The sequence below is a fragment of the Anomaloglossus baeobatrachus genome, chromosome 2 (assembly GCF_048569485.1).
Source record: "Anomaloglossus baeobatrachus isolate aAnoBae1 chromosome 2, aAnoBae1.hap1, whole genome shotgun sequence".
Lineage (NCBI taxonomy): Eukaryota > Metazoa > Chordata > Amphibia > Anura > Aromobatidae > Anomaloglossus > Anomaloglossus baeobatrachus.
Window position 1 is genome coordinate 677,133,707 of NC_134354.1, and position 72,089 is coordinate 677,205,795.

General features: G+C 46.9%; 1 long non-coding RNA gene across 1 annotated transcript; it reads right to left on the reverse strand.

The window, feature by feature from the left end:
- Nucleotides 1-5,948: 5,948 nt before the first annotated feature.
- LOC142290549 (uncharacterized) lies at nucleotides 5,949-7,837 on the reverse strand. Its single transcript, XR_012750339.1, has 3 exons — nucleotides 7,770-7,837; nucleotides 6,117-6,188; nucleotides 5,949-6,009 (listed from the first exon to the last, which is right to left on the reverse strand). It is a non-coding gene; the product is annotated as an uncharacterized LOC142290549 (long non-coding RNA).
- Between the last annotated feature and the right edge of the window lie 64,252 nt (nucleotides 7,838-72,089).

Genomic DNA, 72,089 nt, shown 5'->3' on the forward strand with positions numbered 1-72,089 from the left:
CATTTTTGTTTTTTCCTCCCCTTCTTCCAAGAGTCAAAACCTGTTTATTTTTTCCATCAACATTTCCATCCGTATTTAAGTTTTATTTGTTTTTCCTTCACACTTTTTAAAAACGTTTTTTTTTGCTTTTTACTGTTTTTACTAATCTCCTTAGGGGACTTGAAGCTGCGATATTCTGATAACTTCTGTCGTACAGAACAATGTATCAGCACTGCTCTGGACTGCTGAAATGATCATCTCCTATGAACGCCAGCTTCAGACATGTTCCACACCGGTATGTGTTTACAGTCAGATCTCTGATTTACCTGCTGCTGTTAGAGGCGAGCACCACCATGCTCGGGTGTTCAGTACTCGTAACTAGTGATGAAGCGGGCACTACCATGCTCGGTACTCGTAACTAGTGATGATCGAGCACTACCATGCTCGGGCGCACTGTACTCATACGTACGCATTTTTCTGGGAAATATTCCGGAAAAATGCTTGAGTTCCCCATTCACTTCCATTATATTTCAGCTCTTGAGTCGCGCCCATCCGAGCATACAACTGTTGTTAACGAGTTCCAAGCATTGTAGTGCTTGCTCATCACTAGTTACGAGTATCGAGCATTGTAGTTCCCGCTCATCAATAGTTATCTGCAAATCCTCTATGTCCTGTTAGCTTTCCCCATCACATTTTCAGACATATTGAACCCACATTGCTCCCTGAAAATGTTAGCCAAAGTGCCCATTATCCTGACAGTCACGAATACCCTTAGACTATGTCAGCCACGATGCCCCAGACCATGCTAGCCACAGAGGATCATGCCATTACTAGTCACAGTGTTACGTCCACACACTGCCCTGCCGGGACCTTATTCTCAGAGGTCTCCTGCTTCTCCTGCGTCAGAACATTGCAGCCTGGTCTGCACAAAAAAAAGCACATCCAATAGTGCAATAGAGTTGGTAATTAGATTCTCTTGAGGATCCCAAACCAGTGGCCCGTGGATGACTGCTCAGGTGAGTTACACTCTCGCTGTTATTAGTAGCTATAGGGACTTTTTTTTACTTGTTGAGGAGGGCACTCATGGCCATTATTAATTTATTAAGGCACCATATTAAAACAGAATAACTGTACAAAAAATGAAAAGTCCCCAATAATGAGAATCCGACCCCAACCACCTTCCACAAGATGGGAAGAAAACCTGTTTGTTTTATTTAATAAATGATGATGGACAGGTGACTGAATCTGGAAAGTGGATGATGGACAGGGGGACTGGATCTGAAATGTGGATGATGGACACGGGACTGATTCTGGAAAGTGGATGATGGACAGGGGACTGGATCTGGAACCTGGTTGATGGACAGCGGACTGGATCTGGAAAGTCGATGATGGACAGGGGACTGGATCTGAAAAGTAGATGATGGACAGGGAACTGGATCTGGAAAGTGGATGATGGATAGGGGACTGGATCTGGAACGTGGATGATGGACTGGATTTTGAAAGTAGATGATGGACGGGGGACTGGATCTTGAAAGTGGATGATGGACAGGGGACTGGATCTGGAAAGTGGATGATGGACAGGGGACTGGATCTGGAAAGTGGATGATGGATAAGGGACTGGATCTGGAAAGTGGATGATGGATAGGGAACTGGATCTGGAAAGTGGATGATGGACAGGAGGACTGGATCTGGAAAGTGGATGATGGACAGGAGACTGGTCAGGAATATGAAGTATCATCGATGTGTCCTGGTAACTGTGAGATATAATAATCGTCGAGAAGAAAAACACTGAGACCGATTCTTGTTTTAAAATTATTTATTAGCAATAGGCAGTGAACCAAAAATTATAATAAGTAATTAATAATAATAATAATTTAATTGTACTAAAATTTTTCAAAAAGGGTTGTTCAGTATTAGAAAAGTGGGGTTGACTTCTTCCTTTGTCTATAGCTTATATCTGCAATTGCAGATCTGTATCATTCTTTTTTAGGCCGAGTTCACTCTTTGCGTATTTGGTGCGGATTTTACAACTGGCTTAATAAAATTTAATCTGCAGTGTATAAACATTTTATTAATGAATGGAAAAAAAATCATCCATATTTTATGCCAGGCCGGCAATTTACCATGCAGATTAAAAGAGCCACATTGAAATGAATATGTAAAATCCGCTACAGAAATTGACACGCTGTAAATAATAAGAAAAAGTATAAAAAAAACAATTTCCATATGGATTCTGCACCACATAGACTTGATTGGGGATGAGATTAAGATAAACTCACCCACTTTCCTGGGTCTGAGAAATAAATTGTGTGTAAAATTCACATCAAACCTGCAAGGTGTGAACTCAGCCTAAAAAGAGCAGAAGTGTTACAGCTTAAATAAATAAATCTAATATATAAAGCTGAGTGTATGTATGTGTGTGTGTGTATATGTATGTATGTATGTATGTGTGTATGTATGTGTGTATGTCCGCTAAAGGAATCCGCACTGTCGCATTTACAATCACGAAATAGACAGACAGAGACAGACGGGGAAAGAGACAGACGGGGAAAGAGACAGGCGGGGAAAGAGACAGGCGGGGAAAGAGACAGGCGGGGAAAGAGACAGGCGGGGAAAGAGACAGACGGGGAAAGAGACAGACGGGGAAAGACAGGCGGGGAAAGAGACAGGCGGGGAAAGAGACAGGCGGGGAAAGAGACAGGCGGGGAAAGAGACAGACGGGGAAAGAGACAGACGGGGAAAGAGACAGACGGGGAAAGAGACAGACGGGGAAAGAGACAGGCGGGTAAAGAGACAGGCGGGGAAAGAGACAGGCGGGGAAAGAGACAGGCGGGGAAAGAGACAGGCGGGGAAAGAGACAGGCGGGGAAAGAGACAGACAGAGACAAACAGACTGGGAAAGAGACCGACTGGGAAAGAGACCGACTGGGAAAGAGACCGACTGGGAAAGACATACGGGGAAAGAGACAGAGACAGAATAGGAAAAAGACAGACGGGGAAAGAGACAGACAGAGACAGACGGGGAAAGAGACAGACAGAGACAGACGGGGAAAGAGACAGACAGAGACAGACGGGGAAAGAGACAGACAGAGACAGACGGGGAAAGAGACAGACAGAGACAGACGGGGAAAGAGACAGACGGGGAAAGAGACAGACAGAGACAGACGGGGAAAGAGACAGACGGGGAAAGAGACAGACGGGGAAAGAGACAGACGGGGAAAGACGGGGAAAGAGAAAGACGGGGAAAGAGACAGACGGGGAAAGAGACAGACGGGGAAAGAGACAGACGGGGAAAGAGACAGACGGGGAAAGAGACAGACGGGGAAAGAGACAGACGGGGAAAGAGACAGACGGGGAAAGAGACAGACCGACTGGGAAAGAGACCGACTGGGAAAGAGACCGACTGGGAAAGAGACCGACTGGGAAAGAGACCGACTGGGAAAGAGCCAGACAGAGATAGACATACGGGGAAAGAGACAGATACAGAATGGGAAAAAGACAGACGGGGAAAGAGACAGAGACAGACGGGGAAAGAGACAGACAGAGACAGACGGGGAAAAAGACAGACAGGGACAGAAGGGGAAAGAGACAGACAGAGACGGACGGGCAAAGAGACGGACGGGCACAGAGACGGACGGGGACAGAGACGGACGGGGACAGAGATAGAGAGACAGACAGACAGACACAGAGACACAGAGAGACAAACTGATACAGAAACACAGAGATAGAGATAAACTGATACAGAGACAGACAGAGAGATAGAAACAGACAGACAAGGAAAGAGACAGACAGAGAGACACACAGACAGGGACTGGGAGATAGACAGTGACAGTTTCTATCCCGGGCAACGCCCGGGTACTACAGCTACTAAATAAATAAAAGACAACAATCTTTTTCCAATACTGATCGCCCCTTTTTGTTGTATGTCTTTGGAGTGTGGGAGGAAACCGGAGACCCCGGAGGAAACCCACGCAAACACGGGGAGAACATACAAACTTCTTGCAGATGTTGTCCGAGGACCCCAGCGCTGCAAAGCACAAGTGCTGATCACTGAGCCACCGTGCCGCCCATACTGCCTGCCTGATGCTGCTGCACATGCAATACAATTTACAATCCAGGAATATTGTCCTTACCTCTTAATGACTTTATGACAAAAATAGAACAAATAAATATGAAAAAAAAATCTATCTGCGGAGAAGCATCTCTACGAGAAAAAGGGCAAAAATATGGCAGATGGATGATAAACGGAAAAACTGGGTCTGGTCATTAAGAGGATAAAGGCTCACAATGTACATAATATACAAATATACACTTTACTAATTGTCTGAAGTGAACCAGCTCTGTCCGTGTATGAGTGTCCATGTAGTGTGACGTCAGTCTGTGAGCATCCATGTCATGTGACGTCAGTCTGTGAGAGTCCATGTCATGTGACGTCAGTTTGTGAGAGTCCATGTCGTGTGACGTCAGTCTGTGAGCGTCCATGTCATGTGACGTTAGTCTGTGAGCGTCCATGTCGTGTGACGTTAGTCTGTGAGCGTCCATGTCGTGTGACGTCCATCTGTGTCTGTTCTGCAATGTTTAAGGAATGTTCACACTGTCTTTTTTTTCCCGCCCCTAAAACCGTTGAAGATTAAGCGCTCGTGAATATTTTATTTTTGCGTTTTCCAGTTTTATCCATCGGATTAAAAAGAAGTCAGAAAAATGCTAATAAAATGTAAAATAAAATCCGGAAAAAAAGGGATAAAATTCACACTGAAAGATTATCGTGAACAAGCGAGTGTTCGCTCACGACATCTTTGCATGCACACTAGCTATCATTCGATGATCAACCAAGATGCTCGTTTGTAGGGTGAAACAATTTTGTGCACCAAAAAAGCTCTTCATTGTTCATGGTGGTGCATCGTCCTGTGTAAACAGGAGTCACACTGCCGAGAACAATGGCAGCTTATGTGCCCTAATCGATCTATTACCGATCGTTCAGGGTGCATTTTCTAAAGGCCCCGTTACACGCAATGACATCGCTAATGAGATGTCGTTGGGGTCATGGAATTTGTGACGCACATCCGTACTCATTAGCGAGGTCGTTGCGTGTGACACGCACGAGCGAAAGCTAACAATCACAAATACTCACCTAATCGTTGATCGTTGACACGTCGTTCAAATCCCAAATATCGTTGAAGGTGCTGGATGCAGGTTGTTCGTCGTTCCTGAGGCAGCACACATCGCTTCGTGTGACACCCCAGGAATGATGAACAACACCGTACCTGCGTCCTCCAGCAACGAGGTGGGCATCCCTTTCCTGCGGCTGTTCTCCGCCCCTCCTCTTCAATTGGACGGCTGCCTTGTGACGTCGCTGTGACGCCACACGAACCACCCACTTAGAAAAGAGGCAGTTTGCCGGCCACAGCGACTTCGTTAGGCAGGTAAGTGTGTGTGATGGGGACTAACGATATTGTGCGCCACGGGCAGCGATTTGCCTGTGACGCACAAACGACGGGGGCGGGTGCTTTCACGAGCAACATTGCTAGTGATGTCACTGTGTATTAAGCCCCCTTTAATCTTGGGATATGGTAAGGTTTGTTACACTGCGCCGCATAATGAAACTGGTGTAACTCCAACATGCCCCTCATCAGAACAGGCGTAAACAACACTAGTCTTGATGAATTGGGGCCACGCTACAAAAACTCTGTATATATAATACACAATTAGATAAAAAATACGCCCCGATGATGCCTTTTTTCTTCGTTTTGTGTTTTCGGCCGAAAAATGCCCATAAAAAGTTGTCAAAAAAATTATTAAAAAAATCGTTACTCAAACACGGAAAAAGCATCGTCAAAGCGCTTCAGGAAAAAACAAAAAAAATGTTCAGACGCCGAGAAAACACTCGAAATAAGTGATCGGCCATTTGAAAAATGGATGATCACATAAGAGAAAAGACACAATGTGCTCACCCACATAGTGTTATGCTTTCTCTTGTGATGGTCTTGAGGCTTCAGATGGAGACTCTTCGTGGCCCACTCACTAACGGGAACTGAAAACAGAGAATTTTTATTAGGAGAAATGAAAAAATAGTGTTATTAGCACAAAAAATCCCTGAACATGCCCTAAGAATAGTAACTGAGACCCCTCCATACATACCTGCTGGTGTCGTCCTCATTGCTTTGTGAGTTTTATACGAGAATGGAAGGTCCAAAAACCAAGTCGACACTTCTATAAGAAAAGATTACTTATATCAGAACAAGATCACAGATTCAGTGAAGAAAGAAGTGACGGGAGGAGAGAGATGGAGGAGGAACGATGGTACAACCGGGAGAGATGGAGGAGGAACGATGGTACAACCGGGAGAGATGGAGGAGGAACGATGGTACAACCGGGAGAGATGGAGGAGGAACGATGGTACAACCGGGAGAGATGGAGGAGGAACTATGGTACAACCGGGAGGGATGGAGGAGGAACGATGGTACAACCAGGAGAAATGGAGGAGGAACAACCGGGAGAGATACACACTACAACGACATTGTACTGTCCCTCACATGTAATATACAGGACACACGTATATATGATTCACACTACAAACACATTGTACTCCCCCTCACATATAACATAACCCTAGCCTTGCTTAAACTTCCCCAGATCATCACCGATCCTCCGCCATATTACACAGTCGGTGCAAGACACTGTGGCTTGTACACCTCTCCAGGTCTCCGTCTAACCATTAGATGACCAGGTGTTGGGCAAAGCTGAAAATTAGACTCATCAGAGAAGATAACCTTACGCTAGAAATTGGGCAGGAATTGGGCAAATTAAATTTTGCGAAGGACGTATGAATCAAGCCACATACAAGGTTATCCTGGAAAAACAGTTGCTTCCTTCTGCTCAGGCAATGTTCCCCAACTCTGAGGATTGGTTTTTCCAGCAGGACAATGCGCCATGCCACACAGCTAGGTCAATCAATGTGTGGATGAAGGGCCACCACATCAAAACCCTGTCATGGCCAGCCCAATCTCCAGACCTCAACCCCATTGAAAGCCTCTGGAATGTAATCAGGAGGAAGATGGATACTCACAAGCCATTAAACAAAGAAGAACTGCTTACATTTTTGCACCAAGAGTGGCATAAGGTCACCCAAAAGCAATGAGCAATGTAAAAGACTGGTGGAAAGCATGCCAAGACGCATGAAAGCTGTGATTAAAAATCATGGTTATTCCACAAAATATTGATTTCTGAACTGTTCCTGAGGTAAAACATTATTAGTGTTGTTGTTTCTAAATGATTATGAACTTGCTTTCTTTGCATTATTTGTGGTCTGAAAGCAGTGCATTATTTGTTATTCTGACCATTTCTCATTTTCAGAAAATAAATACAAAATTTTTTGCTTGGAAATTTGGAGACATGTTGTCAGTAGTTTATAGAATAAAAAAACAATTTACACTTTACAAAAAAATATACTTATAAAGAGAAGAATCAGAAAAACTGACAATTTTGCAGTGGTCTCTTAATTTTTGCCAGAGCTGTACAGTATATGAGGATGGTGGGGGTGTCGCTGTCGTACATACCTTTTAGGAGCCTTTTAGGCTAGAGTCACACTAGCATATGGCATCCAATGCAATACCATCCGATACGATCTGCCAATGACAGAGTGTCATATGAGTGTGTTCTGATCTTGTGAGCAGATCACAGCTGCAGAGGAGCTCCTCCATAGGCAGCCTATACGTGAATCGCACTGCACTGGACATAAACCATGTTCAGTCCTATGTTTCTTACGCACTCACATTGTGACTCTAACCTTACCACGAATCGTCTCCATCTTCGGCATGTGTCAGTGTGAATGTGCAGATCTGACTGCGGGTGACGTTCTTATGGAACTATATGATTGTGATGTCGTAGCATAGAACATTTGGATGCTCGTGATGTCATAGAAGGTAGTGATGTCATCTGACTTTTTGATGCCACAGGGTCTTTTGATTTGATAACAGAAAATAGGGAATAAAAGACAAGTAAATAAATCTAGTTAAATATCTTGAAAATAAAGAAATATACCCCCTATAAAGAAACCATGAGATATCAATTCATATAAAAGAAAAAAGTGCACAAAGAACCAAAAAAACAGATGACTCCGATGGCCTCCCCCACGATGAACCCTCAGTCCCCAAGTGTAAAGGAAAGGGTCAGAGACTAAGGTAACAGGACCCCTAACGACCCCCCTTTCCAATGGACTCCAATGGGTCAGGTACAAGCTCTGACAACCACATCCACTAGTATTGTGACCTTTTTAATAAAAATACCAGCAAGAATAATAAAAATGGTGTACTTTAGATGTGAGGCTCAATAGGGAGTGATTTGCAAAGTTAGAGATATAATCATTCATTCTTTGTGGGACATTTACACAATACCAGGGACCAGGGCTGCCACTAGGAATTTCAGGGCACCATACTGGCAAAATTTCGGGGCCCCCTTGAGGCTCCACCCCAGCCCCGCCTTCACCCCTCGAATCTTCCACAGTCTCACCGCCACTCTTCGAAAAACTTCACTTCTGCACTACAACCTCACCAATCACACATTAACCCTTCACATTGAACACCGTATCACACACACAGCCATCAGATTTTGTTTTGGCCAAAAGATTGTTTTTAAGCCTGCCACCACAACAAGGTAGACTCTTTTGGCCGGGCCCTACTCTATTCTAACCTTTTTTTTTTTTTTTTTTAAATCTAACTTTTTTGGTATACATTTATTTTTGGTATGTCTACTTTATTCTTTAAAGGAATCTGTCCCATACAGTTTTTAAGCTAATTGAAACCAAATTGTGATAATGCAGACTTGTGGATTTAGACCTAACAACCCCTTCAAAGGGAATCTGTCACCAGGTTTTTAACACCTAATGTGAGCGCAGCATAACGTAGGGCAAGAGATCCTGATTCCAGCGATTGTCACTTATTGGGCTGCTTAGTGTAGTTTTGATAACATCACTAGTTAATCAGCAGGAGATTATCATTACAGGGCTTCTTGTCATGCTGTAGGTAGTCCAGCATATTCATGAGCTTTGTATAATTGCTAGATCTGCAGCAGAGAAAACATGGATTTTATCACAATGAAAGCAAACAGCCCAGTAAGTGACTCATCGCTGGAATCAGGGTATCTGTCTCTACATTATGCTGCTCTCAGATGGGGGAGCAAAAATTTGCTGACAGATTCACTTTAAGGCTACATGCGCATGCTGCATCTTTTTGTGTTCAGAAACTGCAGCTAAAACTGCACGTTATCAGGCCTAAAACACACTTCCGCAAAAAAAACGTCCGTGTGACACGGTCCGTTTTTCGTGTCCGTGTTCCGTTTTTTTGGGGCGTTTCTCCGGTACGTATCGCATCCGTGTGATGGCGTATGCGAGCCGTGTGTACGTGTAAAATGTCCGTGTTTGTGTGTAAAATGCCCGTGTATGTGTACGTGGAATGTCCGTGTGGAATGTCCGTTTGTGTGTTGCACAATGTCGTTGATACATGTCGGCTGACAGCAGACAGAGTTGCGCGATGAGAATGAACTCGGGTGAACTTCACCCGACTTCATTGTCATGCCGCGGCTCTGTCTGTGTGCCGCGTACTGATTAGCGGTCACCTGTGAAGGATTCACCAGTGACCGCTAATCCCCCAAGTGACTGAAGTGAGCAGCCCTCTCTCATACTCACTGATCCCCGATGAGGAACAGCTGTGCAGAGAATACGCGGCAACAATTACTTTGAATATGCAGGCCGCTCATTAATCAATCTCGTATTCCCTGCTTTCCCCACCCACAGACGCCTGTGATTGGTTGCAGTCAGACACGCCCCCACGCTGAGTGACAGCTGTCTCATTGCACCCAATCACAGCAGCCGGTGGGCGTGTCTATACTGTGCAGGAAAATAAATAAATAAATAAATAATTAAAAAAAACGGCGTGCGGTCCCTCCCCATTTTAATACCAGCCAGATAAAGCCATACGGCTGAAGGCTGGTATTCTCAGGATGGGGAGCCCCACGTTATGGGGAGCCCCCCCAGGCTAACAATATCAGTCAGCAGCCACCCAGAATTGCCGCATACATTATATGCGACAGTTCTGGGACTGTACCCGGCTCTTCCCGATTTGCCCTGGTGCGTTGGCAAATCGGGGTAATAAGGAGTTATTGGCAGCCCATAGCTGCCAATAAGTCCTAGATTAATCATGTCAGGCGTCTCCCCGAGATACCTTCCATGATTAATCTGTAAGTGACAGTAAATAAACACACACACCCGAAAAAATCCTATATTAGAAATAAAAAACACAAACATATACCCTGGTTCACCACTTTAATAAGCCCGAAAAAGCCCTCCATGTCCGGCGTACTCCAGGATGGTCCAGCGTCGCTTCCAGCTGTGCTGCATGGAGGTGACCGGAGATGCAGAAAACACCGCCGCTCCTGTCACCTCCACGCAGCTAATGAAGGCAATTTCAGCTGTTCCTCGCCGCGCTGGTGATCGGGGAGCGGTATGAGCCGGGGGAAGAAAAAAAACGAGCGCCAATGTAAGTATGACTGAGAACAGCAGAAAAAAAGGTAAGTATACTGAATTTAACCCCTTAACGACCTTTGACGTACTGAGTACGTCATGGTGACATGGTGCTAAACGACCCATGACGTACTCAGTACGTCATGGCGAAATTGCGGTCCCGGAGCCCCGGGGAGTGAAATTTGTTTAATTAAACGGTAGATTCGGGAAGGAGGGGACCTCTGCCTGACCTCAGGAGGGGTGGTGCCTCCTCCCCGAACCTACAGAGGCTATGATTGGCTGACGAACGCCGCTCAGCCAATTACAGCCACTGTAATGTTCCAGCCATTGAAAATGGCTGGAACATTGAAATCCAGCCCTGATCAGTGCTGCTGTAGCACTGGCCATTGGCTGGAGCTGGGTGATCGATGCTTCACCCGCCCCCAGCTCTGATTGGAGAGACCGGTCTTGTGACCGCTCTCTCCAATCAATGTGGATCTGCGGCCTGTGACCGTCCCTGGAAGCCGAGGAGAGCGGTAAGTTGTCCCCGCCGCCCGCCCCTGTCCCCGCCGCCCGCCCCTGTCCCCGATCGCCCCGCCGCTGCTCCCGATCCACCGCTGTCCCCACTGCTGTCTCCGATCGCCCCGCCGCTGCTCCCGCTTCACCGCTGTCCCAGCCGCTGCTCCCGATGCACCGCTGTCCCCGATCGCCCCGCCGCTGCTCCCACTTCACCGCTGTCCCCGCCGCTGTCTCCGATCGCCCCGCCGCTGCTCCCGCTTTACCGCTGTCCCCGCCGCTGCTCCCGATGCACCGCTGTCCCCGCCGCTGTCTCCGATCGCCCTGCCGCTGCTCCCGCTTCACCGCTGTCCCCGCCGCTGCTCCCGCTTCACCGCTGTCTCAGATCGCCCCGCCGCTGCTCCCGCTTCACCGCTGTCCCCGCCGCTGCTCCCGATGCACCGCTGTCCCCGCCGCTGTCTCCGATCGCCCTGCCGCTGCTCCCGCTTCACCGCTGTCCCCGCCGCTGCTCCCGATGCACCGCTGTCCCCGACACTGTCTCCGATCGCCCCGCCGCTGCTCCCGATCCACCGCTGTCCCCGGCGCCATGCTCCCGCTCCACCGCTGTCCCCGCCGCCGCTCCCGATCCACCGCTGTCCCCGGCGCCATGCTCCCGCTCCACCGCTGTCCCCGCCGCCGCTCCCGATCCACCGCTGTCTCCGCCGCCATGCTCCCGCTCCACCGCTGTCCCCGCCGCCGCTCCCGATCCACCGCTGTCCCCGCCGCCATGCTCGACACTGTCCCCGCCGCCGTCGCACCCACCTTTTTCAGCCGCTGCTGCCCCCGAATCGGCCCCCACTGTTCCCGATCGGCGGCCGCCGCCGCCTCCTTCATCGGCTGCCCCTTCTCCATCGCCACACCTCCTATCCCTCCATGTGCTGCAAGCCACCCTCCCCCCACGTGGGGGGAGGGTGGCTTGCAGCACATGTGGGGGGAGGGTGGCTGGCTTGCAGCAAATGTGGGGGGAGGGTGGCTGGCTTGCAGCACATGTGGGGGGAGGGTGGCTGGCTTGCAGCACATGTGCTGCAAGCCACCCTCACCCCACATGTGCTGCAAGCCACCCTCCCCCCACATGTGCTGCAAGCCAGCCACCCTCCCCCTACATGTGCTGCAAGCCAGCCACCCTCCCCCTACATGTGCTGCAAGCCAGCCAACCTCCCCCCACATGTGCTGCAAGCCAGCCACCCTCCCCCCACATGTGCTGCAAGCCAGCCACCCTCCCCCCACATGTGCTGCAAGCCAGCCACCCTCCCCCCACATGTGCTGCAAGCCACCCTCCCCCCACATGTGCTGCAAGCCACCCTCCCCCTACATGTGCTGCAAGCCACCCTCCCCCCGGGGCCCCCCCTCCTCCATGTGCCATCTCTCTCTCCCATCAGACTCTGCCCCCCTCCCCGATCTGCTGCCTGCTCTCTCCGATTTTCCATCTACTGCCCCCTCTCACCCTCCTCGATCTGTTGCCTTCTTCATCTGCTGCCTCTTCTGTCTGCTGTGATCCTGCTGCCTAGATCCATCCTGTAAGGTAGGTATCCCCATCTCACCTCCCCCCCCCCATCATCTGCGCCATTTCCCATCCATCCGCTGCGCCATTTCCCATCATCCATCCGCTGCGCCCTTTCCCATCCTCTGCCGCTCCTCCACCCACTGCGCCCTTTCCCATCTTCCATCCGCTGCGCCCTTTCTCATCTGCCGCCCCGCCCTCTCGCATCGCATTATCCAGCGCAGTTGCTCGCTTCCAGACTGCAGTGGATGATGCGATGCGAGACTCGTGCATTGCTCTCACGTTTGGCACTGGTCTTAGTGGCAGGCGCTCTTTTTTTTTTTTTTTTTTTTTTACTGATGTCTGTATTTTTTATTTCGCCAAACTAATTTTTTTTGTATGGGGGGGGTCTAGTTTCCAAAATGGGATCACATGTGGGGGAGCTCCATTGTTTAGGCACCTCAGGGGGTCTCCAAATGAAACATGGCGTCTGCTAATAATTCCAATCAATTTTACTGTGAAATGGCGCTCCTTCTCTTCTGAGCCCCGCCGTACGCCCAAACAATTGATTTCTACCACATATGAGGTATCGTCGTACTCAGGAGAAATTGCACAATACATTTTATGGTGCATTTTTTCCTGATACCCTTGTGGGAAAAAAAGCTACCTGTTTGAAAAAACAATTTTGTGGTAAAAAAAAGAATAAAATATTTTCACGGCTGAACATTACAAACGTTTGTGAAGCCTCCAGGGGTTCAAAGTGCTCACTAAACAGCTAGATAAATTCCATGAGGGGTCTAGTTTCCAAAATGGGGTCAATTGTGGGGGAGCTCCATTGTTTAGGCACTTCAGGGGGGTCTCCAAACGCAACATGGCGTCCGCTAATAATTCCAACCAATTTTGCTGTGAAATGGCGCTCCTTGCCTTCCGAGTCCTGCCGTGCGCCCAAACATTTGATTTCCACCACATATGGGGTATCTGCGTACTCAGGAGAAAATGCACAATACATTTTATGGTGCATTTTTTCCTGATACCCTTGTGATAAAAAAAGCTACCTGGTTGAAGCAACAGTTTTGTGGTAAAAACATTTTTTTTTCTTTTCACGGCTCAATGTTATAAACTTCTGTGAAGCCCCCAGGGGTTCAAAGTGCACATCAAACATCTAGAAAAAATATTTGAGGGCTCTAGTTTCCAAAATGGGGTCATTTGTGGGGGAGCTCCATTGTTTAGGCACCTCAGGGAGTCTTCAAACCCGACATGGTGTCCGCTAATGAGTGCAGCTAATTTTGCACTCAAAAATTCAAATGGCGCTCCTTGCCTTCCGAGTCCTGCTGTGTGCCCAAACATTTGATTACCACCACATATGGGGTATCTGCGTACTCAGGAGAAAATGCACGATACATTTTATGATGCATTTTTCCTGATACCCTTGTGAAAATACTAATTTTTATGGCTAAAGTAACATTTTTGTGTTAAAAAAGTAAAATTTTCATTTTTTCGTCTACATTGCTTTGGTTGCTGTGAAGCTCCTAAAGGGTTAATAAACTTCTTGGATGTGGTTTTGAGCAGAGTGAGGGGTGCAGATTTTAGAATTGGGTCACTTTTGGGTATCTTCTGTCGCCTAGGTTTCTCAAATCACTCCAAATGTGATGTGGTACCTAAAAATTTTTTTTTGTAAATTTTGTTGGAAAAATGAGAAATTGGTGATGAACTTTGAACCCTTCTATCTTCCTAACGGAAATTTTTTTTTTTTCAAAAATTGCGCTGGTGTAAAGTAGACATGTGGGAAATGTTATTTAGTAACTTTTTTGTGTGACATATCTCTCAGATTTATGGGCATAAAATTTCAAATTTTGAAAATTGCTAAATTTTCAAAATTTTCGCCAAATTTCCGAAATTTTCACAAATAAACGCAAAAAATATCGGCCTAAATTTACCACTGACATGAAGTACAATATGTCACGAAAAAACAATCTCAGAATCGCCAGGATCCGTTGAAGTGTTCCAGAGTTATAACCTGCCAAAGTGACACTGGTCAAAATTGCAAAAAATGGCCGGGTCTTTAAGGTGAAAACAGGCTGGGGGCTGAAGGGGTTAATTAAAAAAAAAATAAAAATAAGATCGCTAGTGTAAAAACACACACGCACGAAACGTGCTGAACACGGACATACTCCGTGTGCGGTACGTGCAGGCATGGACCCATAGACTAAAGCGGGTCCGTGCCTGCGTGCTGCCGGCCAAAAACGGACATGTTGTCCATGTAGAAAAGCGCACACGTACTTACCTCATGGACACACGTTCCGTGCAATTTTACGTGTGTGTGCCATCTACCATAGAACAACATGGGTCTCCGTGTGTACGTATCTCCGGTACGTGCAAATACGTACCGCACACGTACAAATTAAACGGATGTGTGTTGCGGGTCTCAGAGAGCCTGGAAATGTCACAAAAAATGCTTGTAATTGTAGGTGCATTTTCGTTGCGATTTCACAACATGCGTTTTTGCGACAAATGTTGACAAAAACGCAGGAAGAATAAACATGCTGCATTTTTTTTGTCACAAACTTTTGACAAATAAAACACTGACAAACTGCAATGTGCGCACAGCAAATCTGACTTCTCATAGACTTTGCTGGGAAGTCAAATGTCAGAAAGTTCTAACAACAAAACTGCAGCCAAAAATGCAGCGTGCGCATATAGCCTAATGCGGGCGTCACACAAGACGATCTATCGTGCGATATGTCGTCGGGGTCACGGTTTTAATGACGCACATCCGGCATCGTTTACGTCGTCGTCCCGTGTGACACCTACAAGCGACGCAGAACGTTCGCAAATCGTGTATCGTTGACACGTCGCTCATTTTTAAAAAATCTTTATTTTTCTTTGCGCCGGTTGTTCATCGTATCCGTGGCCGCACACATCGCTCCGTGTGACACCCCAGGAACGATGAACACAGCTTACCTGCGTCCCGCGGCTCCCGCTGGCTATGCGGAAGGAAGGAGGTGGGCGGGATGTTTACGTTCCGCTCATCTCCGCCCCTCCGCTTCTATTGGCCGGCCGCTGTGTGACGTCGCTGTGACGCCAAACGTCCCACCCCCTTCAGGAAGTGGATGTTCGCCGCCCAGAGCGACGTCGCTCAGCAGGTAAGTACGTGTGACGGCAGTTTAACCGCTTTGTGCGCCACAGGCAACTAATTGCCTGTGACGCACAAACGATGGGGGTGGGTACGATCGCTCGTGCGATCACACGATAGATCGTATCGTGTGACGCCCGCATAAGGCTCTTTCAGCAGATAGATGGCTAGATAGATAGGTAGAATAATAGATAGATGGATATGTGGCGCCCCTGTGGCTTCAGTCACCACAGGGTACTGCAACTCACTTAAGGTGCAGTACTCATCCTGGATCCAGAGGAGGTCAGTACCAGTTCCACAACACAAACTCATATACACAACCAGGTTGCCCTCCCCATTGGGGACCGGGCTAGGGTCGGGTCTTAAGGTAGTCACCAAACATGGGGGGCAGCCACCCACTAGTGACAGGGAACCGGGGGAGGAGCAGCCACCAGGGGGAGTTAGGACCTTACACAACAGTTAGTGTGTTCTCCAGCAGGAGAGAACAGGAGCGGGACCGGTGCGGTTCAGGGTGCAGAGCTTTAGGGTGAAACAGACTTCATGTTGTATCACCAGAGTCTGCAGGATGGGGGATTGCATGTCACTTTGGCCACCACGAGATCCCAGAGCACAGTGCCACATAGGGTCCGGAGTCGTGATTACAGTCAAGCCCCACAGCGGCCCCGCGTCACCTACACACGGGACAGGAGCTAACACTACACAAACCGGGGTCCCCAAGCAGCTTCAGGCCACGGCTGGAACCACAGCAGCTGATTCAGCCTTTTGATTGTCGTCGCCACGCGCTTCGGCGCCAAGGGCCACTACTCTCCTCATCATCCTCCCTGGGGCCCCGCTCTACCTGTGGGGAGCAGAAACATCCTTACTGCAACACCATCCGCCCCGGAGGACAGCGACAGCAGCAGCGGCTAATCCCTGGCCACGTACCACAGGTGGCGTCACAAGACTATCATCCTCATCATTCCCACACCATCATCTCCTTATCCCCTCTTTATTGTACACCTCGGGGCCACGAAGCCAGGCAGGGCCACCTGTGACATCCCTGACCTGACATCACCGGCCCGGCGACGAGAAACATTTAACCCCTGCCCGTGGGTGCTACAGATAGAAGGAGGGATATATAGAATAATGGATAGATAGAGGAATAGATAGATAGTGGGGGAGGGGGCTCAGCAGGTGGGGAGGGGGCTCACAGCAGGTGGGGAGGGGGCTCACAGCAGGTGGGGAGGGGGCTCACAGCAGGTGGGGAGGGGGCTCACAGCAGGTGGGGAGGGGGCAGCAGATGAGGGAGGGGGGCAGGGGCTTATCAGGGCACTTGCAGGGATAGCTCTCCTTAGACAACTTCCACAGACGCCGGAGTGAAGCTGAGGGGGCGGTCTCTGGCTCCAGTTCCACAGTGATTGGACAGATCGGTCACAAGGCCGGTCTCTCCAATCAGATTTGGGGGCGGGTGAAACTGAGGTCACCCAGCTCCAGCCAATGATCCCTGCTACTGTTGCACTGGTCATGGCTGGATTTCAATGTTTCAACCATTTTCAATCGCTGAAACATTACAGTGGCTGTGATTGGCTGAGCGGCATTCGTCAGCCAATCACAGTCTCCTTAGGTCCGAGGGGGAGACACCACCCCTCCTGAGGTCAGGCAGAGGGCCCCTCCTTCCCGAATCTAAGATATCTGCAGCGATCGCAGCCTCCGGGGCCGCGATCTCGCCATGACGTACTGGGTACGTCATGGGTCCTTAAGTACCAAGGAGCCATGACGTACCCTGTACGTCATAGGTCGCTAAGCGGTTAACACGTTTTCAGGCTCTAGGGGCCAGCTCCTGCTTAGGGCCCCTGTGCGACTGTAGGAGCTGCACCGCGATATATCTGCCAGTGCAACGTCCCCACGCCCTGCCCATGGGGCCCGGTGAGCAGATGAATGAAGGCGGAGGGGCCCGGGCTGTCAGCCGGACCCCCCTCCTGCGTGCTGCTCACCGGGCCCAGTACAGGAGTCCCAGTAGTAATGCCCTGATGGCGGCCCTGCTCCATATGAACTGTTAAGGGGGCACTCTTATATAAACTGCTATGGTGGCACTCATCCACTGTCATGGGAGCACTCCTATGTACTGTTAAGGGGGCACTCTCATATACACTGTTAGGGTAGCACTCATATGCACTGTTATGGGGGCACTCATATCCACTGTTAGGGTGGCACCCATATCCACTGTTAGGGTGGCACCCATATCCACTGTTAGGGTGGCACCCATATCCACTGTTAGGGTGGCACCCATATCCACTGTTAGGGTGGCACCTATATCCACTGTTAGGGTGGCACCCATATCCACTGTTAGGGTGGCACCCATATCCACTGTTATGGGTGCACGCACTCTCATATATCCTTATGGGGCACTCATATCCACTGTTATGGGGGACACTCTCATATGCACTGTCAGGGTGGCACTCTTATGCACTGTTATGGGAGCACTCATATGCACTGTTATGGGGGTACTCATATATAGTTATGGGGCAATCATATCTACTGTTATGGGGACACTCTCATATGCACTGTTATGGGAGAACTCTCATATATAGTTATGGGGCAATCCTATCTACTGTTATAGGGCACTCTCATATGCACTGTTATGGGGGCACACTGTATTTAAGGTTATGATATATACATACTGAGTCAGTGGCGTAACTAGAGTTGGATGGGCCCCGGTGCAAAGTTTAGACCTGGGCCCCCCCTCCACATACACAGACACTTGGGGTAGGGGATAATGACACTGACACTCGGGGTACAGGATAATGATGCTGACACTTGGCTCTCACCCACAGCACCCTGAAATCCCTCTATCAGCACCCAGCTTTCCTATGTTCTGATATTTATCTTGTCCTCAGCACACAGCTTTCCCATATCAGAGCATGAGAAAGCTGGGTGCTGAGAGATGTATATCAGAACATGGGAAATCTGGGTGCTGAGAGATGTATAGCAGAGCATGGGAAAGCTGGGTGCTGAGAGATGTATAGCAGAGCATGGGAAAGCTGGGTGCTGAGAGATGTATATCAGAACATGGGAAAGCTGGGTGCTGAGAGATGTATAGCAGAGCATGGGAAAGTTGGCTGCTGAGGGAAAGAGCCTTTTTCCCTCAGCACAAAACATTTCCATCCCATACTTGTATCTTTGTCCCCCCTGTATAAAGTTCTCAAAATACTATAACAGTCCCCACATAGCCTTCCAAATAATTGTATAAAGGGTCCCACATAACCCTTCATATATTAGAATGCAGATACATAGCCCTCCATATATTATAATGCACCCCCATAATCCTCCATGTATAAAGTAGCCCTTCAATTATAATGCATTTCCCATAGTTCTCCATGTATTAAAATTCACCCCATAGTTCTCCATATATTATACTGCACCACATAGTCCTCCATGTTTTATAATGCACTTCCATAGTCCGTGTATAAGGTAGCCTCCATAGTCCTCCATATATTATAATGTAGCCCCCATAGTCCTATATGTATTATAACACAACCCCATAAAACTTCAGATGGTATTATGCAGCCCCATACTCCTCCATGTATAATTCACCCCTATATTCCATGTATAAGGTGTCCCTTCATTTTGTATTATACAGCCCCCCCCGACCTCCATTTTAATGCAGCCCTATAGACCTCCAGTATAATGCAGCCTCATAGACCTCTACGTATATTACACCTCTATATTCAATGTATAAGGTGTCCTTCATGTTTATTATGCAGCCTCACCAGGCCTCCATATATAATAATGCAGCCAACCTCTCCAGGCCTCCATGTATAATAATGCAGCCAGCCTCCCCAGGCCTCCATGTATAATAATGCAGCCAGCCTCCCCAGGCCTCCATGTATAATAATGCAGCCAGCCTCCCCAGGCCTCCATGTATAATAATGCAGCCAGCCTCCCCAGGCCTCCATGTATAATAATGCAGCCAGCCTCCCCAGGCCTCCATGTATAATAATGCAGCCAGCCTCCCCAGGCCTCCATGTATAATAATGCAGCCAGCCTCCCCAGGCCTCCATGTATAATAATGCAGCCAGCCTCCCCAGGCCTCATGTATAATAATGCAGCCAGCCTCCCCAGGCCTCATGTATAATAATGCAGCCAGCCTCCCCAGGCCTCCATGTATAATAATGCTGCCAGCCTCCCCAGGCCTCCATGTATAATAATGCTGCCAGCCTCCCCAGGCCTCATGTATAATAATGCTGCCAGCCTCCCCAGGCCTCCATCTATAATAATGCTGCCAGCCTCCCCAGGCCTCCATGTACAGTATCATGCAGCCTCCCCACCCCAGGCCTCCATGTACAGTATCATGCAGCCTCCCCACCCCAGGCCTCCATGTACAGTATCATGCAGCCTCCCCACCCCAGGCCTCCATGTACAGTATCAGGCAGCCTCCCCACCCCAGGCCTCCATGTACAGTATCAGGCAGCCTCCCCACCCCAGGCCTCCATGTACAGTATCATGCAGCCTCCCCACCCCAGGCCTCCATGTACAGTATCAGGCAGCCTCCCCACTCCAGGCCTCTGACCACCGTGCACTCACTTATATATATATATATATATATATATATATAAAAAAAAAAAAAACAAGTACTCACCGCTCTCCTCCTTCCACTGCTGCTCTGTCCTGACGTCTCCTTGTTCCACTGCTGCTGTACTCCCTGCTCTCCTCCTTCCACTGCTGCTCGTCCTCCCCTCTCCTCGTTCTCCCGGTGCTGCGGTCGGCGTCCTCCCTCCCTGCACTCTGTGCACTCAGCACAGCAGTCGCACAGTAGTGACGTCACCGCGCAGGCACAGGGGGAGAATGATGATGCAGAGCGGCGCTGGCCGCTCTATGCTTCATTATTACTGTGCGCGGTGACGGGGGAGGGGGGCCCCGGTGCCGCCGCTGACATCGGGCAGGGAGGGCCCGGTGTCGGGGGCGGCAGCGGGTCATATAGTGGGCGCGTGCACTGTGACAGATCAGCGCAGCTTCTCTCTCACTGAGAGGAGCTGGCTGCTGATCTGTCGGGTCCCCGCGGACCCCAAACCGCCTGGGCCCGCTGCGACCACGGTAGTTACGCCACTGTACTGAGTGGATATAACCCATGTGATACAACATATACAATAAGCGCAGAGCTGATGGCTTCCTATAGTGAATGTTTCCTCTCCTACCTACTGTCTCATTTCCCAGCACAACTGCCGCCCACAGCACTAGCAGCGCTCCCCTCAGGAGGTTGTCCATGTTATGGCGTCATAGGCAACAATCAGTCCAGACCAGCAGGTGGCGCCAGAGGGAGGAGCTGGTACCGCGCACCGTACTGCTCCTGTGATGCGGCCCTAGGGGTTAGACCAGACGTGGATTCACAAAGGTGCAGTCCGTAGTGACGCTGCGCTCCTCAGCATCCCCAGCTCCTCAGCGTCCCCAGCTCCTCAGCGTCCCCCAGCTCCTCAGCATCATCAACTCCTCAGCGTCCCCAGCTCTTCAGCGTCCCCAGCTCCTCAGCATAAACAGCTCCTCAGCGTCCCCAGCTCCTCAGCATCCCCAGCTCCTCAGCATAAACAGCTCCTCAGCATCCCCAGCTCCTCAGCATCCCTCAGCATCCCCAGCTCTTCAGCGTCCCCAGCTCCTCAGCATCCCCCAGCTCTTCAGCGTCCCCAGCTCCTCAGCGTCCCCAGCTCCTCAGCATCCCCAGCTCTTCAGCGTCCCCAGCTCCTCAGCGTCCCCAGCTCCTCAGCGTCCCCAGCTCCTCAGCGTCCCCAGCTCCTCAGCATCCCCCAGCTCCTCAGTCCCCCAGCTCCTCAGCATCCCCAGCTCTTCAGCGTCCCCAGCTCCTCAGCGTCCCCAGCTCAGCATCCCCAGCTCCTCAGCGTCCCCAGCTCAGCATCCCCAGCTCCTCAGCATCTCCAGCTCCCCAAGGTATATAACAGTTGATCTGTCTTGCATTTATATAGTGGTGTATAAGACTCCTCATAAAGAAGCCTCTGCTCCAGCTCCACACAGAGGTGTACTGTGTATGATCCCTTCATTAAACAGATACAAGGGCCATCCACAAGATGGCCGCCTCTGCTTCCCTCATGAGCTCAGTTACTGTGGTGTCATGGTGACCTCCACTTGCCAGTATGTGATAATCCTGAATACTGAGTAGCCTGAATAATAAGTCTCGCTTTTGGGCGGATTCATACACAATAGTTTTCTTTAATAAAATATATTAAGGTTTTACGATATTACTATTTTTTTTCCTGCCTGATCGCACAATATAAAATACACTGTGCACAATGGGAGCCATGTGTGAAGGTGTTTTCCACATTCACCACAATAATTGTTTAATAAATGTGATATATTTTGCGATTTTCCGCCGCTCTCACCATTCTGGCCCGGTTAGCCATGCAAATAAGTTTTAACCCCTTCACTACCTGGCGATTTTCTGCTTTTCATTTTTGTTTTTTCCTTCCCTTCTTCCAAGAGCCAAAACCTGTTTATTTTTTCCATCAACATAGAAGTATTTAAGTTTTGTTTTTTCTTCACATTTTTTAAACACTTTTTTTTTCACTTTTTACTGTTTTTAATCATCTTCTTAGGGGACTTGAAGCTGCGATATTCCGATAACTTCTGCCGTACAGAACGATGTATCAGCACTGCTCTGGACTGCTGAAATTATCATCTCCTATGAACGCCGGCTTCAGACATGCTCCACACCGGTATGTGTTTACAGTCAGATCTCTGATTTACCTGCTGCTGTTAGAGCCGAGCGCCACCGTGCTCGGGTGTTCAGTACTCGTAACTAGTGATGAGCGAGCATTACCATGCTCTGGTGCTCAGTAATTGTAACTAGTGATGAGTGAGCACTACCATGCTCAGGTGCTCTGTACTGGTAACTAGTGATGACCGGACACTACCATGCTCAGGTGCTCGGTACTCGCAACTAGTGATGAGCGAGCACTACCATGCTCAGGTGCTCTGTACTCATAACTAGTAATGAAGCAGGCACTACCATGCTCGAGTGCTCTGTACTCGTAACTAGTGATGATCGAGCACTACCATGCTCAGGTGCTCTGTACTCATAACTAGTAATGAAGCAGGCACTACCATGCTCGAGTGCTCTGTATTCGTAACTAGTGATGATCGAGCACTACCATGCTCAGGTGCTCTGTACTCGTATCTAGTGATGAGCGAGCACTACCATGCTCGGGCGCTCTGTACTCGTTAAGAGCAGTTGGAAGCTTGGATGGGCACGACTCGAGCACCTGCGTATTATTAAAATCAATGTGGGCCTCAAGCATTTTTCTGGGAAATATTCCGGAAAAATGCTTGAGTTCCCCATTCACTTCCATTATATTTCAGCTCTTGAGTCGCGCCCATCCGAGCATACAACTGTTGTTAACGAGTTCCAAGCATTGTAGTGCTTGCTCATCACTAGTTACGAGTATCGAGCATTGTAGTTCCCGCTCATCAATCGTTGTCTGCAAATCCTCTATGTCCTGTTAGCTTTCCCCATCACATTTTCAGACATATTGAACCCACATTGCTCCCTGAAAATGTTAGCCAAAGTGCCCATTATCCTGACAGTCACGAATACCCTAAAGGCTGCTTTACACGAGTCGATCCATCGTGCGATTTATTTTGCAAAGTCTTTTTTTTTTTTTGTTTGTATCGCTGATAGGTAGTTGTCCATGTGTCACACGTTGAGTGTTGTCAAACGACCACAAAGCGCTCATCGATATATTGATTGGCCATGGCAGACGTCCAAAAGGCTTCACACATGTTTTCCTTTGGTCAATCTGTCTTTTGTATGGGCGTAATTAGGCAAACTATACACCCCTCCGTGACGTTGTCTGGATTGTTGCACTCCCTGAATTCTTCTGACCTGCTCAATCCAGTTCTGCTAATGTGGTTGATTGGTTACATCCCATATATATAGTTTCTCTTCTGCGTCTGTCTTTGTTGCCTCGTGTGTCCTTAGCATCATTCTTGTTTATTGTTTGTGGTCTGGTTAATGTCGATTTTGATCCAAAAAGGAAATATTGGCATATAACAACTTACCACAAAAAAGTGATAACAAGGAGTGAGGGCGGAAAATCCAGCGAACAAACAAACGTAAGAAAAATTAGGAGTAATGCACTATAAAACACTGTGCATGACGCCAAGGCTGAATGTTCACACATCATGACTACAGCTCCGTATTTTATAACAGTAATAACCAATCAAAACGCATCTGCTACAACCAATCCGATTAGATTAGGCGTGATTATTTAAAACCGCAAATACGCCCTGAACGTTTAATGACGTCACAAATAACTACGAGGATGGCCGATTACACAGTGTCACACTTTGCAATGCGTCGTTCATTAAGACTAAACTGACCGATTTTATGGAATTAAACGATGAGTACACGATGGCCGAATTTCAAACGATTAAGCATCGGTTGGACTCGCAAGGAGCTGTCACATGAGGAGATGTCGTTACAAATGACGGAAGTGCGTCACAAAATCCGTGACCCCAACGATGCATCGCACAATAGATCGACTCGTGTAAAGCAGCCTTTAGACTATGTCAGTCACAATGCCCCAGACCATGCTAGCCACAGAGGATCATGCCATTAGTAGTCACAGTGTTACGTCCACACACTGCCCTGCCGGGATCTTATTCTCAGAGGTCTCCTGCTTCTCCTGCGTCAGAACATTGCAGCCTGGTCTACACAAAAAAGCACATCCAATAGTGCAATAGATTTGGTAATTAGCTTGTCTTGAGGGTCCCAAACCAGTGGCCTGTGGATGACTGCTCAGGTGAGTTCCACTCTCGCTGTTATTAGTAGCTATAGGGGATTTTCACTTGTTGAGGAGGGCACTCATGGCCATTATTCATTTATTGAGGCACCATATTAAAACAGAATAACTGCACAAAAAATGAAAAGACCCCAATAATGAGAATCCGACCCCAACCACCTTCCACAAAATGGGAAGAAAACCTGCTTGTTTTATTTAATAAATGATGATGGACAGGGGACTGGATCTGGAAAGTGGATGATGGACAGGGGACTGGATCTGGAAAGTGGATGATGGACAGGGGACTGGATCTGGAAAGTGGATGATGGACAGGGGACTGGTTCTGAAAAGTGGATGATGGACAGGGGACTGGATCTGGAAAGTGGCAGATGGACAGGGAATGGATCTGGAAAGTGGATGATGGACAGGGGACTGGATCTGGAAAGTGGATGATGGACAGGGAACTGGATCTGGAAAGTGGATGATGGACAGGGAACTGGATCTGGAAAGTGGATGATGGACAGGGGACTGGATGTGGAAAGTGGTTGATGAACAGAGGACTGGATCTGGAAAGTGGTTGATGAACAGGGGACTGGATCTGGAAAGTGGATGATGGACAGGGGACTGGATCTGGAAAGTGGATGATGGACAGGGGACTGGATCTGGAACCTGGATGATGGACAGGGGGACTGGATCTGGAAAGTGGATGATGGACAGAGGACTGGATCTGGAAAGTGGATGATGGACAGGGGACTGAATTTGGAAAGTGGATGATGGACAGGGGACTGGATCTGGAACGTGGATGATTGACAGGGGGGACTGGTCAGGAATATGAAGTATCATCGATGTGTCCTGGTAACTGTGTGATATAATAATCGCCGAGAAGAAAAACATTGAGACCGATTCTTGTTTTAAATTTATTTATTAGCAATAGGCAGTGAACCAAAAATTATAATAAGTAATCAATAATAATAATATTTTCATTGAACTAACATTTTTCAAAAAGGGTTGTTCAGTATTAGAAAAGTATGGTTGACTTCTTCCGTTGTCTATACCTTATATCTGGAATTGCAGATCTGTACCATACTGTTTTAGGCCGAGTTCACACTTTGCGTATTTGGTGCGGATTTTACAACTGGATTGATAAAATTTAATCTGCAGTGTATAAACATTTTATTAATGCATGGAAAAAAATCATCCATATTTTATGCCAGGCCGTCAATTTAACATACAGATTAAAGGATCCACATTGAAATGAATATGTAAAATCCACTACAGAAATTGACATGCTGTAAATAATAAGAAAAGCATAAAAAAAGGCAATTTCCATATGGATTCTGCACCACGCAGACTTGAATCGGGATGAGATTAAGATAAACTCACCCACTTTCCTGGGGCTGAAAAATAAATTCTGTGTAAAATTCACATCAAACATGCAAGGTGTGAACTCAGCCTATAAGAGCGGAAGTGTTACAGCTTAAATAAATACATCTAATATATAAAGCTGAGTGTATGTATGTGTGTGTGTGTATATGTATGTATGTATGTATGTGTGTGTGTATGTCCGCTAAAGGAATCCGCACCGTCGCATTTACAATCACGAAATAGACAGACAGAGACAGACGGGGAAAGAGACAGACGGAGACAGACGGGGAAAGAGACAGACATAGACAGACGAGGAAAGAGACTGACAGAGACAGACGGGGAAAGAGACAGACGGGGAAAGAGACAGACAGAGACAGACGGGGAAAGAGACAGACGGGGAAAGAGACAGACGGGGAAAGAGACAGACAGAGACAGACGGGGAAAGAGACTGACAGACAGACGGGGAAAGAGACAGACGGGGAAAGAGACAGACGGGGAAAGAGACAGACAGAGACAGACGGGGAAAGAGACAGACGGGGAAAGAGACAGACGGGGAAAGAGACAGACAGAGACAGACGGGGAAAGAGATAGACGGGGAAAGAGACAGACAGAGACAGATGGGGAAAGAGACAGACAGAAACAGATGGGGAAAGAGACAGACGGGGAAAGAGACAGACGGGGAAAGAGACAGACAGAGTCAGACAGACGGGGAAACAGACAGACAGGGACAGACGGGGAAAGAGACAGACAGGGACAGACGGGGACAGAGACAGACAGGGACAGACGGGGACAGAGACAGACAGGGACAGATGGGGACAGAGACAGACAGGGACAGACGGGAAAAGAGACAGACAGGGACAGACGGGGAAAGAGACAGACAGGGACAGACGGGGGAAAGAGACAGACAGGGACAGAGAGGGACAGACAGGGAAAGAGACAGACAGAGACAGACGGGGAAAGAGAAAGACAGACAGACAGAGACAGACGGGGAAAGAGACAGACGGGGAAAGAGATAGACAGAGACGGACGGGCACAGAGACAGACGGGCACAGAGACGGATGGGCACAGGGACGGACGGGGACAGAGATAGAGAGACAGACAGACAGGGAAAGAGACAGATAGAGACAGATAGGGAAAGTGACAAACAGAAACAGATGGGGAAAGAGACAGACAGAGACAGACGGGGAATGGACAGACGGGGAAAGAGACAGACGGTGAAAGAGACAGACGGGGAAAGAGACAGACGGGGAAAGAGACAGACAGATGGAGAAAGAGACAGACAGATGGAGAAAGAGACAGACAGAGTCAGACAGACGGGGAAAGAGACAGACAGGGACAGACGGGGAAAGAGACAGACAGAGACGGACGGGCACAGAGACGGACGGGGACAGACGGGGAAAGAGACAGACAGGGACAGACGGGGAAAGAGACAGACAGAGACAGACGGGGAAAGAGAAAGATAGACAGACAGAGACAGACGGGGAAAGAGAGACAGACAGACGGGGAAAGAGACAGACAGAGACGGACGGGCACAGAGACGGACGGGGACAGAGATAGACAGACAGACACAGAGATAGAGACAAACTGATACAGAAACACAGAGATAGAGATAAACTGATACAGAGACAGACAGAGAGATAGAAACAGACAGACAAGGAAAGAGACAGACAGAGAGACACACAGACAGAGACTGGGAGAGAGACAGTGATAGTTACTATCCCGGGCAACGCCCGGATACTACAGCTACTAAATAAATAAAAGACAACAATCTTTTTCCAATACTGATCGCCCCTTTTTGTCGTATGTCTTTGAAGAGTGGGAGGAAACCGGAGACCCCGGAGGAAACCCACGCAAACACGGGGAGAACATACAAACTTCTTGCAGATGTTGTCCGAGGACCCCAGCGCTGCAAAGCACCAGTGCTGATCACTGAGCCACCGTGCCGCCCATACTGCCTGCCTGATGCTGCTGCACATGCAATACAATTTACAATCCAGGAATATTGTCCGTACCTCTTAATGACTTTATGACAATAACAGAACATATAAATATGAAAAAAAAATCTATCTGCGGAGAAGCATTTCTACGAGAAAAAGGGCAAAAATATCACAGAAGGATGATAAACGGAAAAACTGTGTCTGGTCATTAAGAGGATAAGGCTCACAATGTACATAATATAGAAATATACACTTTACTAATTGTCTGTAGTGAACCAGCTCTGTCCGTGTATGAGCGTCCATGTAGTGTGACGTTAGTCTGTGAGCATCCATGTCGTGTGACGTCAGTCTGTGAGAGTCCATGTCGTGTGACGTCAGTCTGTGAGCATCCATGTCGTGTGACGTCCATCTGTGTCTGTTCTGCAATGTTTAAGGAATGTTCACACTGTGTCTTTTTTTTCCCGCCCCTAAAACAGTCGTGGAAGAAGCGCTCCGGAATATTTTATTTTTGCTTTTTATTAGCGTTTTCCCGTTTTTTCCATCTGATTTAAAGGAAGTCAGAAAAATGCTAATAAAAGGCAAATAAAAATCCGGAAAAAAAGGTATAAAATTCACACTGAAAGATTATATTGAACAAGCGAGCGTTCGCGCACGACATCTCTGCATGCACACTGGCTATCATTCGATGATCAACCAAGATGCTTGTTTGTAGGGTGAAACAATTTTGTGCAGCAAAAAAAGCTCTTCATTGTTCATGGTGGTGCATCGTCCTGTGTAAACAGGAGTCACACTGCCGAGAACAATGGCAGCTTATGTGACCTAATCGATCTATTACTGATCGTTCAGGTTGCATTTTCTAAAGGCCCCGTTACACGCAATGACATCGCTAATGAGATGTCGTTGGGGTCATGGAATTTGTGACGCACATCCGTCCTTGTTAGCGACGTCGTTGCATGTGACACGCACGAACAAAAGCGAACGATCACAAATACTCACCTAATCGTTGATCGTTGACACGTCGTTCAAATCCCAAATATCGTTGATGGTGCTGGATGCAGGTTGTTCGTCATTCCTGAGGCAGCACACATCGCTTCGTGTGACACCCCAGGAATGACGAACAACACCATCGCTTTGTCCTCCAGTAACGAGGTGGGCATCCCTTTCCTGCAGCTGCTCTCCGCCCCTCCGCTTCAATTGGACGGCTGCCATGTGACGTCGCTGTTACGTCACACAAACCACCCCCTTAGAAAAGAGGCAGTTTGCCGGCCACAGCGACTTCGTTAGGCAGGTAAGTATGTGTGATGGGGAATAACGATCGTTGATCGTTGACACGTCGTTCAAATCCCAAATATCGTTGATGGTGCTGGATGCAGGTTGTTCGTCATTCCTGAGGCAGCACACATCGCTTCGTGTGACACCCCAGGAATGACGAACAACACCATCGCTTTGTCCTCCACTAACGAGGTGGGCATCCCTTTCCTGCAGCTGCTCTCCGCCCCTCCGCTTCAATTGGACGGCTGCCATGTGACGTCGCTGTTACGCCGCACAAACCACCCCCTTAGAAAAGAGGCAGTTTGCCGGCCACAGCGACTTCGTTAGGCAGGTAAGTATGTGTGATGGGGAATAACGATATTGTGCGCCACGGGCAGCGATTTGCCCGTGACGCACAAACGACGGGGGCGGGTGCTTTCACGAGCAACATTGCTAGTGATGTCGCTGCATATAAAGCCCCCTTTAATCTTGGGATATGGTAAGGTTTGTTACACTGCGCCTCATAATGAAACTGGTGTAACTCCAACATGCCCCGCATCAGAACAGGCGTAAACAACACTAATCTTGATGAATTGGGGCCATGCTACAAAAATTCTGTATATATAATACACAATTAGATAAAAAATACGCCCCGATGATGCCTTTTTCGCTCGTTTTGTATTTTCAACCGAAAAATGCCCGTAAAAAATTGTCAAAAAAATTATTAAAAAAATCGTTACTCAAACACGGAAAAAGCATCGTCAAAGCGCTTCAGGAAAGAACAAAAAAACATTCAGACGCCGAGAAAACACTCGAAATAAGTGATCGTCCATTTGAAAAACGGATGATCACATAAGAGAAAAGACACAATGTGCTCACCCACATAGTGTTATGCTTTCTCTTGTGATGGTCTTGAGGCTTCAGATGGAGACTCTTCGTGGCCCACTCACTAACGGGAACTGAAAACAGAGAATTTTTATTAGGAGAAATGAAAAAATAGTGTTATTAGCACAAAAAATCCCTGAACATGCCCTAAGAATTGTAATTGATACCCCTCCATACATACCTGCTGGTGTCGTTCTCATTGCTTTGTGAGTTTTATACAAGAATGGAAAGGTCCAAAAACCAAATCGACACGTCTATAAGAAAAGATTACTTATATCAGAACAAGATCACAGATTCAGTGAAGAAAGAAGTGATGGGAGGAGAGAGATGGAGGAGGAACGATGGTACAACCGGGAGGGATGGAGGAAGAACGATGGTGCAACTGGGAGAAATGGAGGAGGAACAACCGGGAGAGACACACACTACAAAGACATTGTACTGCCCCTCACATGTAACATACAGGACACACGTATATACGCATACACACTACAAACACATTGTACTTCCCCTCACATATAACATAACCCTAGCCTTGCTGAAATTTCCCCAGATCATCACCGATCCTCCGCCAAATTTCACAGTCGGTTTAAGACACTGTGGCTTGTACGCCTCTCCAGGTCTCCGTCTAACCATTAGATGACCAGGTGTTGGGCAAAGCTGAAAATTAGACTCATCAATGAAGATAACCTTACTCTAAAAATTGGGCAGGAATTGGGCAGATTAAATTTTGCGAAGGATGTATGAATCAAGCCGCATACAAGGTTATCCTGGAAAAACAGTTGCTTCCTTCTGCTCAGGCAATATTCCCCAACTCTGAGGATTGGTTTTTCCAGCAGGACAATGCGCCATGCCACACAGCTAGGTCAATCAATGTGTGGATGAAGGGCCACGACATCAAAACCCTGTCATGGCCAGCCCAATCTCCAGACCTGAACCCCATTGAAAGCCTCTGAAATGTAATCAGGAGGAAGATGGATAGTCACAAGCCATTAAACAAAGAAGAACTGCTTACATTTTTGCACCAGGAGTGGCATAAGGTCAACCAAAAGCAATGTAAAAAAACTGGTGGAAAGCATGCCAAGACGCATGAAAGCTGTGATTAAATATCATGGTTATTCCACAAAATATTGATTTCTGATCTCTTCCTGAGTTAAAACATTATTAGTGTTGTTGTTTCTAAATGATTATGAATTTGCTTTCTTTGCATTATTTGTGGTCTGAAAGCAATGCCATTTTTTTGTTATTCTGACCATTTCTCATTTTCAGAAAATAAGTACAAAATGTTTTGCTTGGAAATTCGGAGACATGTTGTCAGTAGTTTATAGAATAAATGAACAATTTGCACTTTACAAAAAATATACCTACAAAGAGAAAAATCAGAAAAACTGACAATTTTGCAGTGGTCTCTTAATTTTTACCAGATCTGTACAGTATGTGAGGATGGTGGGGGTGTCGCTGTCGTACATACCTTTTAGGAGCCTTTTAGGCTAGAGTCACACTAGCATATGGCATCCAATGCAATACCATCCGATACGATCTGCCAATGACAGAGTGTCATATGAGTGTGTTCTGATCTTGTGAGCAGATCACAGCTGCAGAGGAGCTCCTCCATAGGCAGCCTTTACGTGAATCGCACTGCACCGGACATAATCCATGTTCAGTCCGATGTTTCTTACGCACTCACATTGTGACTCTATCCTTACCACGAATCGTCTCCATCTTCGGCCTCTGTGTCAGTGTGAATGTGCAGATCTGACTGCGGGTGACGTTCTTATGGAACTATGTGATTGTGATGTCATAGCATAGAACGTTTGGATCCTCGTGATGTCATAGAAGGCAATGCTGTCATCTGACTTTTTGATGCCACAGGGTCTTTTGATTTGATAACAGCAAATAGGGAATAAAAGACAAGTAAAGAAATGTAGTTAAATATCATGAAAATAAAGAAATATACCCCCTATAAAGAAACCATGGGCATATAAAAGAAAAAAGTGCACAAAGAATCAAAAAAACAGATGACTCCGATGGCCTCCCCCACGATGAACCCTCAGCCCCCAAGTCAGGGTACACTGTCAATTAGTCTTGTTTTTATGCTGAAGATCCTACTGAATACAGTTTAATGTTTATACCTACAACAGATCATACTTGTGAATGTACATAGACAATTTTTATTTTTTTACATTATCTTATCTGGTTTATCTACCAGGGCCAGTCACCACTCGTTTATGCTACACCCCTTTCCCATAATGGTAAAATCCGGTTATGGGGAGACGGTTACCGTTATCCTACCTACAGGTTTTATCGTGTCTCCAGCTGTCACACTACACAAAATATTTGGATTTTTCTTTCTCCTTCATTGGACTGGCCTTGTATGGCCCAGCTCATGATTATACTGCACTCTACACTGAGCACTTACACCTAGGATTTCGTGTAAATGTTTGAAAAATGTGATTTAGACAAAATTATCATTATTATGCCTCAGGAAATAAATATACAAAAACACAAGTCAGCGGCTGCAGATATAAAAGTTGCGGAGGTCAAAATAGCTTCACCCTCCCATGAGGAAAATAATGATAGTGTCCAAATACAAGCAGAGGATTACTGGTTGGGCTGTCATCTACAGGAGATAGCTCCTTTTCTTCCTGCCAGGGTAACTTCAGAAGAAGATACACACAACCAACAAGAACAAACAAAAAATTCGGACACAATGAGGCCACAATTAAGGACCCCTAAATATGCGGAGTTTATTGTGGAAATTACGGTACTGTTTATCTAGATTAGGGCAAACAGATCTAGATGCGCCCTAAATCTATCTGTCCGCTACCTGTCAATGGAGATATAACTTGTGTTACACGCACCCTAAAGTTAAAAAGGTGCCCCCATTCCACGACGGCTAGCCCTTTATAGCTGCCCCTAAACTCCCTCACTAATACAGGTACAGGTAGTTTAGATATTTAATTAATTTCGTTCAAATAAGGAGATCACTTATCTTAACGTTCTCACGGCAGCTCTTTACATAAACACAGTCCAGAAAGAGGAGAAAAGAGCTCATAAGGCCACAGTTGGAGACCTCTCCACTTTCTGAACTTCCAGCATTGTCTATTCAGACTAAGGCACCGGAGTCTGGTAGCTGACCAAGGGCTAGCCGCCGTGGAATGGGGGCACCTATTTAACTTTAGGGTGCGTGTAACGAAAGTTATATCTCCATTGACAGGTAGTGGACAGATTGAGGTAGGGTGTATTTAGACTCCGGTGCCTTAGTCTGAATAGACAATGCTGGAAGTTCAGAAAGTGGAGAGGTCTCCAACTGTGGCCTTATGAGCTCTTTTCTCCTCTTTCTGGACTGTGTTTATGTAAAGAGCTGCCGTGAGAACGTTAAGATAAGTGATCTCCTTATTTGAACGAAATTAATTAAATATCTAAACTACCTGTACCTGTATTAGTGAGGGAGTTTAGGGGCAGCTATAAAGGGCTAGCCGTCGTGGAATGGGGGCACCTTTTTAACTTTAGGGTGCGTGTAACACAAGTTATATCTCCATTGACAGGTAGCGGACAGATAGATTTAGGGCGCATCTAGATCTGTTTGCCCTAATCTAGATAAACAGTACCGTAATTTCCACAATAAACTCCGCATATTTAGGGGTCCTTAATTGTGGCCTCATTGTGTCCGAATTTTTTGTTTGTTCTTGTTGGTTGTGTGTATCACTCACGGTGTGGGATTAATTTGTGCTTTTAAATTTATCTAATAAAAATTGATGTTTTAAATATTTAATGAAGGTAGGATTGCTAGTAAAAAATTTGATATACTGCCTCCAAAAATAATAATCTCTTCTAGTTTGTAACTTCAGAAGAAGACAAATATACAGATCTAATTTACCACACTAATATATCCGATGTAGCTAACAGAGAGGAACCCAAGACTAATAGGGAAATTTCCACCCCTTCAACTGCATCTATCAGCTCTGAGAATCTTCAATTCACAAGAGACAGCTTTATGAGTTCAAAGGATTCCTTATGGGAAATAGACTCTCTAACATTAAGTAATATCCCTGCTTCTAACTCCCCAAACACCAGATCATATTTAATAAAGTTATGTCAAGCCTTTCAGGACAATATGGATAAACATCTCAAAAACATGAATGATATAGTTAAACGTACCATCAATACTAGATTGTGATGATGCCTACAGCCCAGATACCCATATTTCTGAATTATCTGGTAAGGATTTTAATTCACCTTCATGCAATAGTACAAAAGACTGTAAAATATTCTATTGTGATGATACCTTCTGCACAGACACACATGTTTTAGAAATGTTTGCTGAAAATCATAATTACCCCTCAAGCAATTCTACAGAAGAAAATTTCAACTCTCTGGACACTTATATATCAAGATTGTCTGCTGAGGATGGTAATTACCCTCCAAGCGATTGTACTGTGGATTCAATAATACTGAACTGTGATGATACCGACTGCTCAGACACCCACATCACAGAATTATCTGCTAAGAAAATCTTCAATGAAATGCTGGCCTCTATCAAAGAAATATTTGCCCTATAGATTACAGATTTATCTACAGAAATCAATAATATCCAAAGGAAAACTGAAAATATGGATAATGCAATTCTGGTTATACAACAAGAAAAAGAAGATTTAAATAATTCCATCAATTTAATACGTAAAGACATTTCAACTTTAAAAATGCAAAAGGCAAATTCTGAGGATTATGCTAGACTAAAAAATCTGAAGATAAGAGGCGTTCCAGAATTGGTAATCCCAACTGATTTAAAATATTACCTTAAGACAATGACAAGCACACTGATACCACATCTTTCAAATAACGAACTTGTGTCTGATGCCTATAGAATTCCAAAACCTTATCTCCCCAAGGAGACCCCAAGGGATATAATTGTCACCTTCTCCGTACTCTACGTAAGGAATTAATTGCTGTCACTAACGAGAAACTCAATGAAACTCCCTAGACCTTTCGACTCTATCTCATTATTCAAAGACCTTTGTAAGTCAACTTTACAAGCCAGGAAAATTTCTAAGAACTTCACAAAAGAACTTATCAACAGTGGAATAAAATATAAATGGTCACAGTCCGCAACCATCAAGCTATGTTTAAACAACAAGTCCTTTTTTGTTTCATCACCGGAGGAAGGATTTCAGTTACTTCAACGCTTTAACATAAACATTGATCAGAATGGCCATCATATCTACTCCACTTAAGAATTCTTTTTACATGGTCTCTGATCAGTTGTAGTCTGAAAATATGGATCTTGATCTTAGGAGTTTTTAACTGAAAAGAATACTAAATCTTTCAGCCCTACTGGATCTACCATTTATAAGGCTACTGTATGATTACAATGGATACTCCACCACTAACTTTATACTTTGTAACTATTACTCTTTTCTTGGACCATCCGTTAGTACTTCTTCATTTAATGGTGGACTAAGGACCTTAATTCAGGAACTGTTCATTTGACCTAAAGGCCGAACTCTTTAGGTCCAGTCACACTAAGCAACTTAGCAAAAAAGAGTTTTTGGATCAACAAACGTCCCGGGAATATTAGAGTTATACAAATATTACCAAATATTCCCAATATAAACAGTTATTTATTCAATAAAAAATTCCACACCACAGTGTAAGTAAACAAGTGATCACAAGATCACATTGCTGATCCTGTCTATCTGGTGCCATGGACCTGTACACCTAACCTTCATTTTGGGCAAGTACCTAACTATATTGTTGGCTTTCTATTTGTTCGATACTACTGTGATAATGTTTTTTAAAACTGTGTATCCTTGGATATTTTGATGCTGATTAAATGTATTTAAACTCATAGCCTCCTGATGAACCGCACTATCCGTGTGGGGAAACGCGTCGAGGCGGAGGAATTAAGAAGGGATAATTATATGACACCTAAGTGGACGATTCACCTCTATTAAAAAGACTTCTGAAAGAGCAACAGCATATATGTGCCTGGACCTTATGGACTGTTAGACTCCAAAGTCTGGATGTTGAATATTGCCATTTTTTCAGCCTAAGTTAAGTCCTATGCTCGAAGTTTCTTGTGAATCTTGTCTGCCTGTTTATATTTCATTGTCATCTGGAATATATTTTATATGTACATGATCTTGTGATCACTTGTTTACTTACACTGTGGTGTGGAATTTTTTATTGAATAAATAACTGTTTATATTGGGAATATTTGGTAATATTTGTATAACACTAAGCAACTTACCAGCGATCCCAACAACGATAGGGATCGCTGGTAAGTTGCTAGGAGGTTGCTGGTGAGATGTCACACTGCGACGCTCCAGCGATCCCACCAGCAACCTGACCTGGCAGGGATCGCTGGAGCGTCGCTACACAAGTTGCTGGTGAGCTCACCAGCAACCAGTGACAAGCCCCCAGCGCCGCGTGGAAGATGCTGCGCTTGGTAACTAAGGTAAATATCGGGTAACCAACCCGATATTTACCTTGGTTACCAGCGCACGGAGCTACACGTGCAGAGAACAGGGAGCAGCGCACACTGAGCGCTGGCTCCCTGCTCTCCTAGTTACAGCACACATCGGGTTAATTACCCGATGTGTGCTGCAGCTACATGTGCACATAGCAGGGAGCAGCGCACACCGCTTAGCGCTGGCTCCCTGCTCTCCTACTTACAGCACACATCGGGTTAATTACCCGATGTGTGCTGCAGCTACATGTGCACAGAGCAGGGAGCAGCGCACACTGAGCGCTGGCTCCCTGCTCTCCTGGCTACAGCACACATCGGGTTAATTAACCCGATGTGTCCTGCAGCTACATGTGCACAGAGCAGGAGCCGGCACTGACAGTGAGAGCGGCGGAGGCTGGTAACAAAGGTAAATATCGGGTAACCAAGGACAGGGCTTCTTGGTTACCCGATGTTTACATTGGTTACCAGCCTCCGCAGAAGCCGGCTCCTGCTGCCTGCACATTTAGTTGTTGCTGTCTCGCTGTCACACACAGCGATCTGTGCTTCACAGCAGGACAGCAACAACTAAAAAATGGCCCAGGACATTCAGCAACAACCAACGACCTCACAGCAGGGGCCAGGTTGTTGCTGGATGTCACACACAGCAACATCGCTAGCAACGTCACAAAAGTTGTTCGTTAGCAGCGATGTTGCTAGCGATGTTGCTTAGTGTGACGGGGCCTTTTCCCCCCAGAGTTGAGGTTTAATCTCAACCTGGGCAAGCATAGTAAACATCGTGAGATAAACATTGCTTGATATGTATTATTAACCTGACTTTTTCTCCCTTCTAGCTGTTGACCTTTCTCCAAGGAATATATTTTACTGTACTCTACTTTTAGCAAGTTATATTCAAGACTTTACATAATCCTCCGCTACTAAATCTACGCATTAATATTTAGCACGACTTATCCAAGAACTGAATTATAATATAATTGAAGATGTTTAGATGATTGTCATCTTTCCCTTTTTAAGGGATTTCCCTCTCCTTCCTGCTCTTTACCTCTTCCCCAATAAATATTTCCTTCCCTACCTTTCTCTTTCCCTTCCTCTTCTCCCTTATGTTTCAGTTCTTATGTGTTAAATGTTTATGTACAATATGAGTGAGTAACTAGGTTATGGCAAGCTTTTAATTGTTATTTATGGTAATGTACTATATTGTACTGTATATACCCAAATTATCCTATAAAAATATTTTAACCCCTTCAGCCCCGGGGCACGTTCCGTTTTTGTTTTTTGCTCCCCTTCTTCCGAGAGCCGTAACTTTTTTATTTTTCCGTCAATCTTGCCATATGAGGGCTTGTTTTTTGCGGGACAAGTTGTACTTTTAAATGAAACCATAAGTTTTACCATATGGTGTACTGGAAAACAGCAAAAAAATTCCAAATGCGGAAAAATTGCAAAAAAAGTGTGATGGCCCAATAGTTTTTGGGATGTTTTATTCACGGTGTTCACTATATGGTAAAACTGATGTGTGGGTATGATGCCTGAGGTCTGTGCGAGTTTGTAGACACCAAACATGTATAGGTTTACTTGTATCTAAGGGGTTAAAAAAAATTCACAAGTTTGTCCAATAAAAGTGGTGCACGTTTTGCGCCATTTTCCGAAACACGTAGCGTTCTTATTTTTTGGGATCTATGGCTCAGTGATGGCTTTTTTATTTCGTCTCAAGCTGACGTTTCTAATGGTACCATTTTTGCGCAGATGCTACGTTTTGATCGCCTGTTATTGCATTTTGCGTAAAACTTGCGGTGACCAAAAAACGTAATTTTGGCGTTTGGAATTTTTTGCCACTACGCTGTTTACTAATCAGATTAATTGATTTTATATTTTGATAGATTGGGCATTTCTGAACGCAGTGATACTAAATATGTGTATATTTATTTATTTTTTAACCCTTTAATTTTCAATGGGGGGAAAGGGGTGATTTGAACTTTTAGGTTTTTTGTTTTTCTTTTTATTTTTTAAAACTTTTTTTTTTTACTTTTTTTTTTATTTTACTAGTACCCCTAGGGGGCTATAGCGATCAGCAATCCGATCGCTATTATCTATCTGCTGATCACAGCAACACAGCTGTAAACAGCAGATACAGTCACTTTCTTTTTCCCTCTGCTCCGTGCCGAGGGAAAACGAAAGTGAAACATCATAGCTGCAGGCGTCATCACATAACCCTGTGCTACGATGGCAACCACCGATAGTCACGTGATCACACACGTGACTTCCGGTGGGGGCGGCGGTAAGTAAAAAACATGGCCGCGCGCATTTAGCTCTTGCTGCCAGACTTTGGCAGCAAGATTTAAGGGGTTAGTGGCCGCGGGTGGAAGCGATTCCACCCACGGCTAGCAGGCACACATGTCAGCTGTTGAAAACAGCTGATATGTGTGCCGACCGCCGCCGCCTGCCTGCGGCAGGGGGTGGGGCTTAACGGGACACACTCCATGACGGATATATCCGTCCATGGTCGTGAAGGGGTTAAAACAAAATTCAAATGGTGCTCCTTCTCTTTTGAGCCCTCCCATTTGTCCAGAGGTTTCTGACCATAAATTTCTTGTAAAATTTTTTTGTAAAAGTGAATAAATTGGGACTAAAGCAACATTTTTAGATAAAATGTGCATTTTCATTTTTTTCCATTCCACTTTGTATTAATACATGTGAAGCACCTGAAGGGTTAATAAACTTCTTGAATGTGGTTTTCAGCACTTTGAGGGGTGCGTTTTTTAGAATGGCATCACTTTGAGTATTTTCTGTCACTTAAGCCCCTTAAAGTCACTTCAAATGTGATGTGCTCCCCCATAAAAATGGTTTTGTAAATTTTGTTGGGAAAATGAGAAATTGCCGATAAACCTTTAACCCTTCTAACTTCCAAAAAACTCCAATTATGTTTCAAAAATTGTGCTGATGCAAAGTACACATGATGTATGAAATGTTATTTATTAACTATTGTAACATAACTCTGTGGTTTAAGGGCATAAAAATGCAAAGTTTGAAAATAGCAAAATGTTCTGATTTTTTTCACAAATAAATGCAAAAAATATCATCCTAAATGTATCCCTATCATGATGTACAATATGTCATGAAAAACGTTTCTCAGAATCACTGGGATCCAAAGAAGTGTTCCAGAGTTATTACATCATAAATTAACACTGGTCAGATTTCTAATATTTGGCCTGGTCATTAAGGTCAAAATTGGCACCATCATTAAGGGGTTAAACTTTTTTATTTTTTTTTAAGGTCAGTTCATTCATGCATAGTGCTTCCTGATCATTCAAGATGTGGAGGAAATTAAGAAACATGCAATGCTGAATGCAACCACTAGAGGCCAGTATTGGTCCTTTTTATAAAGAAAATTATAGACTGTAGCAGAGAACAGTATAGCAAAAGTTTTGTGACACATCCTAAATTGCATTGAAAAACTGTCTTATGAAAGTGTCTTCTGTTCCTATTAAAAAAAATGATCAATATGCATAATATATGAGGGAATAAGTGGATGGTGTTCTCAAAGTCGATTTTTTGGAGATTTTTTATAAACTGGCACATTTTCTGTACAGGTAAAATATATATTTGTAGCCAGTAGAGATAAAAAATTGTTTAAAAGAACTGAAGTCCTCAGTGGTTGATACCTTTTAATGCCTAACTGAAAAGATGGTAATAATAGCAAGCTTTCGAGACTACTCAGGTCTCTTCTTCAGGCTCAATATAACACAAAATCTGAAGAGTCACATTTGTATACACAACAGTACATAGAATGGGGCAGTAAATAAAACAAGTTATGTGAAGCAGAACTATCACTATGGCAAGAGAATAGTGATAGTATTGGGCTATTGTTGACCCTGTAATGAACTTTTTTTAATTTGAATTGAAAAATAAAAAATTTTGAATATTTTTAAGAAAACTCTTTTGGACTGGGTTGCTGGAATTTTTCTGGATTTATTGAAATCTAGCCATGTAGTCAAACTGCAAATGTGGCACCCATACCAAAATTTCAAAAAGGAGGATAGTCACTGATATCTGTCATAAAAACACAGCAGGCAGCAAACAGTTGCAACGTGACACGGTGCTGTAGCCGTGAGAGAGGTACTTGTTTCTTACACCTCAGTACGTTACATGAAGTCAGAGTCCTGGCTGAGTGTGTGGACTTGTGCTATGGGGGCATTACACCCTTACAGGCCACATAATGCTGGTGTCTTCGGATGACTAGGACCAAGTGTTGGACAGTTCAATGTGAGAGTCCACGGCTAGAAAATAAACCTTTTACTAAATGATAACTTGGTAGGGATTATACACAGTAGACTGTATACAGCTTCACACATAGTCTCTTTACTTCTTCAAGTTTCTGTCTCAACTAGTCTTGTTTCATTCTTCACAACGCTTCTCAGTACCATAGTCCAGATGGTGAGAGTCCTATTTTCAACCCGTGGTTCTGTCTTCTTCCCTCTTAAAGAAACTGTTTTCCTAATGTGACACCCCTGTGGTAACCAGGCGTCACAAAAATAAGGTAACAGCCCAAATCCAACATAACTGTGCTAGCCACTAGACACACACTAGCACACCAGGAGGATGTGCTGCCCCAGCAGCAGATTGAACCGCTCGGATCCGTGGGCAACGTCCGTTCGTGGCTTGTGGGTCTCCAGACCCAGGGGCTTGGGGCCACACTCCAAAGTAAAACGGGGTATTTACAGGGGAGTTGTACTTCGTGATGCTGCCGTTGTTGGGAGTACCCAGGGTGATGGAATGGGGCAGCAAGGTGTCGTTACCCTCCTCGGGTAGGGGTATGCCCCGGGGCTCTGGGAGATGATACTGGGTGCCGTGACGCGGAGATCACTCATGTACTCACTCAGCCAATAAGCAGACGCTGACAACCGGGTAAACCAAGTCTTTAGGTGCCACTGCCTCTCAAGGGGAGCTTGTCAGGGTCCCGTCCCCTGCAGTGCTGCCTGGTGATTCTTGACCTGCCTCCTGGCACAAAGTTTAGATTTACTATAGTGGCCCGGTAGTCTGGAACTTGCCGGGCCCTGCTCCCCACTGTGGCTAAGTGTGGGAGCCTGCTCTCAGGGCTCACGCTTGGGATTTCAGTGGGCTGCGTATGTGGAAGGCCCTATCCCCCTCGTTGCGCTAGTGCCCTAGTTCTGGGGCTGGTGAGAACAGTCCATGAAGGCTCCGCTCTCCGCAGGTTAATTGCCGGGTTGTCTGAAGCTTCTCCCCGACCTAGGGTCTGTTGTGTACCCCGCCGTGCCTTTGGTCCCGGACCGGTGATAAGACCAGGCAGCCGACCGTTCACTCAACAGGTTCAGGCAACTTGCCTCAATCCCCTGCAACCGGGGGTCCAATTCCTCTAGGTCCAGAGCACCGTCTGCAACCTAGACAGGTACTCCAGGGAGCCACCGCTCCCTGCTTCCTCCACTTCACTTCCCTTACTTTGCTTCACTTCACTTCACTGACACTCTCCTGACCATCCCTTCCTGACCCCTAGGTGGGTGACCCTATTCCGCTCAAGCCGCCCACTGGTGTGTCTGGTGGGTGTGGTGCAGGGTGTTCCTAGGATTTGATTTGCTGTTGGAGGCTGCACCATAAGATGGGGACACAGAACCATGAAGGATTTGAATACTGCACTAAGGTAAAAGAGAGTGCAGTACCCTGTGACGACCTGATAGTCCAGGGGCGTCACAAGGACATTTACACTCGCTGTACCCAGCTGGGAGCCTCACCTAGCCAGATAACAGGGCTGGGCATAGTTAGATAACAGGCAGCCAACTGGGAGGAAAAGACCAGACCTGGGGAAGGAGATAGTGACCTGGAGAGTGTGGGTAGACAGTGAAACAGGTTAGTTGAGTTTAGGAGGAGGAAGTAGTAGGTTGTCAGGAGAGGAGTAGTAAGAAAGGTGTCAAGACAGACCAGAGACTCTTGAGACACAAAGAGAAAGTGGAAGGAAACAAAAAGGAAAGTGAGGAGTAAGAAAGTCGGCGGAGTGGTAGTAAAAGAGACTGCAAAGACCTGAGTAGTAAGAACAGCCACTTAGAGGAGTAAAGTAGCTGCAGAGAGAGAGAGCAAGCCCCGAGGACAGAGGGACCCTGTGGGGTGGACATCCAGGGCTCACAGTGCTTTGCACGCATGGGTTGCAGATCCCAGAACAGACACGGACTTCAAGCCCTCTGTTAACTCTGCCAGGCGGGTAGGTTTCCAGGACTCATGTGCCACCCTTGAACATCCGAGGCATCAGCAGCAAAGTGGGGACTGGGACATATTCCCTTAAATAGTCCAAGCTGCCTGCGGCAGGACCCAGACACCAGAAGGACCTCCAAGTGTTCCACACCAGGGAGGACCCATATACACAGGAGTGCACAGGTGGAAAGTGGCACCAGGTTTTCAGGCACAGCCATCATGACACGGTCGCACCTGGAATCCAGTACGCCTCAGGGCATCGAATCAGTGAGTAAACACCATCAAACTACTCTCCTTGCCTGATCTGCTTCATTGCCGCGCGCCTCGACTTTAACCCTTCACCTACCCCTGGGGAAAAGCCCTGCTCGCGGAGGGCTCCACCATCCACGCTGCCCAATCCATCATCCCCAGTGGGAACCCACACTGGCGGCCTTACTATCTCTGGCCGCAAACTGCGAGTGGCATAGTCGGACTTTATTTTTCTTTTTCATTTTTCATTTAAAATTGTTAGACGGTGCCCCCGGGTCTGGGACCCCTTGAGCCACAGACTGCCCGGATCCGAGCAGCTCGGCTGCCCCGAGGTGCGACACTAACATGGCTAGTAATTAGCTTCTATAACTCTGACACCTTGAAACTCTTGACTGGGGCACTCTCTTCGTCTCGCATTCTCTCTTCCATCCTGGCCCGTTACCCCTCTGAGTTATAAACTTGAGGCCATACTGCTAGGAATCCTGTCCCATGACCAATCTCCAATCGGTCACTCTGTCCTTCGGTCAATTCTCTCTCTTTATCTCTACTCAGGTCTTGCTATTCTCTATTTCTGTATCCACTCATGTCAGGGACACTCACGTCATGCAGGTCTGCTCACTGATCCGACCATAGGTCTGCTTTTACTACACGCTGAGCCCTATCTAACCTCTTGACAGGAAAAATGTCTCTGTCCCTTCACTCTAGCCCCTTCCACTCTGAGGTAGTCTCTTATGCCCTGGCACATTACGTGAGGGTGGGGGTTCCTGGCTGGGTGTATGGACTTGTACTATGGCGGCTCAATGCCCTTGCAGGCCTGTGACTTCAGCTGGCCTGGACCAGATGTTAATCAGTTCAATGACAGAGCACACCACTCAAAGATACATTTTTTACTAAACTTTAACTTGGTGGAGATTACGTATTTTACAGCTTAAAGAATGTTTCCTTCATGATATTGAGTATTTTCTCTCACACACACACACACACACACACACACACACACACACACACACACACACTCACTCTTTACTTCTAAAAGTTTACTTGTTTCTGTCTCAACTAGTCTTGTTTCCTTCACCACAACCCAGCTCAGTACTACAGTCCAGTTAGTGAGAAACCTATTGTCAACCTGCAATTCCACATCTTCTTCCATCTTAATAAAGAAACTGGCTTTCCAACATTACTGGTACTAGGTTCTATACCTCTGATGCCTTTTAACTCCCGCCCAGGGCATTCTCTGCATGTCACATTCTCTGTTCCATCCTTGTCCATTACCTCTCAGTGCCATAATTCTAGGCGTCCTCTCCCAGAAACCATATCCAAATGATCACTCTGTCCTTCAGTCAGTTCTCTCTCTTTTTCTTTACTCAGGATTCTGCTATCTTCTATCTCGGTCTCCAGGGACACCCATGTTATGCAGCTCTGCTCACTAGTCAGACCATAGATCCTCTTTTACTACACTCTGTATCCGATCTAGCCGCTTGAGAGGAAAAGGGTTTGTGTCCCTTTGCTATATTCCATCCCACTTTGGGCTAGTCCCAAACATTAACCCTAACTCACCTTAGTACTGGGCAAAATAAAATTTATCAGTAATAACGCATGTCACAATACACATTATACACCATAACAATGCTCGTGCCTTCAAGGGGGAATTTGAGCAGCATGTCCATCTCCTTACACAGTTTGAGGAGGAATAGAAGAAGACCCAGAAGAAGACCCTATCCCCAGTCACGCACCAATGCACAGAAAAATTATTAGAAGAAAATCTTCAAAAGCTGATTTATCAAGAACCACATATCCAATTCCTTTACCAAAAGGTATCAATTTAATTGGTATAACACTGCAAGTATGGCCTTGCTTTTATTTGCATTGCTAAATCCTACTGATAGGTTCATTTTAATTAGAATCTGTGTGAGCTGCCACTGGAAGTAGGAGACCATGTAATTGAGTGCAACAAGACAACCTGAAGAGCTGAAAAGTTACAGTATAATTATAAGTCTAATCCCTTTGAAGTAGTGAGAGTACTGTAATCCTACAGTACCAGCAGTGGCGTAACTACCGCGGTCGCAGCGGTCGCGATCGCGACCGGGCCCGGGCGGTTTGGGGCCTGCGGGGACCCGGCAGATCAGCAGCCAGCTCCTCTCAGTGAGAGAGAAGCTGCGCTGATCTATCACAGTGCACGCGCCCACTATATGACCCGCTGCCGCCCCCGACACCGGGCCCTCCTGCCCGATGTCAGCGGCGGCACCGGGGCCCCCCTCCCCCGTCACCGCGCACAGTAATAATGAAGCAAAGAGCGGCCGGCGCCGCTCTGCATCATCATTCTGCCCCTGTGCCTGTGCGGTGACGTCACTCCTGTGCGACTGCTGTGCTGAGTGCACAGAGTGCAGGGAGGGAGGACGCCGCCGACCGCAGCACCGGGAGGACGAGCAGCAGTGGAAGGAGGAGAGCAGGGACTCGGGAGTACAGCATCAGTGGAACAAGGAGACGTCAGGACAGAGCAGCAGTGGAAGGAGGAGAGCGGTGAGTACTTGGTTTTTTTTTTTTATATATATATGAGTACACGGTGGTCAGAGGCCTGGAGTGGGGAGGCTGCATTATACTGTGCATGGAGGCCTGGGGTGGGGACTGCTGCATCTGTACATGGAGGCCTGGGGTGGGGAGGCTGCCTGATACTGTACAAGGAGGCCTGGGGTGGGGAGGCTGCCTGATACTGTACAAGGAGGCCTGGGGTGGGGAGGCTGCATGATACTGTACATGGAGGCCTGGGGTGGGGAGGCTGCCTGATACTGTACAAGGAGGCCTGGGGTGGGAAGGCTGGATGATACTGTACATGGAGGCCTGGGGTGGGGAGGCTGCATCTGTACATGGAGGCCTGGGGTGGGGAGGCTGCCTGATACTGTACAAGGAGGCCTGGGGTGGGGAGGCTGCCTGATACTGTACAAGGAGGCCTGGGGTGGGGAGGCTGCATGATACTGTACATGGAGGCCTGGGGTGGGGAGGCTGCCTGATACTGTACATGGAGGCCTGGGGTGGGGAGGCTGCATGATACTGTACATGGAGGCCTGGGGTGGGGAGGCTGCATGATACTGTACATGGAGGCCTGGGGTGGGGAGGCTGCCTGATACTGTACAAGGAGGCCTGGGGTGGGGAGGCTGCATGATACTGTGCATGGAGGCCTGGGGAGGCTGCATTATACTGTACATGGAGGCCTGGGGAGACTCCATTATACTGTACATGGAGGCCTGGGGAGGCTGGCAGCATTATTATACATGGAGGCCTGGGGAGGCTGGCTGCATTATTATACATGGAGGCCTGGGGAGGCTGGCTGCATTATTATACATGGAGGTCTGGGGAGGCTGGCTGCATTATTATACATGGAGGCCTGGGGAGGCTGGCTGCATTATTATACATGGAGGCCTGGGGAGGCTGGCTGCATTATTATACATGGAGGCCTGGGGAGGCTGGCTGCATTATTATACATGGAGGCCTGGGGAGGCTGGCTGCATTATTATACATGGAGGCCTGGGGAGGCTGGCTGCATTATTATACATGGAGGCCTGGGGAGGCTGGCTGCTATATTATACATGGAGGCCTGGGAGGCTGGCTGCTATATTATACATGGAGGCCTGGAGAGGTTGGCTGCATTATTATATATGGAGGCCTGGTGAGGCTGCATAATAAACATGAAGGACACCTTATACATTGAATATAGAGGTGTAATATACATAGAGGTCTATGAGGCTGCATTATACTGGAGGTCTATAGGGCTGCATTAAAATGGAGGTCGGGGGGGGGGGGGGGGGGGCTGTATAATACAAAATGAAGGGACACCTTATACATGGAATATAGGGGTGAATTATACATGGAGGAGTATGGGGCTGCATAATACCATCTGAAGTTTTATGGGGTTGTGTTATAATACATATAGGACTATGGGGGCTGCATTATAATATATGGAGGACTATGGAGGCTACCTTATACATGGACTATGGAAGTGCATTATAAAACATGGAGGACTATGTGGTGCAGTATAATATATGGAGAACTATGGGGTGAATGTTAATACATGGAGAACTATGGGAAATGCATTATAATTGAAGGGCTACTTTATACATGGAGGATTATGGGGGTGCATTATAATATATGGAGGGCTATGTATCTGCATTCTAATATATGAAGGGTTATGTGAGACCCTTTATACAATTATTTGGAAGGCTATGTGGGGGCTGTTATAGTATTTTGAGAACTTTATACAGGGGGGACAAAGATACAAGTATGGGATGGAAATGTTTTGTGCTGAGGGAAAAAGGCTCTTTCCCATGCTCTGCTATACATCTCTCAGCACCCAGCTTTCCCATGTTCTGATATACATCTCTCAGCACCCAGCTTTCCCATGCTCTGCTATACATCTCTCAGCACCCAGCTTTCCCATGTTCTGATATACATCTCTCAGCACCCAGCTTTCCCATGTTCTGCTATACATCTCTCAGCACCCAGCTTTCCCATGTTCTGATATACATCTCTCAGCACCCAGCTTTCCCATGCTCTGCTATACATCTCTCAGCACCCAGCTTTCCCATGTTCTGATATACATCTCTCAGCACCCAGCTTTCCCATGCTCTGCTGTACATCTCTCAGCACCCAGCTTTCCCATGCTCTGCTATACATCTCTCAGCACCCAGCTTTCCCATGCTCTGCTGTACATCTCTCAGTACCCAGCTTTCCCATGCTCTGCTATACATCTCTCAGCACCCAGCTTTCCCATGTTCTGATATACATCTCTCAGCACCCAGCTTTCCCATGTTCTGATATACATCTCTCAGCACCCAGCTTTCTCATGCTCTGATATGGGAAAGCTAGGTGCTGAGGACAAGATAAATATCAGAACATAGGAAAGCTGGGTGCTGATAGAGGGATTTCAGGGTGCTGTGGGTGAGAGCCAAGTGTCAGCGTCATTATCCTGTACCCCGAGTGTCAGTGTCATTATCCCTTACCCCATACCTCCCAACCGTCCCGGATACAGCGGGACTTTCACGCTTTACGTTGTTTGTCCCGTTGCCACGATCGGGACGGCCGGCTCCCGGGCTCCGCCCACCCACTCTCTCTCCGCATCCCTGCTTTTCCCTCCTACCATCCCAGTAGACAAGGCATAACAGAGAGGAGCGCTGCCTGTGCTGCTGCTGGTACAGTAAAATCTCCCCAGTGCTGATTTCCCTCCCTCCCCCCCCCTCACCCCCGGCCGGAGCCTCTCTGTGCGGTCGGCCGGCCGCCTGTCTGTGCGGTCGGCCGGCCGCCTTTCTGTGCGGGCGCCCCCCGGCCGCCTGTCTGTGCGGGCGCCCCCCGGCCGCCTGTCTGTGCGGGCGCCCCCTGGCCGCCTGTCTGTGCGGGCGCCCCCCTGCCGCCTGTCTGTGCGGGCGCCCCCCTGCCGCCTGTCTGTGCGGGCGCCCCCCTGCCGCCTGTCTGTGAAGGCGACCGGCCACCTCACTGTGTGGGCGACCGGCCGCCTCACTGTGGCTCCCTGCGTGTCCATGCTGGAGGCCCGCCGGCTGCCTGCGTGTCCATGCTGGAGGCCCGCCGGCTGCCTGCGTGTCCATGCTGGAGGCCCGCCGGCTGCCTGCGTGTCCATGCTGGAGGCCCGCCGGCTGCCTGCGTGTCCATGCTGGAGGCCCGCCGGCTGCCTGCGTGTCCATGCTGGAGGCCCGCCGGCTGCCTGCGTGTCCATGCTGGAGGCCCGCCGGCTGCCTGCGTGTCCATGCTGGAGGCCCGCCGGCTGCCTGCGTGTCCATGCTGGAGGCCCACCGGCTGCCTGCGTGTCCATGCTGGAGGCCCGCCGGCTGCCTGCGTGTCCATGCTGAATGGGTGTGGATGGGGAGTGGATATGGGCGTGACTGTGAAATGGGTGTGGTTAGGGGGCGTGGCCTAAAAATTTGCCGCGGCGCACTACGCGCGCCGCAAACTTTGGCATTCTTTTCCTTCTTTAAAAGTTGGGAGGTATGCCTTACCCCAAGTGTCTGTGTATGTGGAGGGGGGGCCCAGGTCTAAACTTTGCACCGGGGCCCATCCAACTCTAGTTACGCCACTGAGTACCAGTACTCAAGGTCAAAATCGAGGATGCTTCAGGGGCCCTGAGGATGGTTCACAGGAACATACTAAGGCCCAAAACATTTGTTAATAAACCTTCACCAGCAGCAAAAGTTGACCCTTTGACAACAGCTAGGATACCAGCAAACTGGTGGGTACCACCTGCTTCAAGGTCTCAACCATTGTAAAGAAGGCATGCGGTTGCTGTTCCAACAGGGAAAGTAGCAAACACCCATTTAAAAAATGGAAGAGCCCTACCAGTTACATCACTCTCAACGTTCCAACTTTGGCAGTATGACCTACAGATTTGAGGGTAAATGAAAAATGGGGGGAAGGTATATCACTTGGCAAATGTTCTGTAATATCTGGAGATTATTGGAGAATATGTATAAGCATGTACCTGGAGTTACTGGTAGATGGAGCTAAAACCGCTCTGTAATACCCAGTAAAGAACCTAGGAAATTTCCTTTCAGCTATTGTAAGGTACAATTTTTTAGAAGGCACAGCTAAGTGTGTACTATGGAATAGGCAGAGATATTGAAGAAGAGCTGGCTGCATGATGGTGACTGTTGTGACAGCAGGCCACACCAGCTGTATTAGAGAGCTCTAGGAGCAGGATAAATAATGTGACTGCTCCTGGGAGATGCCAGCCAGGGACAAAAAGAGACCATGTACAGGATAACAGGAATCTAGCAGCAGGGCATTCCCCATAAAGAGCAGGTATGCAAGCTGCAGAGCAAGATAAGAGTACAGCACTCTCAGAGGTCATAGCTGCAAGACCCGGAGCCACTAAGTCTACCATCTGTGACTGCAAGTATTCAAAGACTAATTGAGGTATTGCCATTGTGGACCCATTGCCCTTGCTTGAAACTCATCCATTTAAAGGGAATTGGTCAGTACAATCAGCCCTCCTAAGCCGTGTATACGGAAATCTGAAAAAAATGATACCAGGATATCTGTTGTCTTATTCCTGGGAATTCCACATTTTTTATGTTGAGGAGAGCCATAAGATTAAATACTTGATTAACCTCTGGACATAGAGCACTGTGAGAAGTGTGTTCAATGAAAGGAATTCTCTATACATAAGCCAGTCAGTTTTCAGACGAACCCAAGATGGCCCCTGATGACATCACAGACCCTACCATCAGCATGGATCCACCAGATGACGTCCCTCCCATCACCATGGATTCATCCACTGAAGTCAGACTTGCCCATCAACAGCAACACAGATCTCCCCATTGGCTAGCCCATGAACTGTCCCACTAAATGGGCATATCTGAACTTGTGTACGCCCCTAGACTATATCTGAGACCGCACGGGTTTTCCTGCTCTGTTCGGTGCCATCTTTACTGTGATCAAGAGATTTCACATCCGACTGTGTCTGGTGTGAATTCTTTACGCATGCACTTGATCTACACCAATTAGACCAGGCAGTAGGCAACTATTGAACTCTGGTTAAGAGTTCACCCTAACATTTATTTAGTAAATGAGCTGTTAAAGAGGACCAACCACCAGGATTTTCCTATATAACCTAAAGCCAGTGCTATACTGGCATTATAATGCTGATTCTAAACATATCTTTAGTTGTGAGATTTGATGTATGCTCTCTGAAATACAGGTAAGTAAAGTTTGTGACATGCACTGTTACTTGATTGAAAGCAGTTACAGGATATTTAATATGTGGTTTGGGTTTTGATAGTTATTCCCACCTCTGTCCTCCCTCCTGTGGGTTGTCATGACTGCCGGGGGTCAGCTGAGGACCCCTGTCACTCTCATAACGTCCTTCCTGTGAAGGCTGGCTGAGTGCTGGCTTTCACAGGAGATCAGTATTCCTGCTATTCAGAGGCTGCTGAAGGATTGCTCTGAACAGCAGAAGCTATCGGACAGTGCTAGTTTCAAGTCCCCTTAGGGTACTAATAAAAACAATAAAAAGTGTAAAAAAAGTTTTTAAAAATGGGAAAAATAAAAAGAAACATTATAGTTCAAACCAACTCGGTTTTACCCTATTGAAAATAAAACAGTTTTAAAAATAAAAAAACACATATTTGGTATTGCCGAGTTCAGAAATGCCCGATCTATCAAAGTATAAAATAAATTAATCTGGGCATAATGAGAAAAAGAGCAAAACGCCTGAATTTTGTTTTTTGGTTGCCACAAAATTGGAATAAATTCAATACCAGGCAAATTAAAACATTGTAACTGCCCAAGAAGGGGATGCTTAAAAATATCAGCTCAAGAAGCAAAAACTAATCCATCACACAGTCCTAGAACTCTAAAAATGAGAACGTTACAAGTCAGAAAATGGTGAAAAAAAATCGCATATCTTTTTATTTTTACAAGTTCTTAAAAAAAAAAATTCACTTAAATAAAAGTAAAACAATACACGTTTAGAATCTACAAACTCGCAGTGACCTGGGGAATCATATTGCCAGGTCAATTTTACCATATGGCGAACCTGGTAAATAAAAAAACCCAATACAATTGTGACTTGCACTTTGTCTGCAATTTCACCGCACTTAGAACTTTTTCCCCGTTCTCGCGTACAATATATGGCAGAATGGGTGCATTGAAAAGTACCACTCGTCACGCAAAAAACAAGACCTCATATGGCTATATTGACGGAAAAATAAAAAAAATTATGGCTCTTGGAAGAAGGGGAGGAAAAAACGAAAACGGAAAATCGCTGAGTGAAGAGGTTAATTAAACCTATCAATTTGCCATCACTTTATAAGTTGAGAATAACAGTATAATGTTAGCTTTTTCCTAGCAGTGGTCATATAATAGTAATGGTATATCTATACAATAGGCGTACAATATCCTAAGCACTGATGTTTTCCATCTAAGAAATAATGCCAACCATATTTAACAATCACTGTACAAGCTTTGCTCTGCATATATGAACTATTTGAGTGGTTTTCCTTAAGTAAAAAAGACAATTTTAGACTAAATGAATTAAACAGTTAGCTTTTTACTAAACATGACTGTAAATACAGTGCTTTTTAGTTACAGTAATTAAGGGAAAGTAAACATATAATGTGTAGGCTGTGGATTTTTTCAGAATTTGCAAGAACAAAATTTGCAGCGCAGCAACAGAGTAGATGAGATGTTCAGAAATCTCAGCCACACGTGGCCAGAAAAATTATCTACACATAAATGCAAATGTCAGTGTAGTCATCTGACCGTGGCACTGGAGAATCTCATTGGCCGCTTGGATTCCACACAGGGCATGTGCTATGCGTGTGTATACAAGTGACGTCACTGCATGCAGCCTGTAATAATACAAATAAGCATTCATTGCACGTGTCGTGGGCGGAGGGGCCGCGCTCGCTACGCTCGGGTCCGCTGCTGCTGCTGCTGCTCGGTGGCTCGAGCGGTGGGCCGGACCCGGGGACTCGAGCAGCACTCCTCGCCCATGAGTGAAAAGGGGGTGGTTTGTTTTGGGAGATAGTTCGTGACGCCACCCACGGGTCGTGGTGATGATGGGCACCACCGCTGCTGGTGACGGGGATCCTGGGAGCGATGGTAGGGAGCAGCTAGGATGTTGTCCCCTCCGTGGGTAGGGGTTTGTGATCCCGGGGCCCGGTGGTGTAACGGGGAGGCTGGATGGCTGGATTGCAGGGGCAGCGCGGCGCGGTGCCAGATGGCACTGTGGTACTCACTCAGACACAGATGCACAGAGTCTCTGGTAAATCAAACGGCTGGATGGACGGGTCCTGCAGCTGGCTGCAGTGTTTGTGCTCTCCCCGGACAGGGTGATGGTGGCTGTCTTTCCCTGCACCTTGTTAGAATGTTTTGACTCCTGTGGTTGCCCACCGATAGTCCGCTCCCCGGCGTATAGGTACCGGAGGAGCCCGTTTTGCCCGCAGGCGCTGGCCCTCAGATCTCTAGCCTGTGGCGGTGGCTGTGTATCCTCACGGTGTGGACTGTTGCCTTCTGTCGGGTTTTGGTTGTTAGGAAACCCCTGGGGTTTCGGTCACTTTTGGATTTGACCGTTGTCTGCGGCTCCGAGCCTAGTCGGGGTCCGATGGCCCTGCCTTTGTGCTTAGCTTCACTTCGCTCCCCGGTTCGGTACCGGCGGGCCTCCGCCCGGCCCCGGTCCTACGGTTCCACAGAGATCTACTAACTCCTGCAGACAGCCACCACCGTCTGCCAACCTTGCTGTTTGTGTCTGGCCCCTACCCAGACACCGACAGTTTCTGACCTCTCACTTTCAACTCCAAACTTAATCTGTCACTTTTCCCGCCTCCAGACCTGTGAACTCCTCGGTGGGTGGGGCCAAGTGCCTGGCTCCGCCCCACCTGGTGTGGACATCAGACCCTGGAGGGAGGCAACAAGGGTTTTTGTCTGACTGGTGTGAACTATTCAGGGGAGGGGGTGTGTATGGTGTTATGTCTGTGACTACCTGGCTAGTCCAGGGCGTCACATTCCCCCTTGGTGAAATGCAGACCGTCCGCGGGCTGCCCGTCCATCACCGGTTTTATTTTTCTGCAAAATAGAAATTTAACATGGGAAACATTTAAACATAAGCACATTTTTCATTCTTCTCTTACGGGAGGCTCGGCACTTTAACGTTGCAAACATATAAAAACATTTTTAATAATAACGGACGGGTTCATGTTCCTCCTCTTCCCCACCCAAGCAACCTACACCTTGATGTTGCCCCTAAGAAAGGGGCAGCACCCCTCTTCCCCAGAACGGAAGCAGGAACTCGGTTCCAGGTCACCCAAGCGGGAACGGGTATGGTGTCTCGCACCCGGCTGTCACTTCAGGGGACCCCACGTCCAGGGGGACCCCTGACCCCCGGAGGATGGCCACCGGTCTTGGTGGTGGTCGGACCCCAGCCTGCTCTGCTGTGGGTCCTTCCTCCAATCTGCCTCTCCGGAGGCGGTAACGGAAAACAGCCCACAACTTATTTACAAGGCCACAAGTTCGTGGTTGGCCTGCAAGTTCTCAGCCTTGTCTCTTAAAGGGCTAGCGGAAACACATAGAGTCCCTACGGTGACAACTTGTTGGCAACGGACGGTATAATCAACTTGTTGATAATTAGGTTACAAACTCAGATGATTGGTGTTCATTCATTCAACTGAAACAAGGTGCTGAGAGTCCCAACGGGGACAACTGTAGTGCAACGGTGGACCGCTGCCATTATTGCTCATTGCTCATTTCCGTACTCCTCGCCCTGCTCCAGGCGAAGAACTACAGGCTCTAGCACCTCCAGCGCAGGCGTGCCGTGGAAGGGCCGTCTGGCATCCATTGTTTCCACTCCGAAGGATGTAGGTAGCCTCCATATTATACAAGCCGAAGACTCCTTCTTCCTCTGAGACAGGCTCTGTGTCAGCCCCTGAGCCGCTGTCATCTGACTCCATGGGACTGAGGGCGGGATCCGGCAGGACAGATACGGTTTCTAACTGAGCCCAGACCTGTGGCTCCTCAGTGACAGGCGATTCGTCATCGGTCGGTGCACGGAGGACCACCATCGGTTCTTCTGAGTCAACCGCTCCAGCATCTGGTTGGCCGGCGTCCTCTCGGGCCTCTGTGCCCTGGCGGGGCGTCAACACGGACTCCGCCATCCCCATCGGGAGCGGCGGGCTGAGCGGGGCAGTAAGGGCGGCTAGCACGGGCGATGGAGCGGGCCCTGCAGGGGCTGGGGGTAGACCGGGTCCTTCAGCCGCAGCGGCCGGTCCCTCGGGGACATAAGGGCGTGGGTTGCGTGGGTCACTCACCAACTCCCCTAGCATGGCCTCTATTTCATGTGCCCGCACAACCGCTGCCAGCTCCTCCATTTCAGCGTTCCAGTGATCCAGCAGGTCACGCACCTGGGCCCGGTTGCGACAGCACAGCATCATCACTTGGGCATTCAGCCACGCCGCTGTCCCGGGCGCAGGCTCTGGGGACTTGGGGCTTTCCGATGGGGTGGACATACTGACGCTTGTGCTTCCAGGAACGGGAAAGTTTCAGGGTCCTGGCGTCCCCGCTTCTTATGCCTTCGGTTACATGAGGCAGGCTTTCATCCGCCCCCCCCTTGGTTCTTTTTAGCACTTCCTCTTTGGGGGCGGGGCTTCACTTTCGCGCCTTCCCTACTCGGGAAGACGCTCGAGCGTTAAATCTTTGCGCCAAAGATGGCGGAACTTAAAATTTTTCGGCCGGACGCCGCTGGCGGGGACTGCAAGGCGCACTTCTACCGGTAGGTAGATTGGTTCTATCCTGTTCGCAGACGCCAAGTTGTCGCGGGTGGAGGGGCAGCGCTCGCTACGCTCGGGTCCGCTGCTGCTGCTGCTCGGTGGCTCGAGCGGTGGGCCGGACCCAGGGACTCGAGCAGCGCTCCTCGCCCACGAGTGAAAAGGGGGTGGTTTGTTTTGGGAGATAGTTTGTGACGCCACCCAGGGGTCGTGGTGATGATGGGCACCACTGCTGCTGGTGACGGGGATCCCGGGAGCGATGGTAGGGAGCAGCTAGGATGTTGTCCCCTCCGTGGGTAGGGGTTGGTGATCCCGGGGCCCGGTGGTGTAACGGGGATGGCTGGGGTGCAGGGTTGCAGGGGCAGCTCGGCGCGGTGCCGGATGGCACTGTGGTACTCACTCAGACACAGATGCACAGAGTCTCTGGTAAACCAAACGGCTGGATGGACGGGTCCCGCAGCCGGCTGCAGTGTTTGTGCTTTCCCCGGACTGGGTGATGGTGGCTGTCTTTCCCTGCACCTTGTTAGAATGTTTTGACTCCTGTGGTTGCCCACCGATAGTCCGCTCCCCGGCGTATAGGTACCAGAGGAGCGCGTTTTGCCCGCAGATGCTGGCCCTTGGATCTCTAGCCTGTGGCGGTGGCTGTCCTCACGGTGTGGACTGTTGCCTTCTGTCGAGTCTTGGTTGTTAGGAAACCCCTGGGGTTCCGGTCACTTTCGGATTTGACCGTTGTCGGCGGCTCCAAGCCTAGTCGGGGTCCGATGGCCCTGCCTTTGTGCTTAGTTTCACTCCGCTCCCCGGTTCGGTACCGGCGGGCCACCGCCCGACCCCGGTCCTACGGTTCCACAGAGATCCACTAACTCCTGGAGACGGCCACCACTGTCTGCCAACCTTGCTGTTTGTGTCTGGGCCCCTACCCAGACACCGACAGTTCCTGACCTCTCACTTTCAACTCCAAACTTAATCTGTCACTTTTACTGCCTCCAGACCTGTGAACTCCTTGGTGGGTGGGGCCAACGGCCCTGGCTCCGCCCCACCTGGTGTGGACATCAGACCCTGAAGGGAGGCAACAAGGGTTTTTGTCTGACTGGTGCGAACTATCCAGGGGAGGGGGTGTGTATGGTGTTATGTCTGTGACTACCTGGCTAGTCCAGGGCGTCACACACGCACAACCGCCATCATTTTTCGCACGGTCCCAAGTATTTTTATTAGCATACTATATTTTTGTTTGATATCTGTAAGTGCATCTCAATAAATTAGAATATCCCCAAAAAGTTAATTTATTTTAGTAATTCAATACAAAAAGGGGATGCATATATTATATAGAGTCATTACACACAGGGTCATTTATTTCAAGTGTTTATTTCTGTTAAGGCCCCGTCACACTAAGCAACATCGCTAGCAACATCGCTGCTAACGAACAACTTTTGTGACGTTGCTAGCGATGTTGCTGTGTGTGACATCCAGCAACAACCTGGCCCCTGCTGTGAGGTCGTTGGTTGTTGCTGAATGTCCTGGGCCATTTTTTAGTTGTTGCTGTCCTGCTGTGAAGCACAGATCGCTGTGTGTGACAGCAAGAGAGCAACAACTAAATGTGCAGGCAGCAGGAGCCGGCTTCTGCAGAGGCTGGTAACCAATGTAAACATCGGGTAACCAAGAAGCCCTGTCCTTGGTTACCCGATATTTACCTTCGATACCAGCCTCCCCCGCTCTCACTGCCTGTGCTGCCGGCTCCTGCTCTGTGCACATGTAGCTAGCTGCAGGACACATCGGGTTAATTAACCTGATGTGTGCTGTAAGTAGGAGAGCAGGGAGCCAGTGCTAAGCATTGTGCGCTGCTCCCTGCTCTGTGCACATGTAGCTGCAGCACACATCAGGTAATTAACCCGATGTGTGCTGTAACTAGGAGAACAGGGAGCAGTGCTCAGTGTGCGCTGCTCCCTGCTCTCTGCACGTGTAGCTCCGTGCGGTGGTAACCAAGGTAAATATCGGGTTGGTTACCGATATTTACCTTAGTTACCAAGCGCAGCATCTTCCACGCGGCGCTGGGGGCTGGTCACTGGTTGCTGGTGAGCTCACCAGCAACTCGTGTAGCCACGCTCCAGCGATCCCTGCCAGGTCAGGTTGCTGGTGGGATCGCTGGAGCGTCGCAGTGTGACAGCTCACCAGCAACCTCCTAGCAACTTACCAGCGATCCCTATCGTTGTTGGGATCACTGGTAAGTTGCTTAGTGTGACGGTACCTTTAAGGTTGATGATTATGCCTTACAGCCAATAAAAACTCATTATCTCAACAAATTAGAATAATTACCACAAAACACTTGCAAAGGCTTCCTAAGGGTATAAAATGGTCCCTTAGTCTGGTTCTGTAGGCTACATAATCATGGGGAAGACTGCTGACTTGACAGATGTCCAGAAGGCAGTCATTGACACACTCCACAAGGAAGGTATGCCACAAAAGGTCATTGCTAAAGAAGCTGGCTGTTCACAGAGCGCTGTATCCAAGTATATTAATGGAAAGTTGAGTGGGAGGGAAAATGTGTCGTAGAAAAAGGTGCACAAGCAACTGGGATAACCGCAGCCTTGATAGGATTCTTAAGAAAAGGCCATTCAAAAATTTGGAGGGGATTCACAAGGAGTGGACGGCTGCTGGAGTCAGTGCTTCAAGAGCCACCTCACACTGACATATGCAAGACATGAGCTACAAATGTCGCATTCCTTGAGTCAAGCCACTCATGACCAATAGACAATTCCAGAAGCATCTTACCTGGGCCAAGGAGCCAAAGAGAAAAGAACTGGACTGTTGCTCAGTGGTCCAAGGTGTTGTGTTCAGATGAAAGTAAATTTTGCATTTCATTTGGAAATCGCGGTCCCAGAGTCTGGAGGAAGAGTGGAGAGGCCACAATCCAAGCTGCTTGAGGTCCAGTGTGAAGTTTCCACAATCAGTGATGGTTTGGGCAGCCATGTCATCTGCTGGTGTAGGTCCACTGTGTTTTATTAAGACCAAAGTCAGCACAGCCGTCTACCAGGAAATGTTTGAGGACTTCATGCTTCCCTCTGCTGACAAGCTTTTTGGAGCTGGAAATTTCATTTTTCAGCAGGACTTGGCACCTGTCCACACTGCCAAAAGTACCAATACCTGGTTTAATAACTACAGTATTACTGTGGTTGATTGGCCAGCAAACTCACCTGACCTAAACCCCATAGAGAATCTATGGGGTATTGTCAAGAGGAAAATGAGAGACACCAAACCCAACAATGTAGATGAGCTGAAGGCTGCTATCAAAGCAACCTGGGCTTCCAGAACACCTCAGCAGTGCTACAGGCTGATCGCCTCCATGCCACGCCGCATTAATGCCGTAATTCATGCAAAAGGAACCCGATCAAGTACTGAGGCATTTACTGTACAGACTTTTCGGTAGACACCAACATTTCTGAGTTTAAAATCATTTTTTCAGTTGGTCTCATATAATATTCTAATTTTCTGAGATAATGACTTTTGGGTTTTCATTGGCTGTAAGCCATAAGCATCAACATTAACTGAAATAAACACTTGAAATAGATCACTCTGTGTGTAATGAATCTATATAATATATGAATTTCCTTTTTGTATTAAATTACTGAAATGAATTAACTTTTTGAGTATATTCAAATTTATTGAGATGAACTTGTATGTATACCACATTATGCCACTTTCTGATTGGTTACTGTTATATACCGGCTTGTTACCACCAGCAACCACCTCTGACAAAGAATTTGTGAAATGCGCATTGCCTGTGTTTTGAGGGTGAGCGCCTTTCCTCTTGGCTGCCAGGATGATTATTATATTCCTTTATTGATTGACTTTTTACTTATTTATTATTATTATTATTATTATTATTTATTTATAGAGCACCATTGATTCCATGGTGCTGTACATGAGAAGGGGTAACAAAGAAGTGGGGAGGGCACCACCTACAGGGAATATTTAAACCCTATAATAGTCAATGGGTTCACCTCAGCACACTTATATGAGATTTATAGCAAGAGAAAAAAAGAAGTGTGCACATAAGAGGGATACACCAAATTATGTGAAAAAGTACTTTATTACAAATAGGACACAGGGTCACACTGCCCTCCACACTTCTTTGTTATCCATTGTCTGTAGTGTCCCCCTTATGGGATATTTTTCTGGAGTTGCGGCACACCTTCTTTTATAATAGGCATTTAGCTTATTGTCGGTGAATTGGTTTAGTTTGATTGTATTATATATAAGGTCCTTTTTATCAACTGGGATGAATCTAGAAGAAAGGGAGAATGCCTGGTCTAACCAGGTGGCGGATGTTTTTGATCTTCCCACAACTGCTGAATTTGTTGAGGTTACTGAGGAGAGTACTGGTTTTGAAAAAATAGGCACGGATTTAATTAAATTGCATAAAAATCTAACTAAAGTTTGGTACAACATAAAAAGTCTAGAGAATTATAAGAAACTGGGTATTGTACCAAGAGGACTTAGGGTTCAAATCTTCCCTGCTTGGGAAGCGGATCCAACTTTCAAAAAAACTTGGGAATCTGGACTTTTGAAATGCTCATCCATTATTCTGGATATGTTGTTAATACATGATCGAGAATTACTTACTACCATTAGAGATGAAATAAAGGACAGGGAATCCAAATTAAAGAATTTTGACCAATCTTCAGTGGTGGCGCCATTTCAGACTAAATTTGAAGGGAATTATCGATCTCTTTGAGAAGGAGGTGATCAAACGTAAACGTAATAAACTTCTTAGAGATAAAAAAGATTTCCAGATAGGTGAAATCTTCAAATGGAATCACAAGGGTAATGTAAGATCAAAACAAAGTTTGAAAAATAGACCCCAAGTGTCCTCACCAACCAAATCTAATAGGGAAAATCAGGCATCCTCCAGTGAGGATTTTTTATCATCGGATCCAAGCGATCAGGAAAGCGATGCAGGAGGGGCAGAAGGAAACGGCCGCTACCTGAGAAGTGGACTAAGGAAAACGGGATGGTCTCCCCATCACAAGGGAGGCAACCGGAGGAGGAAATAGATGGAAGTCATGAGGTTGGAGGTAATTTGAGTATCATTAATCTTTCTGACTATGAGCTTAATGAGGTGGAAAGGAGAGTCCTTTCCAGGGGTTTGTCATTTTTCCCTATGAACACACTGAATAAGTTTACATTTGTTAAGGATGTTTATTTGTTTTGTAGACAAATTACCTTCAAGCTTCTGTACCATAAACCTCAATTGATTGACACCCTCCCCCAGGATGAGAGATTGGCCTTCCAAACCCTGTTGGATTTGATGGATGAACAGGCGGCCCCTCCTGGTAAGCAGAAATTTCCGGGCAGATTACCCTCACAGGCTACCCCCAGTCTCTCACTATTCCCAGTGGTTCAGGTCTTTTTTGATGCTGTATGCAGGGATATCCAGTTCTTAAAACTGGATAATAACAAACAGGATAACATCTCAACTGAGGAAAGGAGGGTATAAAAGAAGAAGCAGATAAGGGTGGGAATGTCGTTTTATGGCCTCTGAAACTATATCTAGAGGAGGCACAACGTCAGTTATCCAACAGGAACGTCTACCAACCTCTCCCCTCCGATCCAACTAATGTTTTTAAATCTAAGGTGGATCGCTTACTGATGGATGCATACCAGAAGGGGATTATTACCAAGAAAGAACTTGAATTCCTCTCGGTGCGAAGCCCTGTAGTACCTACATTTTATATGCTCCCGAAGGTACACAAGTCCCTCCTAAAACCACCTGGGAGACCGATTGTAGCTGGGATCGGGAGCATATTTGAACAACTTTGTTCTTATCTGGACTTTTATTTACAGCCCTTTGCCCTCCGCCTTGAATCATATGTCAGAGATTCCGCTGATCTAATCTCACAATTGGAAGAATTGAACATCCCCGAAGGTACCATTCTAGTCACTATGGACATAGAATCGCTTTATACCAACATATCACATGACTTGGGTATGGGGGCGGTTTCTTACTTTTTGTCTGGACGGAGTACGGGTACCAGGGAACACGATGAATTCCTTTTGAATATGCTCTCACTTATCCTCAACCTGAACTATTTCGTATTTGATAGAATTTTTTATAAACAGGTTTCAGGAACTGCAATGGGGGCACGTTGTGCCCCATCTTATGCCAACATGTATTTAGGTTGGTGGGAGGAGACTGTAGTGAGGAGCATGACCATCTATGATAAACATGTCTTCCGTTGGTTTCGATATCTTGACGATGTTTTGCTATGGACCGGTTTGTGGGAAGAGTGTGAGGAGTTTATCTCCGAATTAAATAATAATATGTTCAACATCTATCTAACGTCACACATGTCACTTACTACGGTAGATTTCCTGGACTTAAAACTCTCCCTGGAGAAATCAAGGATCGTCACGGGTCTATTCAGAAAACCAACCTCGACAAACAGTTTCCTGCACTACAGCAGCTTCCACCCGGAACACCTTCGAAATGGGATCCCGAAAGGCCAATTTCTGCGTCTTCGCAGAAATTGTAGTCACGACGTGGACTTTCGGGCACAATCCAGAGAACTGACGAGACGCTTTCAAGCAAGGGGATAATCTAAGTAGGTAATTTCACGGGCCTTCCAATCTTCAATGATGAAGGGGAGAAGGGAGATCCTGGCCAATAAAAGAGATGAGAGGACCCCATATGGTGATATTGGGGTGGTTACTACTTTTAATAACCAATGGTCTGACCTACGAGGGATGAAGAAAAATTGGGGGATTCTGCGAAGTGAAGTGGCCCTTTTGCCACACATTGCAGAAACCCCACTGATAATTGCCAGACGGGCTAGAAATTTTAGAGATGTACTTTTCTCCAGTCATTTTTGAAGACCATCTAGAAAAATGGAGGGGGATCCTCTTTGGAGGGGTCTTTTCCTTGCGGTAACTGCAATGTTTGCCCTTTGATGTTGGCGAGGGATCCTATTTTTGACAACATGTTTTCTTCTGGACAGAAACCCAACGGATATTTCAACTGCCGGACAAGGAATTTAATATACGGCCTAATTTGTAGTTGCCCCAAGATATACGTAGGACAGACCGTGCAGGAATTGAGAAGAAGAACCCAACAGCACATCTCTACTATAAACACGGCCAAAACAGACCTTGAGAAAGGCAGGACTCTCTCTTCAGTGGTAGCACATTTCTTACAGCAGCATAATGGAAGAACATCGGGCATAAGGATCCTTGGACTGGAGAGTCTTAAAACTAATATTAGAGGGGGGAACCCTACATTGGATCTACTTAGACGGGAATCTGCTTGGATTTACAACTTGAATAGTTTGGCACCAGGGGGGTTGAACGAGGAATTATTGTTCACAGGTTTCTATAAACAGAGGTAGGGTTGGTATATATGGCCAGGCCTTTTTGCCTGGCCATATATACTTAGGCCCTCCTCAATACTACATATTTTCTTTCGTCTACTCTGATGTGTGTGTAGGGAAAAACTGTGTATGAGCTCTAATTGGGAGTTAATAGAACATATGTGCACTTATATATGGGTATATGGACTTGTCTTTATATGGAGTTCTTTGGGATATATACGGCTCTATATATAGATATATAATGTGTAACGTGTTCTTTCTATCTTTGCTCCATGGAGGGTCCCCCTAATGCATGGGTTTAGACATATATTTGTGTGTTAATTTTGGGGACTTTTTGTCAATACACACTGGTTACTTGGATACTATGTATAAGTCTCAATTAGGGATTACGTGTGCATATGTATATGTATTTCTATATGGAAACTATATGGTTCTATGTATAATGGGCAACATGTTCCTCCTATCATTGATCTTTGCCATCTTTCTATTGCAAGGTTCTTCGCTATACTAGCCTATACACTTAATACCTCCAAATTTCTACCTTTAGAAGAAAATGTGTCTCTCCTATGGCGGCCGCCATGTTTTCGGAGTCCCGCGCATGCGCGGTACTCCGTTACATATTACTTCTCCTTTAAACGATCTAGCGCATGCACAGTTGATAGTTCCGGGACGCCGGATGCTTCTGGAGCGCGCTGTTTGAAACGCCATTATGGCTGACATCCAGGACCTACAGGTATTTAAACCTGCTGTTTTGGGCACAGGGAACCCACCCCTCATGAAGTCACCCTAGTTGGTGACGATATGCGTGGGGATCTGTATCCTCCGCTACCCTGCTGCTGGGTTAAACTATGGCTGGTAATTAGGGCATATGCTTTGTACTATATCTGCAGGTTACCTTTATATCTTGGGGAATTTTATTCCTGCTGGGGGATACTCTCTCCTTGCAAAAATTATAGTGGTATAATCAATTTAAACTGCATATTTAATCTTTGTGCTTTATTTGCATGTACTTGGGTATGACTCTGTATATTGTATTATATATCGGAATGTTGGTATATCCCCTATATTTTCCCCTACCTGTATGAATTATACATTGATCTATCTCCATAGTACCTTCCTTTTTGGGTAGCAGAGGATAGTCCAACCTTAATGGAGGATTGGACATTTTTTGCTATGTGGCTTTATGCCTTTTTAAATGGTTTTAAAAGTGTGTGACCCTGTGTCCTATTTGTAATAAAGTACTTTTTCACATAATTTGGTGTATCCCTCTTATGTGCACACTTCTTTTTTTCTCATGTTGTACATGAGAAGGGGGTTACATACAAAATACATATACAAGTTACAGTAGACAGACTAGTACAGAGGGAAGAGGGCCCTGCCCTTGCGGGCTTCCATTCTATAGGATTATGGGGAGGAGACAGTAGGTGGGGTGTAGATTGGGCGGCAGTACTGCACAATTTCCTCCAGGCATACCATTTTATTTCCATCAATATAAATTGATTACGTTTTATCTTTTTACTTGGCATATTACTTACAAGAGTTTGTTTTCCCTTTGGTTTACGCATCAACACCTGTCACTTGAGTCATCTATGTGGATACAATCACCATTTTCATTATTTACTTGTTTGTCTTTTAATTGTTTTTTGCAAAGTCATTGTGATAACATATACTTTACCCAAATTCATGCAGTTCTCTACTTTATTGAAAACAGGACTTTTGAAACGCACATGTTCATTATTAAGTGGAGGGCAGGTGTTCTGCTTGTCTTGGATATAATGGATGTTAAAGATCACTTATTACCTCTTAAAAAATTTCATGTTGTAAAAAGAAAGAAAAATATTAAACCACTCACCAATTATGTACCTTGGTACATAACTATGAAAACTGAAAAAAAGGTCTAATTTAGTGACAATAGCGCTAGACTTATAAGATGGGCTGTAGTCTACTAAAGTTGCTCACTGCTGTCTCACTGTTTGACAGCTGTGTAAGACTTCCTGCGTACTGAGCTGAAAAATACCATTGTGTTGGGAAAACTGGGAGTGTGCAGCATGTAAACACACTTCCATAGCACCCAACGTCCCCTAGATGTGCTCCATCCCTCCTTCCTATAGTCCCCACCCTGGATGTGCCCCATCCATCCTACCTACAGTCCCCACCCTGGATGTGCCCCATCTATCCTTACTATGATTCCCACCCACCATCCCCACAGTCCCAGTCCCTATTGTACACTTGGTTTGGCAAAACTAATTTGTATTTGGTCCTACCAATAAAGCTTACTTGATTTGATTTGAACACACAGGGAGATCAAGCTTTTGTCTTTATACTAGTTGCAATTAAATAAGAGGAGCTGTTAGATGGATTCCTGTGTACTGTGGAGCAGCAGAAGGAAGAGAAAGAACAGCAGCTGAGGTAAATCCTTTCACAGCTTGTTGTAGAAGTGTCTGTCTGTGTATAGTATGTAAGGAGTAACCAAGATTCCTTCTTTTGTGGTTTAACGCTTTACATTCAACTATATTCTCTTCCTGCATATTAACCCTTTTAAAGCATATGTATCTTCATTCTTTAGCTGGGCTTTATAATACACAGAGACATCTTGTTATATGCCTGATTAATAGCAATATTCAGTCAAGCAGGAAGGGCAGCACTGGGCGGGGAATAGAGCTGCAGTGACAGAAGTTTCCATACCCATTTGCATATCACTTCAAACGCTAATTTCTCAGTAACAGAGGAAGGGACTGTCCATGTAAAGGTATTGCTGGTACTGTGTTTGAGAAAACTACATGCACATATAAATAGTTTGGGGTGTGAAATCCTGCTGAGATTCCTTGTAAGCCAGTTTTTATTCATCCTACAATGGATCCAGAAGAGGGTTGTGTTTTCTATACAAAAGTACAGATGCATGCGCAGCCTAAGACATTTGACTTCAAATAAACCTTGAAAAACAGAATATATATTTTATTATACTTATTGGTATTATTATGATAATTGTTATTACTGGGATTTCAATATTTTGTATAATTTCTTTTGTCAGTGGCTTGCATACCATAAGAAAAACTCAAATGAGTAAACAATGTTGCTCGTCTCCAAAGCAGAAAAATCTCATTAGACGCCAGGAAATAGACAATTCAAGTGTTTTAGATTAAATCAGTAATTGATTAAATGACATCTTATGCAATTAATTAGATCCTCATAATTTTAGCTTTTGTGGTTTTATGCGGTTTTACCTCATTGTATGGTTCAAATCAATGTGGGAGATCTCTGTAGAGTGAAATTCATAGGGAACATAGTGGTGAATGATCAGAGGAAAGCCCACACACAAAGCAACTTTTGTACAAATAAGAAACTACTTGTGCTTAACTGTAAAGTGCACAAATCGGTAATTACTCTTAAAGGGATTGTCTCTTAGGGTACCGTCACACTAAGCGACGCAACCAGCGATCCCACCAGCGATCTGACTTTGCAGGGATCGTTGGTGCGTCGCTACATGGTCGCTGGTGAGCTGTCAATCAGGCAAATCTCCACAGCGATCAGAGATCAGCCACCAGCGACCTGTGTAACGACGTTGTGCTTCGTAACCATGGTGCATATCAGGTTACTAAGCAAAGCGCTTTGCTTGGATACCCGATATGTACCTTGGTTACTAGCGTCCGCAGCTGCCAGAAGCCAGCTCCCTGCACACGTAACCATGGTACACATCGGGTTACTAAGCAAAGCGCCTTGCTTGGATACCCGATATGTACCTTGGTTACCAGCTTACCGCAGGCTGCCAGAAGCCGGCTCCCTGCTCCCTGCACATTCAGATCATTGGCTCCCGCTGTCAAACATTGATGTGTGCTTCACAGCGGGAGAGCAACGACCAAAAAAATGGTCCAGGACATTCAGCAACGACTGGCGACCTCACAGCAGGGGCCACGTCGTTGCTGGATGTCACACACAGCGACATCGCTAGCAAGATCGCTGTTGCGTCACAAAAACCGTGACTCAGCAGCGATGTCGCTAGCGATGTCGCTTAGTGAGACGTGGACGTAAGTCTCACAGTCCGCCTTCCTGTAACATTTATCATGAACAGCTTATCTTGCAGGTGAAAGTCTTTGCTAGCGAGACATTTCCTACCATGGCCATACTAATTAGGAGAATATGAGTATTTCTTCTTTCTAACTCACACAAGGGGGTTCCTCGGAGAACATATGGACTGGGGATGTTCATTTGAGACAATCCTTCTCCTTTTTATCCTCCTCAACTACATGCAATGATGTTGTATTTAAATTATGCTGCAGTAATAATTTTGGGTTATCGATAGTGGTGAGCGGATCAAATCATGGATTTCATGTAATTTGCGGTTTCTTGCAAATTTGAAAATTTTGAGATTTGATTTGTGGCTGTGAAAAAAGAAAAAAGGTTTCCCAGCCCCATTTCTCACACTGCTTAAGCATCAGAGGGAGGGCTAACATCATTTTGAGTGGCCGCATGGGCTTCACTAAAATGCTTTGCAGCTATGACATCGTACAGATTTTCACACCTTGTATTGTGGGGGTCAGTACCTGGGCCATCACAGATCACCAGTTCTCAGTGGAGCACAGTTTGTACAGTAGAGTCATTTTCCATCTCCAGAGTCACTGGGTAAAGCGCGCTTTACACGCTACAATATATCTTCCGATGTGTCGGCGGGGTCACGTCGTCAGTGATGCACATCCGGCATCGTAAGTTACATTGTAGCGTGTAAAACCTACGTGCGATTGCGATTGAACGGTAAAACGTTCATCGCATGCACGTCGTTCAATTCCTAAAAATTAAACGTCAGGTTGTTCATCGTACCCGGGGTAGCACACATCTCAGTGTGTGACACCCCGGGAACGATGAACAGCAGCTTACCTGCGTCCGACGGCTCCCGCCGGCAATGCGGAAGGAGGGAGGTGGGCGGGATGTTTACGTCCCAGTCATCTCCGCCCCTCCGCTTCTATTGGCTGGCTGACGTGTGACGCCGAACGTCCCTCCCACTCCAGGATGTGGATGTTCGCCGCACACATCGAGGTCGTATGGACGGTTAAGTACGTGTGACTCGTTTGTGTGACACATTCAACAAATTGAACGTGCCGCACATACAATGGGGGCGGGTACGATCGCATATGATATCGTATGCTGGATCGTATAGTATAAAGCAGGCTTAAGTCTCTCTCTTCTGTAGATTGTAAGGTCTCATGGCTAGCGGTATCCTCTCTCTCTCACCTATAAACAGCAATTATCTGGCCCAGTGGATGATGCTCCTTTGGGCCCTGGTCCTTGGTGGGCCCCTGAGCCTGACACATAAGGGGCTCACTTCAGCTGACGTCATTGCTTGGTGCATGACAGTGAAGTCATTGCCATTCGCGAAACGCTGATGTCAGCCACCTGCTTCTGATATGTCCAAGGCCATTTTAATGGCTGTGAAGGATTTGAACCAGCAAAAACACGACTCTCAAGAATGGGAGCAAGGGGAGTATGTGTTGTTTTTATTTTCAATGGGTTTTTTTTTCTACATGTGCTGGTATACAGGAGGCTATGTGAGAGCGCATATGTCTATAGGAGCTGTGTGTCGGCTCATGCTGTTTATAGGTGGCTATGTGTGGACTCATGCTGTTTATAGGGGGCTGTGTATGAGCTTATACTTTAAATAGTGGGGCTATATGGGAGCTCAAGCTGTTTATAGGGAGGCTATGTGGGGGCTCATGCTGTTTATAGAGGTCTATGTGTGGGCTCATGCAGTTAATAGGGAGGCCATGTGGAGGCTCATGCTGTTTATAGGGGAGCCTATGTGAGGGCTCATACTATATATAGGGCTCACTGTATATAGGAGGCTATGTGTGGGGGTTCTTACATATACAGTGATGCTATGTGGGGGCTCATACTGTACAAACTGGGAGTATGTGCAGATTCATGCTGTTTATACAGAGGCTATGGGTGGGCTCATGCTGTATATAGGGATTTTATGGTTGGGCTCATACTGTATATAGTGGGGCTATGTGGGGGCTCATATTACATATAGGGAGGCTATGTGGGGTCTCATACAGCAATTGAATATCTCTTCACAGGTGTTCAATGAGTTGAAACCAGAAGTTTCCATACACTATGTAAAAAGGCACATCTGCATGTTTTTCCTCACTATCTGACATGAAATCAGAATAAACCTTTCCTGTTTTAGGTCAATTAGGAACCAAAATTATTTATATTTGCCAAATGGCAGAATAATGACAGAGAGATAGAGAGAGAGAATGTTTTAAGGAATTTTAGGTCAGTTTTTGATTATAGCTTCCCTGTAATTTTTGGTATGTGAGCTATTGTTACAATTTATTTCTGTGTAAGCTATAACTCTAAAAATACACTTGTGTGATCACTGATTTTATGCCCCTGTAGTTCATGACAGAAGGGTTATACTGTGGGAAATGTGCTGTCTTCATATTTGCACCATTGCACAACTCAAGTAATTCAAAAGACCAAGCTACTAAAAATAAATCTCTTACATATAACAACAGCAGCAATACTAGATAGAAATCTCATATTACCAGATTTTCTGCCTTTACAAACAAGCTATTCTATATGGTGAGGCATGCTGCTAACCTTGCTAATTGTCAAATTCAGGTGTTTCAGCCTCATGTATTGTGAACAGTTGAATAAAATTGAGCAGATAGACGTGCAATCCCTATAGAAGAGGGGTCTTAGGCTATGTGCGCACTTACCGGATTTTGCCGCGGATTTTCCGCGGATTTGCTGCATGTTTCGCTGCAGAAAATGTTCATAACATCTCTGCAGTGAATCACCAGCAAATCCTATGGAGAAAAAAAATCCTGTGCGCACTGGGCGGAATTTGACAGCTGCATGTTTTGCTGCGGGAATCCCGCAGCAAAAACAAGTGCATGTCACTTCTTTTCCGCACATCGCTGCGGGATTTCCCTCCATTGACTCCAATGTTAATCATGAAATCCCGCAGGGAATAACGCAGGAAGCAAATTCTGTGCGGTTCACCGCGTTTTCCTGCATTATTCCCTGCGGTATTTCGCGGTTTACCTCCGGTAATGTGCATCGCTTGTCTGCGGTTTTGCAGGGAAGTGATGTCATTACAGGAAGAGGAAGCCATGCAGAGTAAACACACACAGAGATCACACACACAGACATCACAGACATAGAACACATAGACACAGACACATAGAACACACATAGAAAGAAAACGGAAATATAGGAAAAAAAGAACGTGGGCTCCGCTGCATATTTACCTTCCAGCCGAGGTAAGCACACAGCGGCGGCCCGGTATTCTCAGGCTGGGGAGGGAGAGGGGCAGGGTTAATGTCCCCTGCCTCACTCCCCCTCCCGCAGCCGAGAATATCAGCCGCAGCTGCCCCGGCACTGTCGCATGCATTATGCGGCAATACCGGCGTGTCCTCGGCTCTTCTTGCCACCGTGTAGCAGTGGTGGCAAGGTAATACAAGGGGTTAATGATGGTGGGGGACCACCGCCATTAACTCCAGGCTTGATCATGGCAGCGTCTATGTGACAGCTGACATGATCAACCCGTAAGTAAAGTGAATAAAACACAGACACCGAAAAATCCTTTATTTTAAATAAAACCAACAAGCCTTGTTCACCATTTTATTAACCCCCCCCCCAAAACAAAGCTCCGGCGTAATCCACCGCTCCGGCTCCGGCGTCCTGCGCTGCTTCCATCCAGCCGCGACTGTCACAGACACAGCGCTGAATGCAGCAGACAGCAGAGGTAATTACCGGTCATTTCCCACGGCCGGTAATGTGAACTCACTGCCGACCGTGGGAAATGTAGCGATCTGTCCTCTATCTATCCCTCTATCTATCCCTCCATCTGTCTGTCTGTCTATCTATCCCTCTATCTATTCTTCTGTCTATCTACTATCTCAGAATTAAATGACTTTTTTTTTTTTTTCAATGTGCTTTATTGCATTGAATGCAATAAAGCACATCCCAACCCGCACGCGGCAAAACCGCGGCAATACCGCGAATAATACCGCGGTAAAACCGCAGCAAACCGCGGCAAACCGCATGCGGTTTTCGGGTGCGGTTTCCCGCGGTTTTTTACCGCGGGTGCGGTAATCTTTGAAGGCATGCGGAATTTTCTCAAGAAAATTCCACTTCCCAGTGCGCACAGAGCCTTAAACAGCAGCCCATGGACCGCATGTGACCCGAGGCTGCTTCATGTGGCACGCAGGCACCGTAAACCCCTTGACGATTGCATCCCAGGCCAGGGGGGTGATGACGACAGTGCTGTCAGAGACTGAAGCGAGGCATTATTATTATTATTATTATTTATTATAGCGCCATCAATTCCATGACGCTTTACATGTGAAAGGAGTATACATAATAGGGACAAGTACAATAATAATAAACAATACAAGATACAGACAGGTACAGGAGGATAGAGGTCCCTGCCCGCGAGGACTCACAGTCTACAAGGGATAGCTGAGGATACGCCAGGTTAGGGTAGAACATAAATGAGGCATAAATGTTCTTAACTTGAGCACCACATACATGACGAGGCATCTGAATGTAAAGCACGAGATGCAGTGGAGAACACACCTGAAAAACCAGTAAAGATCAGAGTCTCCTCCCACTCCGTCTTCTGCAGCAGTCTCTGCCTCTTCCTCCCATTCCTGAGCAAAAGGGCTATATGGATACCTGCAAAGTGAGGGTGTGATAGCACCACCACTAGCAGTGTCACCAAGCATCTCTACACCATCCCATAGAAGTGTTAAGCTGTTCATCTGTACCGCCGCATGGGCTCGGCCGGCTGCCGAGCCGCTCGGATCCGTGCTCGTACTGTGGGTGGCTCGAGGTCTTCCACGGACCCGGGGGGGTCACGTTGCTCTGAAAGGGGGTTGGCGCTACACGCAGGGACTTTGGTGGGGAGTTCCATGGCCGGGGCCGCGGTGGTTTGTTGGGGATTTAAGTTCGTGACGCCACCCACGGGTTGTGGTGAATAGATGGACACCACAGCTGCCGTTGACTAGGCCTCCCGGGGACAGTGTTGCGCAGCTTGGTGTTGACCAGTCCGTGGGTAGGGGAGTGATGGTCCCGGGGGCCCGCGGGAGGTGCTGAGGCGAGATGATGGGTGCGTGCCGGGTGCTGATGCGGTGCGGCGCGCGGCCCGAAGACACTGGTGTACTCACTATGATACAACACACCGGAGTCTCTGGTAAACCAAACGGGAGGATGAACGGTGCCCGCAGCCGGCTGCAGCTTACCCTTAACAGGTTGGTGGTTTCCGCCTTTCTCCTGCACCTCTTTAATGTGAATGTTATGACTCCTATGCCTAAGCAACGGTAGTCCGCTCCCCGGCTTGCTGTGTGTCGGGAGAGCCCTGTTTGCCCGCAGACGCTGGCCCCTTGGGTCTCTATGCCTTGGTGGTTGCTTTACCCTAATGGTTGGGCTGTTGTCTTCAGTCCGGTCTTGTGTGGGAAAGGTCCTAAAGTCCAGTCCTCAATCAGTTGATTCGACTTAGCCTAGTGGTTTCTGGGCTTCGTACTGGGTCTGAGTACCCCTCCTGGTGCTCCAGTTTCCAATTAGCTCCCCGGTTCGGTACCGACGGGCCACCGCCCAACCCCGGTCCCTACGGTTCCACCGGCTGTAATCCCAGCTCCTGCAGGCGTCCACCACCATTTGCCTCCTTGCCAGAGGTGACTGGGCTCCAACCCAGACACCTGGTAGACTATGGCAGGC